General features: G+C 39.2%; 1 protein-coding gene across 1 annotated transcript; it reads right to left on the reverse strand.

Moving 5' to 3' along the window:
• Positions 1-9,849: 9,849 nt before the first annotated feature.
• Positions 9,850-24,953, reverse strand: Spaca1 (sperm acrosome associated 1). Its single transcript, NM_001191982.1, has 7 exons — positions 24,731-24,953; positions 19,385-19,441; positions 17,043-17,144; positions 15,954-16,060; positions 14,811-14,946; positions 10,549-10,669; positions 9,850-10,087 (listed from the first exon to the last, which is right to left on the reverse strand). Exons 1-7 carry the CDS (start codon positions 24,951-24,953, stop codon positions 9,931-9,933), a joined length of 903 nt encoding a protein of 300 aa, NP_001178911.1. The 3' UTR covers positions 9,850-9,930.
• Between the last annotated feature and the right edge of the window lie 47,136 nt (positions 24,954-72,089).

Consider the following 72,089-nt stretch of genomic DNA (forward strand, 5'->3'; position numbering starts at 1 on the left):
CTGTGCCTCCCAAACACTATCACTGAAGGCTGACCTAGAGGCATCTGCGTCAAGCATGGCTAGTTTGAGAATCTCTATCTGTCTTGCTCTTACCTACAACTAGAGGATGAACTAGGAATCATTATGGAAGAAAACAAAGTTCCCATTGGTAAGGATTTTGCACTTCCAGAAGGATTTTAAAGGATCCAGGTTAAACGGTCAAGGCATACACTACCATGTTGAGGTAAGGATCAGGGGTTTTTTAAAGATCAGTAGAAATAAATTCCAAAATGGCAGGGCTAATTGTGTTATAGCAGATATTCTGGAGATTTAATCATTGGCATGCACTCTTAGCCACTGAAATATATAATTTTGCACTACATGGTGTTTTCATTATGTATACATACTAAATGTCACATACATGTGTGATCTCACCTGCCTTTGCCACATCCTCCACTAACCTGTTCTCCTTTCTCTATTCTGGCTCCATTAGCCTTCTCTCCAGACTCAGTATGCATCTTCCTGCTCAAAAGTATTCATTCAGACCCGCTCTTTACTCTGCCTAGGCTCTCTCTCTCTCTCTCTCTCTCTCTCTCTCTCTCTCTCTCTCTCTCTCTCTCTCTCTCTCTCAAGGTAAAACTGACTTCATGAAGACTTTTAAATGGTTTTTCACCTGCTATTGCTTCATAAAAATCTTGAGGCTTCCTTAAATGAATTGACTACATTATAGTCTCTAGTACAATATATTCACTCCTGGCAGTATATAAAGGACTTAGGTAAATGATGAAGTCCAAGAGAAGAGTGATCCTATAATTTTTAACGTGAAGGGGATATATTTCACTCAATGTTTGTTGAATCAAAACAGAAATCTCTCTGGGAATAGGGTGCTATTTTGAACACTATTTAAAATCCTGTTACATGGCAGCAACCGATGACCTGTCATGTAAGAGAGAGAGCTCTTTGATGCACTACCAACTTCATGTAAGCTGTGCTAATTATTTTAACCTGGGACGATGTACTATGAAAATATCTCTTGCATTCTAAGAGACTGACTGGCACTTATTTTTATTTTTTATTTTTTTCCATCTTTATTAACTTGAGTATTTCTTATTTACATTTCGATTGTTATTCCCCTTCCTGGTTTCCAGGCCAACATCCCCCTAACTGCTCCCCCTCCCCTTTTGTATGGCTGTTCCCCTCCCCATCCTTCCCCCATTGCCACCCCCCTTCCCAACAATCACATTCACTGGGGGTTCAGTCTTGGCAGGACCAAGGGCTTCCCCTTCCACTGGTGCTCTTACTAGGCTATTCATTGCTACCTATGAGGTTGGAGCCCAGGGTCAGTCCATGTATATATAGTCTTTGGGTAGTGGCTAAGTCCCTGGAAGGTCTGGTTGGTTGGCATTGTTGTACATATGGGGTCTCAAGCCCCGTCAGGCTCTTTCAATCCCTTCTAAGATTCCTTCAACGGCGGTCCTATTCTCAGTTCAATGGTTTAATGATGGCATTCGTCTATGTATTTGCTGTATTCTGGCTGTGTCCCTCAAGAGAGATCTACATCCAGTTCCTGTCAGCCTGCACTTCTTTGCTTCATCCATCTTATCTAATTGGGTGGCTGTATATGTATGGGCCACATGTGGGGCAGGCTCTGAATGGGTGTTCCTTCTGCCTCTGTTCTAAACTTTGCCTCCCTATTCCCTCCCAAGGGTATTCTTGTTGCCCTTTTAAAGGAGGAGTGAAGCATTCGTGTTTTGGTCATCCTTCTTGAGTTTGGTGTGTTCTGTGTATCTAGGGTAATACAAGCATTTGGGCTAATATCCACTTATCAATGAGTGCATACCATGTGTGTTTTTCTGTGATTGGGTTACCTCACTCAGGATGATATTTTCCAGTTCCATCCATTTGCCTATGAATTTCATAAAGTCATTGTTTTTGATAGCTGAGTAATATTTCATTGTGTAGATGTACCACATTTTCTGTATCCATTCCTCTGTTGAAGGGCATCTGGGTTCTTTCCAGCTTCTGGCTATTATAATAAGGCTGCTATGAACATACTGGAGCGTGTGTCTTTGTTATATGTTGGGGCATTTTTTGGGTATATGCCCAAGAGAGGTATAGCTGGGTCCTCAGGTATCCAATTTTCTGAGGAGCCTCCAGACTGATTTCCAGAATAGTTGTACCAGTCTGCAATCCCAACAACAATGGAGGAGTGTTCCTCTTTCTCCACATCCTCGCCAGCATTTGCTGTCACCTGAGTTTTTGATCTTAGCCATTCTCACTGGTGTGAGGTGAAATCTCTGGGTTGTTTTGATTTGCATTTCCTTTATGACTAAAGATGTTGAACATTTCTTTAGGTGTTTCTCAGCCATTCGGCATTCCTCAGCTGTGAATTCTTTGTTTAGTTCTGAACCCCATCTTTTAATAGGGTTATTTGTCTCCCTGCGGTCTAACTTCTTGAGTTCTTTGTATATTTTGGATATAAGCCCTCTATCTGTTGTAGGATTGGTAAAGATCTTTTCCCAATCTGTTGGTCTGACTGGCACTTTTGCTGGATCTCACAACAAAGCTGATAATACACGTTGAAGTCATTTAAGACAGGACTGGGCTAGCTTAGTGTGTATTCAAACTTTGTTTAACCTGCCTTTAAGAGAAAAATGGGGAAAAAAAACCAACCTTAATTTCCTTTTGCTGAAAGTGGCAGATACAGATGTTGAAAGCATCTCCCCCAAACCTACTATAAAGGTCAGAAGCAACCACTTATGGTAATTGGTTGATAAACAAGGATGTTTGCTATCTGGGTCAACTGGAACCCAGTGACTTAACCCTTTGTTAAACTCCGTAAATTTCTGTAAAGTATCGCATTCCTTTCCCCATGGGATATTACCTACACTGTTCAAGCCACTTACAGATAGACAGACACCACTCACACTTTAAGTCAAATAGAAAACCCAACAGACAGACAGACACAGAAATAGATACACAGAGAAATAGGGAAAAGCATTCACAAGACTGCCTTGAGGAATATGCAACAGAGAACGGAAGAGAGGTAGCATGAAGTAGAAAATTCAAATCTGGACTCATTCTTGGTTACACAACTCCCAGGGGAAGCACTTTTATTTCTTTCCTTAAGAGACATCAGTGCATTATTGGTGACTTGGACTTAATCATTACATCATGGCAATCTATGCATTAACTTACTATAAGATGACAGTATCAAAATTAAAATTATGGGAGTAGGGTGATTTCAAGACAGCCCATTGTATTTGTTACCTTTATAATGTGAAAAGTCACTCTGACCAAAAACAGACTACAAAAGGGTTTATTTGGGCTTTCAGCTCCAGAGGGTTAGTCCACAATGGTGGGGAAGGCATTGTATCAGGTGGTTGGAGCAGGAAGCTGGCTGGCTGAGCATATCTCAGCTTCATACTTCATCAAGGAGGAAGTAGGGCAAGTCTACATAACCTTGAAGCCCAGCCTCCCCAGTGCTACCACCACAAATCTATTGGGGACATTTTTCATTCCAAACACCAGAGTAGACCTAAATATTGCAGATGTATATGAAGGGCTACCATTGTCAATGCCCATTGCTGAATGGCTATGTGTAATACATTATGAATGACTCACTCACTGACTCCTGGCTCCTCACCTGCAGGACAATCAGGATAGCTTTGTTGGAAAGTGCACAGTGTCTAATATGTTCATGGTTGTTGGGCCCTACCTTGGGGTGTTTCCCTTCCCCCTCACTGAGCCTTTCAGCCTGCTATGGCAAGAGGTTGTTTACACCCTTGGCAGCTGCTCTCGGCCCCTGATTTGGGGCCAGGACTTTCTATGACACCCTTCCCCCTCGCTGAGCCTTTCAGCTTCTTGTTGTTGAGAAGTTGTTTGGGGCTGGGACTTTCCATGACACAGATTTTTCCTGTTTGGGGATTTTCACCTGCATTATTGTTTTTCCATGGCTTTTGTCTCTGGTATATAAGGAGATCTCAGTAAAGCAAGGACCGCATTCTTCTAACATGAATGACCCGAGTGTATGTTTCTTCTTAAATCTCGCAGGCCTACGCCTGGTTCTCAGTGTTGTGACTATGCAGGCGTCATCAAATGGCGGTCCCACCGAGATTGGGAAAGAGAGGACAACCTGACTAGATCGTCCCAGGAAGCCAGCCGACAAAGGAGGAGGGGCGAATTGGGGAAAACTGGCCAGGAAAGGCCTCAGAAAGCAGGATTCAGAAGGAACACAGGAATTGAAAGCACGTGCAAAGAAAAATAAACATTTGGGCTAGTGGTGAGTAAACCTTGCAAAAAGGGACAAGGTAATAATGGCAAACTGTTTTTTTGTGTGTGTTCTTTTAGAGTTATGCTAAAATCTAGAGAAGCGAAGTCAATTTTCATAGATGATTTTAGTCTTTGGACCCTGACTAGAGACAGTTATACCCTAGACAAGAGAGAGAATGGGTTTGAGAAAAACAGTCCTCCTGGACTCTCCACAGATGCTTTGCCGAGAGAAGGAAAATGAGCTTAAGCTTTTTAAGAACTCTCCTAGGGACAGGAAGAGGGCGGGAGAAGTACTGCCTCCTTGCTGGATCACATTGGAGAAGTGCTTATTTCTGGTTCTGGGTCCTTTAGGTAGGATATCTGGGTCCGTTTGGTGGGACACCATCTAGTCCTAATTTTTTCCCTCTGTCTATTGTCTGTCCTTGGTGCACCAAGCTGTCCATGTATGTCAGTTTATGTCTGGGTTTTGCTTCTCATTGCTTGAATGTCTTGTGTTTCATGTTTAAAAGAAAAAAAATGGTTAAACTTTAAATGCTGGTTGATTCACCCCTTGATTTAGTTTTATCTCCTTTCAAGAAAGGAAAATTAATAAAAAGCAGTTTCAATTGGCTTTTGGAGTCCTGCATCTGTAGCTAGGAGCCTAGGTCCACTGGGGAAGCTCCCCAGGGGGCTGGCTAAATGTTTACACTAGCCCATCCTAAGTGCACCAGGAACTTCACAGCTTCTATGGTAATGGAGCTAATGGCTGTTTCTCTTAGAAAAATCTGACTGTGATTATTGGATTCAACAGTTGACAAGGTACTTCTCTTAAAATTACAGCTAGAAAAAGTAGAAATGTTGTTTGATCTAAATATTAAATATATGTGTAGCCACTTCATTTTTTGTTTCTGATTGGTTTTAAATGTATAATATGCTCTACATGTCTTGGTTATAGGTTACTGGCTTTTAAGTTATTGGGTATGGTTAAAAATTGTAACATTGGTTAACATAAAGTTGGTTTAAAACTGATAATTCAGATGGAGTCATTTTAGACAACATGTGGTATGAGATAACCCATGGAAACATGTCTAAATTGGGATAATATTTTAATATAATTCTTATCATAGAAACCAGACTTATAAAAGAATTTAGGGCAATGTCTCTTTGTTGAGGTATTAGAGTCTGCACCATTGCAAGAATTGGCAGTCAAACTTTAAAGCACGAGAAATGGGGGGCTGGGGATTTAGCTCAGTGGTAGAGCGCTTACCTAGGAAGCGCAAGGCGCTGGGTTCGGTCCCCAGCTCCGAAAAAAAGAACCAAAAAAAAAAAAAAAAGATTAAAGCACGAGAAATGGACTTGGTGTTTTGGAGAGACTGGATTTTAGAGAATAGATGGTTTGTTGGAGGTTGAGTTTTGCTCTCCAAAGTTATCACTGTGCTCTGGTATTACAAAGGAAACTTAAAGATTGTGGTTAAAGATTGCCAGTGTTACATTGGCTACCGTTTACAGTTCGATCATAGACAGGCTCAGGATTCTAACTCACACATATTTGTAATTAAGAAAAAAGTCAAACAGGGGGAGATTGTTAACTTATAAGAGCACTACAGCCTGTTTGCTTTCTCCAACTGCTATTTTAAGAAATACATATAGAATTATTATAGATTTAAAAGATTGTTTTTATGATGTTTCTTTACATACTGGCGATTGTGGAAGATTTTCATTTAGTGAGCTTGCTTATAATTTTGGAGAGCCCATGAAGTGATACCATTGGAAAGTTTTGCCTCAAGGAATCACTTGTGGCCTTACATTATGTAAAACATTTTTGTCACTGCTTCAATACAAGAAGTTAAGACTTTGAATCTTTCAGTGTATATTATTCATTATATAGACATTTTAATTTTACTACAAGCCTTTACTCTTACAATGTGCTTTAAATTTGGGGGAGTAGCTGCTGCTCCAGAAAAGATTCAATATTCCTTTTCAATATTTGAGACATTGGTTATATCCTAAACAGACTGTGGCACAGAAAATTTAAGATAGTTTACTTTAAATTATTTTTAAAAGCTTCTAAGATATGTTAATTGGCTAAGATCTCACCTTTAAGCCTTTGTTTGATATCCCCAAGAGAGATGCAAATTCTATTCCCCTAGACAATTAACTGAGGAGTGGCTGAATAGCTTTACAGAAAGTGAAGAGAGCTAGATGTACAGAATTGTAAGATTGAGTCATGGAAGTATTTTAGAAAAGGAACCTGATGAAACACGCCTTATTCCAAACAGCAATCAAATAGGTTATCTAATGAGAAGGCAACGCATGTAATTGGATCACATGTTTAGAATAAAAATCTTCTGAAATCTGCACCATGCGTGTTGGCACCCTTTTTTCTTTTTTGGTTTGGAATGGAACTGAGGCAGTGACAAGGGAGGAGATTCTCAATTGTTCTTCCAGGTCCTGTCTACTAACCAATTGCTGGGAACAGGAAGATTTTTGCATTGATTGTTCGAGTTCCTGGTGTGATCCCCATGCCTCTGGATGAAGGCTAATTTCCAGTGGAACTCTACAGGCATAAAAGAGATTTTGGCATTACTGCGACAGTCATTGCTGCCATCGCCATTTCAGCCACTGCTGCTGCAGTGCCTGGTGTGGCCATATCTCAATCGACAGCTATCTTTGGAATTATGGAGAGGTCACCACGGCACTGACTGTGCAGAATAGTGTTAATACTCAGATTGAGTTGGGCATTCTTAATCTCAGCCAACAAACTGCTCTCCTGCAGGAACAATTGGACTTTCTCTGGGAAATCCATATTACATCTTGTTCTACCTTTTATCATTCTGTGTGTGTAACCCCTATTAAGGTCCTTAATAGCAGCAAGGCTGTTGGGGATTTAAATGCTTATCTTGATTACTCGCTCTTAGCAGCTGCCCTTGGGCTGTTTTAAGTACCAACAGATCCAGTCTCAGGCTGAAACCAAACAGGATTGATTTTCATTGGCCAGAAATAATCCATCCACCCAAATTAGGCTCAGTTTGTATGACAATTAGTTAGCCAAATACAGGCAACCTTCTGAGACCATACTTGCCTAAGACAGAAACCCTGAGGACTGTCAGGGTATTCAGAGATGGGAAAGAGTTTTGGAACCCAAGATTGATCCTAAGACAGCACTACTTAAAAAGAAATTAAAGGGGTTGGGGGTTTAGCTCAGTGGTAGAGTGCTTGCCTAGGAAGCGCAAGGCCCTGGGTTCGGTCCCTAGCTCCGAAAAAAAAGAACCAAAAAAAAAAAAAAAAAAAAGAAATTAAAGAGGGGGAATTGTTGGGCCCTACCTTGGGGTGTTTCCCTTCCCCCTCACTGAGCCTTTCAGCCTGCTATGGCAAGAGGTTGTTTACACCCTTGGCAGCTGCTCTCGGCCCCTGTTTTGGGGCCGGACTTTACATGACATCCTTCCCCCTCGCTTAGCCTCTCAGCTTTTTAAGAAGTTGTTTATGCCTCTGTTTGGGGGCTGGGACTTTCCATGACACAGATTTTTCCTGTTTTCCTGTTTGGGATTTTCACCTGCATTATTGTTTTTCCATGGCCTTTGCCTCTGGTATATAAGGAGATCTCAGTAAAGCATGGACGGCATTCTTTTAACATGAATGACCCGAGTGTGTGTTTCCTCTTAACTCTTGCAGGCCTATACCTGATTCTCAGTTTTGTGACCCTGCATCGTCACATGGTTTCATTTTTGTTCCAGTATTGGGGAAATAGTTCACCAATGCCCTCATTGGAGAGCTTTGCAAGTCCTGAGTAAAGAAGGTCCCTCAACTTATTTTAAAGAAGACATATGTCAATTAGAAGAGTCACTTAGCTACTGTATCAAATAACATGTAAACCTCTTTGACTTAGAATAGTGAGGTGTAATGTATGGTATCTACTCTGGGCTGGTTAACGATCATTTGTCACATAGCCCTCCTCTCACTGAGACCCTTATCAGCAGAGTTCTCAATGTTTTCCAGATCAGTGTTCTTGTCTCAGGATAACCCAGAACTTCAGAATTTAGGCTGATGACTTATTGGTCATAACTAGGAACATTGCCCCATTCAGCCAAAAACAAAACAAAACAAACAAAACAAAACAACAACAACAAAAACCCAAAAACTGAAGTAAGTACTGTAGCACTGGCCTTGTTCAATAGCAGAACTCTAAAGTTCACTGAAAGACACAGGAGACCTACTGCCATTCTGGCTTTAAAAACCAGGATTGACCTAATTACTGTTCACAAGTAGTAGTTTTTAGACTCTTTACTAAAGATATATGATCATATACGTCAGATATAGAACTGGAAGGCTGAGTGTTAAACATTTGTCTGAGGCAGAATTTTCTTTTAAAAGATTATGTACAAGCAATCTCTTTTTACTTGAGTTCTCCAATGGAATTCCCACAACAGATAAAAATAATTTTCTAACCAGTTGATGCTTACTTCTTTCAGATAAAACTGCTGTGTAACAGAAACAAAATAGCTTAGCTTTATAATATATTTGTTCTATTTGTTAGGACAAGGTTTACCATAAATACCCACTTACAATATCTTCTGCCCAGTGTATATCATAAATTCTAAAATAATAGCGATATGAACTTGCTATAGAATCCATCTAAACAAAATAAACTGAATGTATTCTTTTAAAAAAATTGCTAGAAAAGCCTACTGAATATAATTCCTAATGCTTTCCCATCCTGTTTGCTGGCTGGCTGAACTGTGCTGCAACACAAAATGATGGTGTTCTATTATCACCTGCATCATACTAAGCACAGCAGGTACTTGTTGTTGTGGTTTTTTTTTTTGTTTTTTTTTTGTTTTTGTTTTTTTATTAACTTGAGTATTTCTTATTTACATTTCGAGTGTTATTCCCTTTCCCGGTTTCCGGGCCAACATCACCGTAACCCCTCCCCCTCCCCTTCTTTATGGGTGTTTCCATCCCCATCCTCCCCCCATTGCCGCCCTCCCCCCAACAATCACCTTCACTGGGGGTTCAGTCTTACAGGTACTTGTTAATGGTAACTCTAGAGTCCCTAACTTATAGTTTCTGTGAGAAGTAAAAGTTATTACAAGTTATCAAACTTATGTCCTTCTTCAACTACCTCCAAATGCTCGTCCAGTCCTTTATGTGTTATCTCTTTTACACCAATACAGTTCAGTTATCTAATGTATGATCTAATGTATGTAAACTGCTCTAAGCAGTGCTTGGCACACAGTCACCAACTACTATTACTCTCACCACTTCCTGTTTTACAAAGGATGCTTTATATGTTACATGCCCTGCAGATTATAAAGTATGATACTTTAGTAGTTCAACCTAGTTCTCCCAGGAGAGAGAAAGCTTACATCCAAGGAAACCTCTGTATTATTATTTTTCTTATTTAGGACAGAAAAGGTACATGACTTCACAAGTGACCAAAGAGATCAAAAACTACGTGTATATACATTGATATGCATGTCCCTAAGACATTACCTGAAGAGTAAGTACAAAGAACTAATTGAAAGGGAGTAAGACAATTGTGCCATAAGCCAGACTGAACAGGGCCGTCTCCACATTGCATTACCACCACCGAGGTAGATCCAATCCAAGGTCGTTGAAAAATTTTCAGTATATATTTTATTTTCATAATAATGAATCTGATATGTTCTAATGGTCTCTAGTTTCTCATATGTCATCCATACATCATTCATTCCATTCACTTAAAGCATCGTCTTCATGTACAGGTATATCTGTTGGTGACTGGTCAAGTGATGTCGAATCTTTGTACCTCATAGAGCTCATCTCGGACTGTATCTCAGTTGTTGAGGCTTTTGCCCCCCAGAAGGATTTCACTGCCGCCCTGGTGGGATAAAAACATAGGAAATAGAAACAATGTTAATATTTCCATTCTGTAGAAGTGCCTTTTACTCAAGTTTTAACTCAGATAAGCCAGTCACGCCATCACTGATGAACCTCAGATGTGTCAGGTCTAATATACATATTGTCAGGGTTTGTTTTTAAGGGAATCAGGAGGTTACAATAGCCAAGTTTTAAGGCAGGGAGAGCTACAGTTAAGCAGCAAAAGTATCCATTCTTTTTTTAATTTTAAACAGCTGCTTTGTAAAGTTATAAAATCCTCATCTGAAAGCTCTCCCGTGCCTTGTTTTGAAAAGCATCCATACACAAGCTGGAGTAGCCTGGGAGGAGAGATCAGGGTACAAACAGGAGACCCCGTGGGGCAATGGCCTGAGCTACAGTGCAAATACGTGGGGAATGAGGAAGATGTCAACCAAAGAGGACACATCCCAACCATTCACCTACCAATTTATGATTATGAAAATCAATACAAAGATCACAAATATGCAGATGATGACTCCTATGGTCAGCACGAAGACTAAGACGGCATCAGTGTCTGGTCTGGTGGATCTTTTCATCTGCAATTCTAAAAGTAGAGAAACATCCAGTGATGGGTGCCGCCAGACGCAAGTGGGGAATGACATCTAAATGGGCCATTCCTGTAAAGTAATTTGTGGATATATTCTCACTTTTTGAGATAAATAGAGTAACTGTTGGCAATAGGGTAGGGTCATAGCTTCCTAACAAACTGGGGGAAGACTTTCTCAAACGGCCTATTCTGGCTATACTTCTGATTTCTTTGGATTTCAGCCTGCCTATTCATTTATCAAGTGACTTATTTCAGCAAGCTGAAGTTTTTAATTTTGATTCAGTCTGATTTATTCAATGTTACCTTTTATGGTGATTGTTTGAGTCATGGCTAAGAAACCTAAGAAGCCTATTGCTAAATCATACAGACTTTCTCTCATTTCCTCTTTCAAACTTCAGATACCTAAATTTTATGCCCAGTATTCTGATTTACCCCTGGTGTTTTAAATATAAGCTTGGGGTTGAGATTCATTGTTCTCACACACTACTCATAAGTCAGATATTCTCTTTCTGCATATCAGGCTGTTGAGGAGCAGAGCCAGTCTGCAAATGTGTGCCAGCATCATGATTCCATAGGCTGGTGGTGGGACAGTATGTATCAGTGATACCGTTTGTGAAAGCGTTAGCTTCCCAATGGTTCTTTTGTTCCCCAAATTCTAAAATACACAAAAATAATCCATACAGAAAAGGACCATATGACTAAATACTATATTATATAGGTAAGTAAACCAGAGACCAGAGAGGTCTAATTATTTATCTAAACTATGATTCGACTATTTTACCATTTTAATTTTACTACGTACCACTCTCTGAGAAGTGATCTTGTGCGTAGCAATCTCCTGGTTTGTTCCTATCCTCTTAGTGCTGCGGATTATAACCTGCTTTTGTCATTGGTCATATACTGTAAAGGAAGTTTAGTGATTCCCTTTAAAGAGTCCTATGCACAATCACAAAGGTGCATTTATATTTGTATTCCAATATTAAAAAATTAGTAATTTCAGATTTGGAGAAGTGGGAGGTCTTTAAAACAGAAAGACAAGGTTTAGGAGTACATTTTGAAGGAAAATGCAAAGTTCATTTGATTTCATTCACTAGCACCTAATATCAGCTGAGAGGATGGAGCTCTTCACTACTGAAGAGTAGTCATCTTGCAAGGACCACATGGACCACCTGTATATCTAATTTCCTTAGGAAAGCTGAATTTCCTCTTAAAATTTTCTAATAAAACTTTAATGTAATTAAGATTAATGAAAAATGAATTGAATTCCAATGCTTAATGTTTTAAATAAACACAGCTTATCAATACCAAAACAAAGTACCATAAATTGGGTGACTTATTAGCACAAATTTGTTTCATATTCTGGATCCTATAAATAATTTAAAAATGTATTGTGGGGCCCAGTGAGTCTGGGGGTGCTGTCTTCTCAGCTTTTGGTAGCCCAGCTTGGATCTGCTTTCATGTGCCTGTTGTTCCCTACCCCCCACCTGGCCTCTCTCATTTCTCTTCCTTCTTTCTTTACTACCCCTTTCTTCTCTTACGTCTCCCTCCCTTACTTCTTCCCTTACTCCCTTCTTTTTCCAAAGTTCTCTTTATTAGGACACCAGTCCTAATCTCATCTTTACTGACCTCTTTGTATATTTACAATCTAAGTACTGAAAAGTTAGGAGATCAACATATCTTAGGGGCATACAATTAAATCCACAAACAATGCCTAACTTTGGAAGACAATAATTGTGAGTGGAAATATGATAAAGGAGAAAGAATTAAATTTTTCTCCTTTTCTTCTCCCCTGTTTGTTTGTCTCTCTGTCTGTCTCTGTCTCTTTTCCCCTCCCCCCCCTCCTCTCTGGGACAGGATTTCTTTATATTGCCCTGGCTGTCCTGGAACTTACTATATGGACCAAGCTGGCCTCTGCCTCTCAATGCTGAGATTAAAGGCATACACCATTACGTCTCCAGAATTTTTCATTAGCTACATCTATCCTAAAGATATTCCTATTGTATATTTGACTCATTCCAATAATGTAGAGTGTCAATTATTTGTAACAAAAGTATTTATTTGATGTAAAGACAAACAAAATGTCTAGGGCCTGAGTGTGCCAATTGTCATAGTTACTGAAACATCCTGACATTTTGTTGTTTAAGTGTGCATGTAGTAAGTGGCAGAGTACTTCACCATCCCTGGGCTGTTTCAAGAAAAGAAAAGTCAACATTGTCTCAATGAAGAACAAGAATTTGGAGTCTCTGCTCTCTTAGCTTACACACCAATGGATAATGTTCCTAATTGTGAAAAGTGCTAAGTACTAAAACATTCCTATTAGGGGCCAGGCAGTGAGGACCAAGTCCACAAATGACACAGACACCAACAGCATCATAAGCTATGGCAAGTTGAGAATGTTTATAAAGCTTGCTGGTCCTCCAGTTTTTCTGTCTTCTTGTGCTTTTCTTAGTAGTTACTTGCCACTGAAATTATCTTATTGATAATGTTTCAACATAATGGTTTTATACTTCAAAAATGTTTTGTAAGTTGCAAACTAGGATACATCAAGAAAGTTTAACTAGTAAACATTTATTTTTAAATCTCTCTAAAACCTTTTGTAGCTTATTCTCATTTCAATAAAGGGCACGGCATGCCATGTCTCCGAATTACAAGAAATAGCTTCAGGAAATGCAGATTCCCTTAAAGTTACCTACCACTTCAAGAAGATTTATATATAAAGACATTTCTCTGGGAATAAGAATTCTAGAACATTTAATGATTTTAATGAATCTCATCCTGAGTACATCTGAAATCAGCTAAAAGCCAAGCAGATGAGCACACTTGTGAGAGAATTTTCTTGACTGGATCATTTGAGATAGAAAGGCTCCTCCTAAATCTGGACCATACCTTCTGGTTGCCAGGCCACATAAAATGACAAGGAGGAAGGATGCTTCTGCCTGCTTGTCCTCGCTCTTGCTGGCACATTCATCTAGCCCGATGCTGAGGCATGGCTTTGCTGGTATTAGAACCTATTTCTTCAAGACTCCAATTTAGTTGGAAGATCAGCTGAGGAACCCAGTCTCATGGACCTAACGCTAATGAATTCTTGGCCTTCCACAGGGAGACTGAAGTATCTGAACCATAGCCTGTAAACCACTCTAATAAATCCCCCTTGATACTTATGCTATCACTTCTCTTCCTTTGGAGAATCCTAACACAAGTAAGTTCTTAAAAGAACTTGTGACCAAATACTCCTACCAACAAAGAGAATGACATTAAAGATGGTTAAGAGAAACTGAATCAAAGGAAACAGAAGATGCCATAGGTTAAACTGAATGCACATAGACATAGTTCACACTTCACAGGAAAAACAATTTCTAATACACAAAGTCATGTTCAAAGCTAGATCAAGAACTTTAACACTGAATTATCAAAAACATAATTTAAAGCCAGCCATGATAGCACATCACACCTTTAACACCAGCACTAAAAAAAGCAGAGACAAGCTGATGAGGAAGGCCAGCCTTGTCTGGTGAGTTCCAGAATAGCCAGGGCTACGTAGAGAAACCCTATCTCAATACACACACACACACACACACACACACACACACACACACACACACACACACTTCAAATGGATTACTCTAAAAATAAATGCTCTTATTTTTTTTAAGTTTTAATTATATTTTTTTTTCTGTAATCATGCATGACAATCCATTTGTCTATCTTCATTTTCATAGTGGAAATAAGGCACCGATATATTTCAAGTTGAAGATCTATGCTTTATTTTTTTAACGGTGCCCTCTTTATTTAAATGTTCATTTATGGGTGTATATGAGTACTTTCTATGCATATATGTTGGTACACCAGAACAGAGCATGACATCCTATTAAAGAGCTGCCATGGGAGTACTGGAAATTGTACTCAGGACCTATGGAAGAGCAGCCAGTGCCCTTGGCTGGGCCAGCTTTACCCCAGGACTAGTTTTTAAAGGAACAGCTTCTTGAAATTCATGTGCCAGATCCATATTGATCTACTGAATCAGCAGCTCTAGGGTGGTGCTGGTACAGATGTGTTTTTAAAATCCCATTAGGTTGATCTGATGTTCCTGAAAGTAAGTTTGGAGCATAAACAGAGCAAAGCACTACCGGATACTTACCAGTTGTTGTATAGACTGTGAACTTAACAGATGCCACCATTTCATTATTATCCAAGGTGTCACACTCGAAAGCCATAGGATGAAGTTCTCTTGGTACTTCCAGGACTGCTGAGTCATTTATCAGTATAACAGGTTGCTATTAAGGAGAAAAGTAGGAGCAGTCTTGACTGGGTTCACTTAAATGACAACAGAGACAGCGAAAGACAAGTAGACTTGCTAGATCATCAGCAAACACAGTAGGTTGCCAATGGCAGGAACATTCCTCTAAGGAAAGGAGAGTTGCTCATGTTCTTGTCCTGATATGTAACTGACTGTATATATGATTTAGAATCAGATTCTTCAACCCTGTTGGCTATGGCCAGTACTATCTGTGCTAGTCAGTGTTTGTCCACTTGACACAAGTTAGGGTCATCTGGCAAGAGGGAACCTCAGTTGAGAAAATGCCTCTATCTAACTGGTCTGTTGGCAAGTCTGCAGAGATGTTTTCTTGATTAGTGATTGACGTGAGATGGTCCAGAACCAATGTGGTGGGAGTCACTCTGGGCAGGTGGTCTTGGGATGTATAAGAAAGTGGGCAGAGCAAGCCCTGGAGAGAAAGTATCCATGGTTCTGCTTCGGGTTCCTTCCCTGATTTCCCATAGTGATGAACTGTTACTTGGAACTGTAAGCTTCATTAAACTATTTCCTCCCCAAGTTGGTTTTGGTTAGTGTTTTATCACAGCAACTGAAAGGCAAACTAAGACACTTTCTATACCACAATTACTCATCTGTAAAACAGTACAATTTATCTTTAAGACTATAGAGTTGTTATATGTCTTTTAAGTGAGCTCTAATCATTTGTTGATCTGGCATTTAAAACACCTTTAATTGATGTTATCTATTATTTATCGTGCCACACCTATATAACCCAATAAGCATCTTGATTGCAAAACAGGATATATCATAAAATGGGTGAGTTTAAGTTATGATTATAGAGGATCATAAGACATGTACCTTTAGCCTGACAAAAAATTAAATTCCAATCATGTAATAAAGTTTATGATTTTTTAACTCCAGTTTTCAAATTGTTTTCTTAAAATATCAGAACTGGGTACCAAATGTTATCAGCCACTGAAAAGACAAGATTATACACAGTCTACTTACTTGATCTGGCTTTAGGAGCTTCCATATATATTTGAAACGATTTTCAGGAGATATATGGATACATGATAGTCTAGCACTTTCAAGACTTTCAGAAATTGGTCTACCCCCTGAAAAAAATAAAAAGCAAAAACAGGCAACAGGCAATACCACTGGGCATAGAACTGCTTTATCTAGCCATACTTTTTTAATAAGCAATTTTAATTATATCAGCAACAAAGGATCAGGAGACATAACACTATCAAGACACTGAGAATACTATAATCACATCCGTGAGGTGTGTGTGTGTGTGTGTGTGTGTGTGTGTGTGTGTACATATGAGATTGGCTCTAAAAATCCAACTTTCTAATTTCTCCAGTTGAATAAACAGACCCAAAGTTATGATGGAGTCTTCTGATCACCCCTGAGATGATAACAAAAGGCCAGGTTAGAATCCAGTCTCAAATCCTATGTCCCTCCAGTGCCAAATAGTTTTATTGTGAGGAAAACTGCATTCTCCGAGAACCCTTTCTCATATTGCGATACTGTAGTAAAAGGCCACCCTCAGACACAGAAACCTACTGGATGCTGAAGATACTGATCTTGTAATTGATGATAGAGGCATCACCAAAGGAAACAGGAGAGCAGACACCAAGGCTCTTCATTTGAATGCAGGAAAATATGGAGAGGAAAAGGCATCCAACTTAGTCATATGTCTGAACCTGGAGATCTGCCCATGGCTTCTAATTTAGGGTTATAAAACCTCGTTAAACAAGTTGAAATGTCAGAAAAGCCTGATACAAACAACTCCAAGTTCCAAGTTTAAGGTTTGCTAATCTACAGGTAAAATGTCATGGCATCAAGTGTTCCACTTCCGGGCAGACTCAAACACAGACGCCAAGCCCAGTGAAGCAGCAGCACATCACGGTCTACATGTCACTGAAATGTGCATCAAAGCAGGGCTACTTAGAGCTCTGACTGTCTAGAGATGGAGAATTTAATTTTTTTATTTCTCTTAATCAGTTGATGAGTGTCCCTGTACTCAGTAGTAGGTTGAGGCTAAAGGTATTTTCCCAGCACAAACCCTCCTTCAGCAAATATGATTCAACTTACAGCCACAATCAACAGGTCCACGGCATTCTTCCACACGAACAACACATTTGGATTCACCTCCAGGGCATCCATTGGTTAAAATTACTTCTCTGATACCAACACCTTTAGTTAAAGAAATGAGCAAATGCTCAACGAAAAGTAACTGGAATGCATCTTTCGTCTCATATTCTCTTCAGGTAAATTTTGTTTTCTTCTGAGAATGTTCTCTTAATTTTAAAAATTAAATCCCCAAGTTCAGTATGACAACACATAGAATTTTTGTAGACTCCCCTGCTCCACTGATTTCCTAAAATGGTATTTCCTCAAGAATGTTTCATAAGATTCACGCTTGCTATTCCCATTAGAAAAAAAGATTCTATGTGCTCACATGAACATTTGAAAATATTACGATACTGTTAAAAGGACCTCTTTAGTACAGAAGTTTTGGGGAACTTATAGTATGCTAACACTGTCATACACAATTCTCCATTGACTAAAATATTAACATTTTATATTTTAGTATCTTTGAAATCAAAACTTATTTATAAATGTGAATATTTTAAATTGATACCATTTTTCCTTTTTAGAGTACATAAAATATGCTTCCTAAAGCCAATTAAACTCTCATTTGAAATAACACATAGTATTACACAAATTTATTTGATCATGCAACTTTTCAGATTTGGGGTTGGAGTTTCTGAAAGAAATTCCAAAATCATATTTTACAATAATGCTACTTTTTAATAGCTGTATTGACAAAGTCTCTATATTAAGTATAGTCTCTATATTAACTATTATGCACACCTCTATTTCTAGCAAGATACTCTTTCTGAAACTGTCACACATCTTATCAAGAAATCAAATGTATACTAGCTGATCCTAGAGTCAGTGGTTGCTAGATCCATTCTGTAATGAACGACTTAATAGGCTGGGCAGTCTATGTTCATCTTCTGGTCTGCTAGAGGCCCTTTTCAGTCCCTAACAAGGAGTTAATCATAAGCTCTTTCCACCGAAAGGAAAGGTTGAAGATGAAGGTGGCTTACAAATTTAAGAATGCATGCATACAAGTCACCGGAGAGCTTTCTAAACATGCAAACTCTGACCCAGTCTTGAGGAAGTCTGAAATCCTGTATTTCTAACAAGCTCCTTGGTGATGTTACCCCTTTGAGGGTTAAGGAAATGGACCTCGCAGGATCATGAGAAGGAAGGCTGGAAGATTAATAAAGTTGTAAAAATCACTCTGCTGTGGAAAGTTCTCAAGCAGCAGCAACAAAAGAGGTAAATTACAACCGAGAATTTGGGCTATTTTATGATTACTGTCATTTTGACTGTCACTACAAAGCTATGATCAGAACCCTGTTTTAAGCTGCATTAGGTAAAAATGCCTCCCAGGAAGGAGAAGGAGGGGGTGTGTGGAGAGCTGCTGCCTACTGGTAACAGGGTTTAGTCTGAGGTACTGAAAGTGTTCTGCTGCTAACACTGATGCAGCAATGTCAGGGCCACTGAACTGTATACTAGACAGTGGTTAAACAGAACATTTCGCGTTGTGCATATTTTTAGCACACACATTAAAAAACTGTCAACTTTAGTAATTCCAAAAATTTCACCTAGAAAGAAGTCTGATGTAGATGTGTACAGATTAGAATCTCATCACTGTTCTTTCTCAGCTAGCTTCTACTTGGGAGAAACCATTTCATTTGTTAGTCATCTACTGCTCTCTCATCATGCCAATTCCAGGCAATGGCTACAAAACCCAGAGACCTTCCAGCATAAGCAAGAGCAGCTTCCTTGTGAACTGATCCGGACTTCAGACTCTTAGACCCTTCCACAGTCCTAGGCTGTTATCAACTGCGTCGGTCAACCATTGGCTCTAACATGTTTAGGGTAGCTGTTTAAGGTGCAGATCTCAATCCTATGTAAGATATTTTGTTTAAGATTTCTGTTTATGGAATGGACATTCTCATGTCCCTTCACCATTGCTCATCTCACAAAAATAACCTCTTTTCTCCAAAATAGGACCATAAGTTAGAGAAACAGAGTATTTGTAATAGTTTATTACAAATGAGCCTAAGTCTTGGCAAGGTTGCCAAAATAGTGTGGGAATGCATCTGTTAGATCCACTGAAGATCCCCCATCTTTGAACATCTGTGAAGCAGGATTTTAGTTTAGTGAGGATAGTTTTTATGCAAAAATACCCCAAACCTAAAATACACCCTTTAAAGCAAATACCTAGTGTTGTGTGTGAAATATAATAGGCACAGGAATGCAACATGAGGAACATATAAAAAGTACAGAAATTACAAATAATTGGCATTCAATCTTGGAAGTCAGTATTCATTGTTGGTTTGGACTGTGTTACTTACCACACGTGACTGTGCACATTCCGAATTCTACTTCCTTGACTACTGTTTTGTTCTGAACTAAACATAAAGTTAAAAAACATTATTTAATCACAGGAAGACTTTTATAAGTGACAAGCTTCTTAATTGTGAGGTAAAGGGTTCAAGTAATTTGTCATATGATCAACAGGATCTTTTTAATGGTCTATTAAAGCCAGGAGAGCAAAGTTGCCCCTCATATAAATACAGATATCACCATTCTAAATCAAAAGAATCCTGAACTTTAAAGAACATTCATTAAGTCAGGAATAACTACATTTGCTTTTGAATCTCACATATATAACACAAGGCTTTTCCTCACTAGCTAATAAACAGTGAATTAAAATCCAACTGAAAAAGTATAACAGAACACATACATAACAGCCTCTGACCTTTAGGAACAATTTTGAAATATTCTCTATTTTCTATGAAAAAGAAAAAGTAATAAACTGTAATTCAAAACCATTTACATTTCTAATTAAGTCTTCATACCAAGTATGCGTTAAAATTATAAACTAATAAATTTCACTCATTTTGCAGGTTTGGATGGCAAATTTCAATGTTTCTAACATTCCATTCCACAATGCTTTATTTAGTATGGTTATCTATCTTCTATATATTATATATAATATATAATACGACTATATATAATATATAGGGTATATATATAGAATTATTTGAATATATAATTATTTGAGAAGTGCAGTTGTCTTTCTTCTAAATCACATTTTCTTTCTATTTTCCTTTTGTTGTGTTTTGGAGGCGGGATCCTGCTACCTAGCACAGACTGGCCTTGAACATGGTGGTCCTCTTGTTTCAGCTTCTCTAGGATTACAGGTATGAGCCACCATGCTAGGACATTTGCTTTTCCCTAGTTATACTGAAGTTTACCATGAGTTCCTGTAGTTACAGATAGAACCAAGACTTCAAAAACACAAGTTAAATCTAAAATCTCAACAGAATAAAACAGACAGTAACAGGCTACTAAAGGAGAATGTTACAAAGCACTGGATCTTCAGGAACAAATCACACGTAAAACACAGGCAACTCAAAGTCCAAAGCAGAGCTCCTATCACCAATTAGCTGTCTGGATTGGAGCGAAGCAACTGAAGTCTGTCAGACCCCATTAACCCTTTGTAAAGACCGCAAAGCCTGTCTACCTCACTTGATAGCTAACACTGGATGGACTGTGAAAGCAGTCCATAGACTGCATAGGACTACATTCATTGAAGACACAACAGTAAACCCAGCTTGAACTCACTTTGTAGTTATTCATTCCAGATTCCTATTTTTTCCCCATTTTCAGTATTGTAAAATATGAACGGTTTCACAGACTTCACCTGGTTCTGTACTTGCAAGCGTCAAATAGAGAGCAGGCATTTGATGTGTATAATTAAATTAACATTGAGTTTGTTAAATGATTGGGACTATCACGATGATCAATTTGAATTGACATTTTACTGCTTGGAAGGCTCGAATACTTTCGCTTGGCATATTATGAGGCATTAGCTAAAAACTGGACCCTGAGCATAAAATCCTAAGAGAATGACTTCTGGACCATCAACAACCATCTGCCAGTCAGCTCTATTATTCACTACCTATATTACTCTGGGAAAACACAAAGTTCCTTCTTATTTGAGTTTCCTCAGAAGGAGAAAGAAAGGACGAGGAGACGAAACCAGACAATATCTAAAGATTCAAGTTTCATATCTTTTGATGTGCTGAGTATCCATTTAGACACCTTTCAAAATTGGAAACCCTACAAGGGTAGCTCAAGAAAATGATACCTATCTGTACTTCAGGTGGCATTTGTCAAAGTTCCCATTACATAACAATGTAGCAAATGAAAAAAAGTCTTATTATCAGTACCTCAGTAAGAGCCACAGATGCTAGTTAATTGTTTGGTGTCAGTGTATGTAAAAGGAATGACGTACCAAAGGCCTGTCTTCCTCAACATTTTATTAACGACCTGTAAAAAGAACCGGGTAACATGCAGGCTGAATCTGGGGTCCAGAAAATAGGTCTGATGATAAATTTGATGTGATAGCATGAGGGTTGAGGAAGGGTCAAATCTAACAAAAACGAAACCTCAAGTCAAAGTCCTAGAGGCTGAAATCTCGACTGTCCAAGATTACTGGGTGCAGTGACACGAGAGAAGAGAAAGTAAAAGCCACCAACAATCAGTGAGCTTGGAAAGAGGCAAGAATGTAGCAAAGATCCCTAAAGCCTCCCAGAGCCTGGTGCACAGCCTGTAGGTGATCATCCCACTGCACAATGTGACTGTTGGCACTCATCAGGGTCAAACTGGAATCCTCAACCTGTTTCTTTGAGGAGAGGAGGTTACTCTCTCAGGGCTTTTATTCTTTCTTAGAATGGAGGACCTATTTTTCACTCTATTTTTTTTTCAGTACTGGGTATTAACCTAGAATCTCACACTATGTCAGTGGTCTAACCTGAGCTCATTCTTTGCCCCTACTCCTCATTTGGTTTTTAAGAAAGGTTTCATTGCATTACCCAGGCTGGCCTTGAATTCACTTTGCATGCCAAGTTGACCTTCAATTTACAATATTCCCGCCTTCAGTCTCTAAAGTAGCCGGTAGATAAACCTGTGCCACCAGTCTCAACCACAGTTATGTTTTTACCGCGTGAAACACATTTTACAATTTTCTATATATGACTCTAGGACCCTTTAATAGGCCTAAGAGCATATTGATATAGAATGTTAATAAAGCACATAAAGGAGAGGCTAAATTAATCTAACAGACCCTGGTTCCCTTTATCTTGAAGTGTTTCTTTCATCACTAGAGTAATTAGGTAATAGATAAATAACAGAGTTTTTTCCAACTCTACTTAAAAAAAAAAAACTAAAATGGTCAAACTGAAGACGGACTGGAATTGCCTAGTATGACAAGCGATTATGAAATAGAGCAAAGCTGAGAAGTCACCTCTCCAGCTTCTCTCCTCTCACTGCCTGAGGGTCTCCCAGGAATGTGCAACTGTCTAGACATGCCCTCCGTGTAGTCTGCTTCTCATGAACGGTCAGCAGGGTTCACCAGAGATAAACAAAGTTAAAGTTTGACGAGTGGGTTTTTTTTCTTTTTCTGTACCTTTTGTTTTTGCCTGATCATGGCCAAGGGGAAAATGAACAGGTAAAACATTTTGCAATTAAGAAATTGAATAACAAAGAAGGACAAATAGCAATCAATTTACACGGCAAATATACAAGGTGCAGTTAGTCATGTAATCAAGACCTCAGTGATACTTTGCCTCTTGGCTGAATAGCTTGGATTTTCTCCAGCTTAGCAAGTAGACACGGAGTTTCTAAAGATGGAGAAGACATACTACGTCTTCCAAGAGAAAGGGCTTTCTCCTGAAATACTCTGTTACAAACTTGAACCATCTTGGTTTTCTAATAGCACAAGGACAGTTGCTACTTCCCTTTCCAGGCTCATACATCGAATTAACTTGGTAAGATATGTAAGTGGATAAATAATGACAATAAGTCTCTGTGTGGGGTCTCAAAGAAAATAGATGATGTTGACATGATTAAAACTCATTAATCTTCCAATTGCTTACAAATCTGAAGATGAAAATGCTTTGCGAGTATGCAGCAAAATGGCATTCTCACCGAAGAAAGGCATGCCTTTCCTATTTTCCCTAAGTATTGTGTTTTGACAGTCGTGTAAAAAGAAGCACAGTAATGATGAACTAAACTCTACTGGAGATGCTGATGTTGAATTTACATGATGGATACATTCCAATTTCATGCCTAATGGTTGAGAATTTAGGTTCATCCAAGTTATTTGCCCAGTTTTGAGTATGTATAGCTTTAAAGGTAGGACATACAAAAATTCACGGTATTAGAAGACTAAAATGTCTACCAAAGTTTCCCACCAAGGGTTTTTGTTTGAAGCTGACTTAAAAGTAAAAAGAAAGGAAAGTAAGAAAAATATATATATACTAGCTAATAAATGAGGACAACAGTTTTCACAGGTCCACCACGGCTACAAGGATCATGCCAGTTTACCAGGATCTGTAAAGTTCGTATGTCTGCCTCCACTTCTGAACTCAGTCAGCCCAGCCAAAGCTCTTAGGCATGGCACTGTAGGTCTACAATTTCAGAGGATGCATGGATTCTCAGAATCCCACAGATGTAGAAACTGAAGGACTAAAAGAATCTGTGCATTTAACTTTTGGATTTGAAGGCAAGGGATTATACATCCATTGCTAGAGGGTGGCCTAAGTATTACTGAGCACTTGACATCTGCACGTTTCCTTGGACTGGTTTAACACTAAAACTGTTCAAAGACCAAAAGCAGTGCTTACAACAGTCTCTTCTGCAGTCCCCCCTTCCTCGCATTTCCAAAGTCAAGGAGCTCTTCAAATCTCTGCCATGTTGCCAAGGCAGGATCCCCAGTAACCTCAGTCAATTCCTTTCTGATGCTGAAAGTCACTATCTGTGATCACTCACACTCTATGTACAGACTGAGAAGATACGAGAAACAAAACAAAACAAAACAAAAGACACCAAGACCATGGCTGCGGGGGTCATGGGTTGGGGTGGGAATCATCCTCCTTTAAAAGTCTGCCACCTTGCTATTGACCTACACGCATGAGAGTTACTCAGGAACACAACGGAACACAACGGTTTTATAAGGTTCTCTTGCTCAAGGAGCCAGGAGTATAAGCCGTGTTTATGGAACCAAACACGGGTTTGTTTCCTTCTCTCTTGTGTTAATACATCATATTCTGACAATGTCTTTACTTGGACCTTTTGGTTGTCCGTTGCCCCTATTTGAAGGATAAACAACCACACTGCCTGCTGTCAGGGTGCTGAGGGCTTCACCAAGATGATGGGAGCTCTGGGACAATTTTGTCAGTATAGTCAGCAGTGAAAGGAATTTGACTTCCCTTGAGTTCCCATATCAAGAACAGGAAAGGACAAGAATGTCAACCATTTTGGAACTTGAAAAAATAGAACTACCACTATGGGAAGATGACTACAGAATATTACACACACACACACACACACACACACACACACATGAATTCCCCATAGTGAGGGGGTACTTCGTTTCTTAAAAATTTCCTTCTCCAAAGTAAGTCTAAAATATTTCTGTAGCAATTTCTAATTTGCACTTATTTTCCCAGAGCCTTTGACATTAGCACCTTGTTTTTACAGGCCTTAAGATGCACAAAGTGTGTAAACTCTGGGCTGATATGAACGCCAAAAAACTCTACAGAAGATGGCACAGGTAATTCTTTTCTACAAAAGGATGGGCTTCTGGCCTCTTCAGGGGCCTCCTGTACCCAAGAAGTCACTGCCCTCACCCTCTTCCTCGGCCTCGATCGTGGTATCAGTCTCAACCACTTCGCCTTCGTTCTCAATCTCCTCCTCGGGCTCGTTCTCGCTGCTGCTCTCGCCCTCGCGGGCCATGCCGGGATCCTGGATGGAGGAGGTGACATTCGATGCCTGCGAGGCCTGCAGGCCCACCAGGATCAGCCATCCGAGGGCCAGCAGCCAAGCGGGGCAGCCAGCGCCCCTGGCGCGCATGCTTCTCGGCCTCACGGCCGCCCAACGCACAATCGCAGCCCCGGCTCTGGAGGAGAGGCGCTTCGAACAGTGGCCTGAAGGCGCTGCGCTGCGAAGCTCACCGTGTCTGGCAACCATTGAGGCGTCACTGCGCGTCACCCCGTTCGAAGCCCGGACTTCAAGAGCCAGGGCACTGAGGGCGACACCAGGAACTCATGTGGGCGGGAGGGGGAGGGGAGGGCAAGGGCGGGGCTTCCGGCGCTCTTTCCGGCCTGCCCTCACTTCCTGAACTAGCATGTTGGAAGGCCACCTTTGCCCTCTTTGCTGAAGTTTCCTGTACCTGAGGTCAGCTGCTTAGGTTAACTGTTTTGTTAATTTAGTGGCGCGCCAATGACCTTGGGCATCTTGCTTCCTTTCGTCCAAGACGTTACTTTTTGTGTTTTGCTTTATTTTTTATTTCCTAGGCGTAGGTATTCAGAACTAGATTATGTGCCCACTTCGTGTGACTTGGCTTCAAAATTCCCTATTCTTAACATCTGACTGGTTGCAGTCTTTTAAAGTATGTTGCATTGGACTGGATCTACAGCTGCCGATGAGACCAATCTGCACACTAAGTGTGCAGGGAAGCTGTTGGGAGAATTTTGTGAATGCTGCTCAATCGTGCATTTACATTTTTTATACTGTCCACTTTGTCAGATCCAGGGAGGGAAAACAGGTTACATTGTCAACTTTCTGTCCCATTGTATTTTGAGACAACCTAATGGGATGTAAGATTCAACTTTCATGGAGAATTGAAAACCCTGTCGTCTTAAAAATATTAGATATCTTCCAGGTTTAATTTGGAAAACTCATCTTGTGATCCGGCCCCCAGTAGGTTACTCTCACAAATGCTCCACAGATCCCTAAACTGATTTAAGCTAAAGAATCTCTTCTGCTAGACAAGATTTTCCCTAAAGTTGAGTCAGACAAGAAGCCAAAACTAATACCTTACTATTTCTACTCGAATCAGTAGAAGGTCTGAGAGTTTAAAATTTCCCACAACCTCATTCAGTATCAATGAGCACTTTTATATCACAGGAATGAAGGGTGATGTGATATAACCCTTCATCCCTTATATTGGTGATGTTTTCTCTGGTCTTTAATTCATATTTCTTCCTCGGAATATAATGAGGGATTTTTGAGTCAGAAAGGGACTTAAAACTCATATTCTGAGTCACTCACTATTAGGCCAGGAGATTGAGAACTGGACGGAGTGTCAAACTCAAGACCACCCAGCAAAACTGCATCTCACAAGCAGAACTCTGAACTGCAGAGTGACCCCTGTGATGTGGTGACTACAATCAAAAGTTCAGTGACTGACAACAATTAGGGTTGCTATGTGTCTTAGTCAGGGATTGGTTGTTGTGAACACAAACCATGACCACCACGGCAACTCTTACGAAGGAAAATGTTTAATTAGGGTTAAACATTAGGGTTAAGAGTCTATTTTCGTCATGGTGGGTGTCATGCAGGCAGATATGGTGCTGGGGAAGAAGCTGAGAGTTCTGTATATAGATCCACGTGCGGCAGGAAGAGACAGTGAGCCACTAGGCCTGGCTTGAGCTTCTGAAACTTCAAAGCACTTGCACCTCTGGCATGCTTCCTCCAAAAAGGCCATGTCTACATCTCCATCTACAAGTTCTTTTTTTTAAAAATTGGGAATGTTTTATTTACATTTCAAATGTTATTCCCTTTCCCTGTTTCCCGGACATAAGCCCCCTATCCCATCCCCCTCCCCTTGTTCTATAAGGGTGTCCCTCCTCCCTAACCACCCCCCTTCCAGTCCCCCTGTACATTCCCCTGCATTGGGGAGGGCTTCTCCTTCCTTTGGTGCCCAACAAGGCCATCCTTTGCTACATATGCAGCTGGAGCCATGGGTCTGTCCATGTGTACTCTTTGGGTAGTGTTTTAGTCCCTGGGAGCTCTGGTTGGTTGGTATTGTTGTTCTTATGGGGTTGCAAACCCTTTCAGCTCCTTCAATCCTTTCTCTAATTCTTTCAACAGGGACCCTGTTCTCAGTTCAATGGTTTGCTGCTAGCATTCGCCTCTGTATTTGACAGGCTTTGAAAGCCACAGCTCTTAATAGGCTCTCTTCTCTCCCTATGGGCCTGTGGGGGCTGTTTTTATTCAAACCACAATAGTGGTTTGGGGTTTTTAAATTAATTAATTATTTTATTTATTTGCATTCCAAATGTTGCCCCCTATTCTGGTCTCCCCCCTCCCAGGGTTCTTCCCTCATTCCCTCTCGCCTTTACCTGTGAGAGGGTACTCCCCTGTGTATACCCCCACCTTGGGTCAACAAGTGTCTACAGGATTAGGCACATTCACTCCCACTGAGGCCAGATAAGGCAGTCTTCTACTACATATGTGCTGGAGGTCTAGGACCAGCCGTGTATGCTCTTTGGTTGGTGGCTCAGTCTCTAGGAGCTCCCAGGGGTTCAGGTTACTAGACACTATTGTTCTTCCTATGGGATTACCATACCCTTCAGCTCCTTCAATACCTTACCTAATTCTTCCGTAGGTGTCTCTGACCTCAGTCTAATAGTTGGCTGTAAGTATCTGTATCTGTCTCAGCCAGCTACTGGTAGGACCTCTCAGAGGACAGCCATCCTAGGCTCGTGTCTGGAAGCACATCATAGCATCAATTAATAGTGTCAGGAATTATTGCCCACCTATATGATGGATCCCAAATTAGGCCAGTCACTGTTTAGCCTACCTTCAAACTCTGCTCTGTTTTTGTCTATGCATTTCTTTAAGACAGAAGCAATTTTGGGTCAAAAGGTTGTTGTCACCATCCCTCCAATGAAGATTCTGTCTGAATGTTCAGAGGTGGTCTGAACGTTCCATATCCCCACTGTTAGGCATTTTGGCTAAGGTCACCCACATTGAGTTCTGGTAGCTTTTCTCATCCCATCTCTCTGGGACTTTCTAGAGGTTCTCCCCACCCCATTACCCCCATCTGCAGCTTCACATTTCCAATCATTCTCTTGGCCCTCTGCACCTCTCTCTCCCCCTTATCTGATACTGCCCCTCCCCTCTCTCATCCCAGTCTCGTCCTTCTTCTGCCTTCCATGAGTATTTTGTTGTCCCTTCTAAGTGGGATTTAAGGAGCCCCACTTCCTTCCTTTTTTTAAATTAATCATTTTATTTGTTTATATTTCAAATGATATCCTTTTTCCCAGTTACCCCTCCACAAACCTCCTATCCTATCCCCCTTCTCCCCCTCCCCTTTGCCTCTGTGAGGGTGCTCCTTCACCCACTTGCTCACTCTTGCCTCACTGCTGTAGCATCCCCCTATGCTGGGGCATCAAGCCTCCACATGACCAAGGGCCTCCCCTCCCACTGATGTCAGATGAGGCCATCGTCTGCTACATATGTATCTGGAGCCATGGGTCCCTCCATGTACACTCTTTGGTTGGTGGTTTAGGCTCTTGGTGGCCCTGTTCTTCCTATGGGGTTGTAATCCCCTTCAGCTCCTTCAGTCCTTTCTCTGACTCTTCCATTGGGGTCCCTGGGCTCAGTCCGATGGTTGGCTGTGAGTATCTGAATCTGTATTGCTCAGGTGCTGGTATAACCTCTCAGAAAACAGCCATACCAGTCTCTTGTCAGCAAGCACGTCTTGACATCAGCAATAGTGTCTGGGTTTCGTGTCTGTAGATGGAATGGATCCCTAGGTGGAGCAGTCTCTGGATGGCCTTTCCTTCATTCTCTGTTTCATTTTTGTGTGTCTGTCTTTCCTTTGGACAGGAACATTCTGGGTTAACAAATTTGAGATAGATGGGTGGCCCCTTCCCTCAACTAGGGGCAGTGCCTATCTACTGGTGGTGGTCTCTACAGGTTCTATTCCCCTTTGTTTGGTATTTTGGCTAAAGTCATCCCTGGTGGATCCTGGGAGCCTCTCGCATCTCTGGTGTCGGAGACTTTCTAATGGCTATCCCCAGTTTGCTATCCCCCACTGCTACAAATTTCTATTTGATATCCTGACCCTCCTTACTTCAGTCTTGTCCAATACCTGATCCTGCCAATGCCCTTTCCCCCTTCGTATCCCCTCTCCCTCCCAGATCATCCCTCCCTTTATCTCCTGTGATTATTTTGTTCCCCCTTCTTTGTAGGATTGAAGCACACACAGTTTGGTCTTCCTTCTTCTTAAGCTCCATAAGGTGTGTGGACTATTATCCACACACATTGGGTATTATGAGCTTTTGGGCTAATATCCACTTATCAGTGAGTACATATCATGTGTGTTATTTTCTCTCTAGGTTACCTCACTCAGGATGATATTTTCTAGTTCCATCCATTTGCCTGCAAATTTCATGAAGTCATTGTTTTTAACAGCTGAGCAGTACTCCATTGTGTAAATGTATCACCTTTTCTGTATTATTTGTTTGTTGAGGGACATCTGGGTTATTTCCAGTTTCTAGCTATTATAAATAAGGCTGCTATAAACATAGTGGAACATATGTCTTTCTTACATATTGGGCCTTCCTTCTTGTTTTAACTTCATAGAGTCTGTGGGATGTATCATGAGTATTCTGTACTTTCTGGCTAATATCCACTTATTAGTGAGTACACACTATTCATGTTGACTGGGTCAGAGTTATTTGACTCAGACTCATATTTTCTAGTTTCATCTATTTGCCTGCAAAATTCATGGTGTCCTTGTTTTTAATAGATGGATAGTATTCCATTGTGTAAAAAAACCACAATTTCTGTACCCATTCTTTAGTTGAGGGGCATCTGGGTTGCTTCGAGTTTCTGGCTATTACAGATAAGGCTGAAATGAACATAGTAGACCACATGTCCTTGTGATATGGTGGAGCATCGGCTGGGTATATTTATTTCCAGGAGCAATATAGCTGGGTATTCAGCTATATCTGAGGATCTGCCAGATTGATTTCCAAAGTGGTTGTACAAGTTTGCAATCCCACCAGCAATAGAGGAGTATTCTTTTCTCTCTACATTCTTACCAGCATGTGATCTTTGTGGTCTTAGCCATTCAGATTAGTGTGAGGTGGAATTTCAGGGTCGTTTTGATTTGCACTTCCCTGATGACCAAGGATGCTGAACCTTTCTTTAAGTGTTTCATAGCATTTGAGATTCCTCAACTGAGAACTCTTTGTTTAGTTCTGTACCCCATTTTTTAATTGGGTTATTTGGTTTTCTGAAGTGTAACTGTTTCTTTGTATATTTTGGATATTAGTCCTCCATCAGATGTAGTAACGGACTTTTCTGTAGGCTGCTGATTTGATTTCTGCTATTATTTCCTTATAGATTCTGGGACTGTTTAGATAGTTTACCTTATGCTGATTTAACTTTAATATGTGGTATCTGTCTAGGACTATTATCCATTTCATGTAGATTTTCCAGTTTTGCTGAAGATAGGCTTTTGTTGTAGGTTCTGATTATTTTTGTATTTCCTCAGTTTCAGAGTCAAATTCAGACCTGAGTTTGGTAATTTCCAGTTGTCTACTCCTCTAAGGTATGTTTGTTTCTTATGGTTCTAGAATTTTCAGGTGTGCTGCTAAGTTGCTAGTGTAGGGTCTCACCAATTTCTTTATGAAGGCACCTAGTGCTATAACTTTTCCTCTTAGCACTGCTTTCATTGTGTCTGATATGTTTGGATATATTGTGCCTTCATTTTCATTATATTCTAGAAAGTCTTTAATTTCTTTATTTCTTCCCTGATCAACTTATTATTGAGTAGAGAGTTGTTCGGTTTCCATGAGTACGTGGGCTTCTCTTGTTTTTGTTGATATTGAAGACCAACCTTAGTCCATGGTAATCTGAAAGAATGCCTGGGATTATTTCAATCTACTTATATCTGTTGAGGGTTGTTTGCAATTATATGCTTATTTTGGAGAAGATAACATGCGGTGCTGAGAAGAATGTATGGAGTTTTTCTTGTTTGTTTTATGGTGAAATGTTTGTGAGATCCGTTAAATTCCTTTGGTTTATAACTCCTATTAGTTTCACTGTGTTTCTGCTTAGTTTCTGTTTCTATAACCCGTCCATTGGTGAGAATGGTCTGTTGAAGTCTCCTGTTATTATTGTGTGGGGTTTAATGTATGTTTTGAGGTTTAGTAATATTTCTTTTATGAACATGGGAGTCCCTGAATTTGGGCCATAGATGTTCAAAATTGAGACATCCTTTTGGTGGATTTTTCCTTTAATGAGTATGAAATATCCTTTTCCATCTCTTTTGATAACTTTGGTTGAAAGTCTATTTTATTGGATATTAGACTCCAGCTTGTTTCTTGGGACCATTTGCTTGGAAAACTTTTTCTAGCCTTTTACTCTGAGGTAGTGTCTATCTTTGTCACTGTGGTATGTTTCTTGTATGCAGTAAAATGCTGGATTCTATTCATGTGTCCATTCTGTTAGCCTATGCATTTTTATTGGGGAATTGAGTCTATTGATGTTGAAAGATATTAAAGACCAATGATTGTTGGTTCCTGTCATTTTTGTTGTTGGAGGTAGTATTATGTTTGTGTGATTCTCTTCTTTTGGGTTTGTTGTGAGATGATTAATTTCTTGTGTTTTCTTGGGTGTAGTTTCCCTCCTTAGGTTTGAGTTTTCCTTCTAGTTTCCTCTGTAGTATGGATCAATAGAAATATACTGTTTTAATTTAGTTTTGTCATGGAATATTTTGGTTTCTCCATCTATGGTGATTGTGTTTTGCTTGATATAGTAGTTTGGGCTGGCATCTGTGGTTTCTTAGGGTATGCAAGACATCTGTTCTGGATCTTCTGGCTTTTATAGATCAGGTGTAATTCTGATAGGTCTGCCTTTATATGTTACTTGGCCTTTTCCCCATACAGTTCTTAATATTCTTTCTTTGTTTTGTGCATTTAGTGTTTTGATTATTATGTGACAGGGGAATTTTCTTTTCTGGTCAGTTCGAGTTGGTGTTCTGTAGGCTTCTTGTACATTTATGGTCATCTCTTTCTTTAGGTTAGGGAAGTTTTCTTTTCCAATTTTGCTGAAGATGTTTTTTGTTGAAGATGTCCTTTAAACTGGGAATCTTCACCCTCTTCTATTCCTATTATTCTCACATTTGGTCTTTTCATTGCGTCCCAAATTTCCTGGATGTTTTGTGTTAGACACTTTTTATACTTGACATTTTTATTGGCCAATGTCATCTCTTCTGTGGTATCTTCTATGGCTGATATTTTCTCTTCCATCTCTTTTATTCTGTTGTTGATGTTTGTATCTATAGTTCCTTTTCTCTTTCCTAGCTTTTCCATCTCCAGAGTTGTCTTCATTTGTGATTTCTTTATTGCTTCTATTTCCATTTTTAAGTCTTAGATCTAAAAATGTTTTATTCATTTCCTTTACCCATTTTACTGTATTTTCCTGTATTTCTTTAAGAGATTAATTTGTTTCCATTTTAAGGGCTTCTACCTGTTTGACTGTGTTTTCCTATATTTCTTTAATGGAATTATTTATATCCTCTTTAAAGAAATCTACCATCTCTGTGAGATGGGATTTAGTGTCAGAATCTTGCTCTTTCAGTCTGTCAGGGCATCCAGGGCTTGCTATAGTAGGAGAGCTGGTTTCTTATGGTGCCAAATTGTATTGGCTTCTTTTGATTTTGTTCTTATGCTTGCTTTTCACCATCTGGTTGTCTCTGTTATTAACTGGGTGTCCTGGATAGGAGCAGGCCTCCCTGGAGTCAAGTGGAGCTGTGTGTCCTAGGTTAGAGCAGGCCTTCTGGGAGGCAGACAGTGTGGTGTGTCTGGCTAGAATAGTCATCCTGGAAGACAGGCAGGGCTGTGGGTTTGGTTGAGGGCATGCTGATCTGCCACATGTGATGGTAGAGGTACATGGTGGAAGGTCAGTGGAGCTCCAGCTACCATAGTGTTTTAAATTTTTTATCTAGTATGTACCATGTTAGAGTTCATTGTTGTTACAGGGGTTTCAAAAAGTTACAGAGATAGTAATGATTTTGTGGTCACTATTTAAATTCCTGGAGCATAAGATAAAGAATCACATGCTATAAGATGCTTGTGCAACAAGGTGTGAACTGGCATTTATAACATTTGTAGTTCTAGTCTAGGCAGTCTGGACTAGTAAGGTGGTAATAGATTCTTTCAGGGCCACTTGTTTATAACAAAAATACAAATATTTACTTAATTTTTTTTCTGACAAAGGTATGAAAACCCAAAGAGCTTCAAAAATGGTCAGTATTAAAGTAAACCATTGGCATGGCATCTCTGGGTTTTATATGAAGTACCATAAAATATTATGGCTCTTTAGACTTTTGTGCAGGATATCACAGTGAGAAATTTTAAAATGTTCTTGAGAAATAAATACCCTTGTTTTATAGCTAAATGAAATAATCATTTTTTCTTTTACTGATGTTGAGAAGAATTTTTTTTTAAAAATGTGGCTTCAAATAAAATTTTTTTAAAAAATAGATTGCACTGTGATAGGCAAGTTGTTGAATGTTTCACATCAAATTTTAGTACCTCTTTTATTCAAGATACTAATCTTTTGAAGCAAAAGTCCCATACACCCCAAATTCAAGGAAATGTTAATAATCTCATAAATAAATAGCTCTAAAGTGAACCCAAACAGACCTAAAAATAACTCTGAAAGATATTAAAGTTACATCCAAAAAGGAACTACATTATGTTACTTGTGTAACAGATGCCACTCTTGAGAGTGAAAGGCATACCTATCTCAAGAGTAGTGAACTTACACACTCTCACACAAGAAACTTTCTGTCTTGCTTTGTTTGCTTCTTTATAGCAATAAGGATTCAATCAGTAAGAGGAATGCAACCTATGCTCTTGAGATTGGCAGAGAAGAATTCTACCCCGTGTTAAGTACCCAGCCTTGAAATGTATACACTACCTAAGTGGAGCCACCAATACTTAAAGGGTAGGTTTTAGCAAGAGATTCTGGAAGCATTGACTCTGCTCTGGTCTATGTACACCAGATAGCAGTCATTCTAATGCCATCCCTAGTTTACAGCTCTGGCTTTATCACTTAGTTCACTCCACTTGCCTCGCCTTTCCATGCCACAGTTCTAGCAGGTAAGGCCCCAGTCTACTCTATCTGCTTCACCCCACCCATTCCACCTATTGTAGTTCATTTTACTTGTCAATCTGGCACAGCCTAGAATTATTTAGGATGAACAACTAGATGGGAAAATTATTGAAGTCAAATTAGTCTATGGAAATACCTGTGGGGAATTGCCTTTTGCTTTTTAAGTAAAATTATACTTCACACATAGCTTTACTTTTTATTAAAATGGATTTTTTATTTAAATATCCTGATTATAATTTTCCTACCCTCTATTTCTCTCAGTTCCTCCCCACCTCCCTTCCCATGTATATTTATTTCCTTTTTATCAGAGAACAAACAGGCTTCTAAAGAAGAAGAATGAAATATAGTAAGTACAGTGATATGACTAAGAAAGGCCGGCATAGGCTCATATATTTGAATGCTTAGTCAGCAGAGAGTGGCACTATTTGAAATGATTAGAAGGATTAGGTTATGTGGCCTTATTGGACGAAATGCTGTTATTGAGGGTAGACTAAAGTTTGTTCCCAATTAAATGCTTTCTGTCATGAGAGTTGCCATGGTCATGGTGTATCTTTACAGCAATAGAACAATGAAAAAAGACAAGACAACAAAACAACAAGCAAAGGGAATAGGAGCCAAGAAAAGGCACCACAAGAAACAGATATCGACACCAAGACCCACTCACTTGCATGGTCAGGAAACATAAAACTGGAAGCTGTAGTGTATGTAAGAAAAATGTCTTTAAATGTAAAAACAATACGTTAAAAATACAGAGAGCCCAGACCCAGTGAGAGAGAGACCCAACCGCCTGGTCAGGTGGGCACTCCTGAGGCTGCAGAGCAGAAGAGACCACCAACACTGCTCACCCCTGCCCACATCCCTGGCCCAAGAGGAAACTGTATAAGGCCTCTGGCCTCCCGTGGGGGAGGACCCAGGAGCGGCAGGACACCTGCCTGAGACACCGCCGGAACCTGACAGAAACAGACCGGATAAACAGTTCTCTGCACCCAAATCCCGTGGGAGGGAGAGCTAAACCTTCAGAGAGGCAGACAAGCCTGGGAAACCAGAAGAGACTGCTCCCTGCACACACATCTCGGACGCCAGAGGAAAAAGCCAAAGACCATCTGGAACCCTGGTGCACTGAAGCTCCCGGAAGGGGCGGCACAGGTCTTCCTGGTTGCTGCCGCTGCAGAGAGCCCCTGGGCAGCACCCCACGAGCGAACTTGAGCCTCAGGACCACAGGTAAGACCAAATTTTCTGCTGCAAGAAAGCTACCTGGTGAACTCAAGACACAGGCCCACAGGAACAGCTGAAGACCTGTAGAGAGGAAAAACTACACGCCCGAAAGCAGAACACTCTGTCCCCAGAACTGACTGAAAGAGAGGAAAACAGGTCTACAGCACTCCTGACACACAGGCTTATAGGACAGTCTAGCCACTGTCAGAAATAGCAGAACAAAGTAACACTAGAGATAATCTGATGGCGAGAGGCAAGCGCAGGAACCCAAGCAACAGAAACCAAGACTACATGCCATCATCGGAGCCCAATTCTCCCACCAAAACAAACATGGAATATCCAAACACACCAGAAAAGCAAGATCTAGTTTCAAAATCATATTTGATCATGATGCTGGAGGACTTCAAGAAAGACATGAACACACTTAGGGAAACACAGGAAAACATTAATAAACAAGTAGAAGCCTACAGAGAGGAATCGCAAAAATCCCTGAAAGAATTCCAGGAAAACACAATCAAACAGTTGAAGGAATTAAAAATGGAAATAGAAGCAATCAAGAAAGAACACATGGAAACAACCCTCGATATAGAAAACCAAAAGAAGAGACAAGGAGCTGTAGATACAAGCTTCACCAACAGAATACAAGAGATAGAAGAGAGAATCTCAGGAGCAGAAGATTCCATAGAAATCATTGACTCAACTGTCAAAGATAATGTAAAGCGGAAAAAGCTACTGGTCCAAAACATACAGGAAATCCAGGACTCAATGAGAAGATCAAACCTAAGGATAATAGGTATAGAAGAGAGTGAAGACTCCCAGCTCAAAGGACCAGTAAATATCTTCAACAAAATCATAGAAGAAAACTTCCCTAACCTAAAAAAAGAGATACCCATAGGCATACAAGAAGCCTACAGAACTCCAAATAGATTGGACCAGAAAAGAAACACCTCCCGTCACATAATTGTCAAAACACCAAACGCACAAAATAAAGAAAGAATATTAAAAGCAGTAAGGGAAAAAGGTCAAGTAACATATAAAGGGAGACCTATCAGAATCACACCAGACTTCTCGCCAGAAACTATGAAGGCCAGAAGATCCTGGACTGATGTCATACAGACCCTAAGAGAACACAAATGCCAGCCCAGGTTACTGTATCCAGCAAAACTCTCAATTAACATTGATGGAGAAACCAAGATATTCCATGACAAAACCAAATTTACACAATATCTTTCTACAAATCCAGCACTACAAAGGATAATAAATGGTAAAGCCCAACATAAGGAGGCAAGCTATACCCTAGAAGAAGCAAGAAACTAATCGTCTTGGCAACAAAACAAAGAGAATGAAAGCACACAAACATAACCTCACATCCAAATATGAATATAAAGGGAAACAATAATCACTATTCCTTAATATCTCTCAATATCAATGGCCTCAACTCCCCAATAAAAAGACATAGATTAACAAACTGGATACGCAACGAGGACCCTGCATTCTGCTGCCTACAGGAAACACACCTCAGAGACAAAGACAGACATTACCTCAGAGTGAAAGGCTGGAAAACAACTTTCCAAGCAAATGGTCAGAAGAAGCAAGCTGGAGTAGCCATTCTAATATCAAATAAAATCAATTTCCAACTAAAAGTCATCAAAAAAGATAAGGAAGGACACTTCATATTCATCAAAGGAAAAATCCACCAAGATGAACTCTCAATCCTAAATATCTATGCCCCAAATACAAGGGCACCTACATACGTAAAAGAAACCTTACTAAAGCTCAAAACACACATTGCACCTCACACAATAATAGTGGGAGATTTCAACACCCCACTCTCATCAATGGACAGATCATGGAAACAGAAATTAAACAGTGATATCGACAGACTAAGAGAAGTCATGAGCCAAATGGACTTAACGGATATTTATAGAACATTCTATCCTAAAGCAAAAGGATATACCTTCTTCTCAGCTCCTCATGGTACTTTCTCCAAAATTGACCATATAATTGGTCAAAAAACGGGCCTCAATAGGTACAGACAGATAGAAATAATCCCATGCGTGCTATCGGACCACCACGGCCTAAAACTGGTCTTCAATAACAATGAGGGAAGAATGCCCACATATACGTGGAAATTGAACAATGCTCTACTCAATGATAACCTGGTCAAGGAAGAAATAAAGAAAGAAATTAAAAACTTTTTAGAATTTAATGAAAATGAAGGTACAACATACTCAAACTTATGGGACACAATGAAAGCTGTGCTAAGAGGAAAACTCATAGCGCTGAGTGCCTGCAGAAAGAAACAGGAAAGAGCATATGTCAGCAGCTTGACAGCACACCTAAAAGCTCTAGAACAAAAAGAAGCAAATACACCCAGGAGGAGTAGAAGGCAGGAAATAATCAAACTCAGAGCTGAAATCAACAAGTAGAAACAAAAAGGACCATAGAAAGAATCAACAGAACCAAAAGTTGGTTCTTTGAGAAAATCAACAAGATAGATAAACCCTTAGCCAGACTAACGAGAGGACACAGAGAGTGCGTTCAAATTAACAAAATCAGAAATGAAAAGGGAGACATAACTACAGATTCAGAGGAAATTCAAAAAATCATCAGATCTTACTATAAAAACCTATATTCAACAAAACTTGAAAATCTTCAGGAAATGGATAATTTCCTAGACAGATACCAGGTACCGAAGTTAAATCAGGAACAGATAAACAAGTTAAACAACCCCATAACTCCTAAGGAAATAGAAGCAGTCATTAAAGGTCTCCCAACCAAAAAGAGCCCAGGTCCAGACGGGTTTAGTGCAGAATTCTATCAAACCTTCATAGAAGACCTCATACCAATATTATCCAAACTATTCCACAAAATTGAAACCGATGGAGCCCTACCGAATTCCTTCTACGAAGCCACAATTACTCTTATACCTAAACCACACAAAGACACAACAAAGAAAGAGAACTTCAGACCAATTTCCCTTATGAATATCGACGCAAAAATACTCAATAAAATTCTGGCAAACCGAATTCAAGAGCACATCAAAACAATCATCCACCATGATCAAGTAGGCTTCATCCCAGGCATGCAGGGATGGTTTAATATACGGAAAACCATCAACGTGATCCATTATATAAACAAACTGAAAGAACAGAACCACATGATCATTTCATTAGATGCTGAGAAAGCATTTGACAAAATTCAACACCCCTTCATGATAAAAGTCCTGGAAAGAATAGGAATTCAAGGCCCATACCTAAACATAGTAAAAGCCATATACAGCAAACCAGTTGCTAACATTAAACTAAATGGAGAGAAACTTGAAGCAATCCCACTAAAATCAGGGACTAGACAAGGCTGCCCACTCTCTCCCTACTTATTCAATATAGTTCTTGAAGTTCTAGCCAGAGCAATCAGACAACAAAAGGAGATCAAAGGGATACAGATCGGAAAAGAAGAGGTCAAAATATCACTATTTGCAGATGACATGATAGTATATTTAAGTGATCGCAAAAGTTCCACCAGAGAACTACTATAGCTGATAAACAACTTCAGCAAAGTGGCTGGGTATAAAATTAACTCAAATAAATCAGTTGCCTTCCTCTATACAAAAGAGAAAGAAGCCGAGAAAGAAATTAGGGAAACGACACCCTTCATAATAGACCCAAATAATATAAAGTACCTCGGTGTGACTTTAACCAAGCAAGTAAAAGATCTGTACAATAAGAACTTCAAGACACTGAGGAAAGAAATTGAAGAAGACCTCAGAAGATGGAAAGATCTCCCATGCTCATGGATTGGCAGGATTAATATAGTAAAAATGGCCATTTTACCAAAAGCAATCTACAGATTCAATGCAATCCCCATCAAAATACCAATCCAATTCTTCAAAGAGTTAGACAGAACAATTCGCAAATTCATCTGGAATAACAAAAAACCCAGGATAGCTAAAGCTATCCTCAACAATAAAAGGACTTCAGGGGGAATCACTATCCCTGAACTCAAGCAGTATTACAGAGCAATAGTGATAAAAACTGCATGGTATTGGTACAGAGACAGACAGATAGACCAATGGAATAGAATTGAAGACCCAGAAATGAACCCACACACCTATGGTCACTTGATTTTTGACAAAGGAGCCAAAACCATCCAATGGAAAAAAGATAGCATTTTCAGCAAATGGTGCTGGTTCAACTGGAGGGCAACATGTAGAAGAATGCAGATCGATCCATGCTTATCACCCTGTACAAAGCTTAAGTCCAAGTGGATCAAGGACCTCCACATCAAACCAGACACACTCAAACTAATAGAAGAAAAACTAGGGAAACATCTGGAACACATGGGCACTGGAAAAAATTTCCTGAACAAAACACCAATGGCTTATGCTCTAAGATCAAGAATCGACAAATGGGATCTCATAAAACTGCAAAGCTTCTGTAAGGCAAAGGACACTGTGGTTAGGACAAAACGGCAACCAACAGATTGGGAAAAGATCTTTACCAATCCTACAACAGATAGAGGCCTTATATCCAAAATATACAAAGAACTCAAGAAGTTAGACCTCAGGGAAACAAATAACCCTATTAAAAAATGGGGTTCAGAGCTAAACAAAGAATTCACAGCTGAGGAATGCCGAATGGCTGAGAAACACCTAAAGAAATGTTCAACATCTTTAGTCATAAGGGAAATGCAAATCAAAACAACCCTGAGATTTCACCTCACACCAGTGCGATTGGCTAAGATCAAAAACTCAGGTGACAGCAGATGCTGGCGAGGATGTGGAGAAAGAGGAACACTCCTCCATTGTTGGTGGGATTGCAGACTGGTACAACCATTCTGGAAATCAGTCTGGAGGTTCCTCAGAAAATTGGACATTGAACTGCCTGAGGATCCAGCTATACCTCTCTTGGGCATATACCCAACAGATGCCTCAACATATAAAAGAGACACGTGCTCCACTATGTTCATCGCAGCCTTATTTATAATAGCCAGAAAATGGAAAGAACCCAGATGCCCTTCAACAGAGGAATGGATACAGAAAATGTGGTACATCTACACAATGCAATATTACTCAGCTATCAAAAACAACGAGTTTATGAAATTCGTAGGCAAATGGTTGGAACTGGAAAATATCATCCTGAGTGAGCTAACCCAATCACAGAAAGACATACATGGTATGCACTCATTGATAAGTGGCTATTAGCCCAAATGCTTGAATTACCCTAGATGTCTAGAACAAACGAAACTCAAGACGGATGATCAAAATGTGAATGCTTCACTCCTTCTTTAAATGAGGAAAAAGAATACCCTTGGCAGGGAAGGGAGAGGCAAAGATTAAAACAGAGACTGAAGGAACACTCATTCAGAGCCTGCCCCACATGTGGCCCATACATATACAGCCACCCAATTAGACAAGATGGATGAAGCAAAGAAGTGCAGACTGACAGGAGCCGGATGTAGATCGCTCCTGAGAGACACAGCTAGAATACAGCAAATACAGAGGCGAATGCCAGCAGCAAACCACTGAACTGAGAATAGGTCCCCTATTGAAGGAATTAGAGAAAGAACTGGAAGAGCTTGAAGGGGCTCGAGACCCCAAAAGTACAACAATGCCAAGCAACCAGAGCTTCCAGGGACTAAGCCACTACCTAAAGACTATACATGGACTGACCCTGGACTCTGACCCCATAGGTAGCAATGAATATCCTAGTAAGAGCACCAGTGGAAGGGGAAGCCCTGGGTCCTGCTAAGACTGAACCCCCAGTGAACTAGTCTATGGGGGGAGGGCGGCAATGGGGGGAGGGTTGGGAGGGGAACACCCATAAGGAAGGGGAGGGGGGAGGGGGATGTTTGCCCGGAAACCGGGAAAGGGAATAACACTCGAAATGTATATAAGAAATACTCAAGTTAATTAAAAAAAAAATACAGAGAAAAAGTAAAGTCTCTAGCACAGTATTATGGGAGAAGAAACCTCCCTCCAGAGAAGCCATTGAGTTCATTTTCTGTTGCCATCTATTCTCTTATTGCTGGGCATGGGGCCTACCCTTAAGAGTAGTTTGTTTTCCTAGTGAGACTCCCTTGTGCAAAACTAAATTTTCATTTGAAAATGGTTACAAATTGGAATAGTTTCTTTGTTAGAGTGTATGTGTGTGTCCAATTCTCCTTTCAGCTCTAGGACGCTATCAGGTACAAACCCAGGTAGGCCATGTGGATGCTGCCCCAGCCTCTGTGAGGTCTCCTGTGTTTTGGTCCTGTTGTGTTTAGAAGACCACGTTCCCATGGTGTCCTCTATCCCCTCTAGCTCTCTTTATGCCTCCTCTTCCACAGGGTTCTCTGAGCCTTGGGTGGAGGGATTTGACACAGACATCCTGTTTAGGGACGAATGTTCTAAGGTCTCTCACTCTCTAGATATTCTTTGGCTACGGATCTCTGTACATGTTCCCATCTACTGTAGGAGGACATTTCTCTGATGTTGGCTGAACAAGGCTCTAATCTATGACTATATAAGAAGGTCATTAAGAGTCATTGCTGTGTTCATTTGGTAGAGCGGTAGTGTTTGGTTTTACCTTAGCCCCACCATTGCACTAGTGTATCTTGCAAGTGGGACATCATTGTTGGTTGAAGGCTTTGTAACTAGTTTGGTGTTCATATTTATCCTTTGGTATCGTGCAGAGAATCTTTTAGTACCAAAAACACTATCCAGCAGGGGTGAAGGCTCTATGCAGGCACAAACTTGATTTCTCCATGTTCAAGAATTATGTGGGCATTGTCTTCAGGAATAGAGTCTTGCAATAAATTTGTGGAGAATAACCTATATATAGCTCTGGCAATATTCTGTATTGTTAGGGGATTTTCATGGGACTCCTTTATCTAACAACTAAGTTACATGTAACATAATCCTGGTACTAGAAGCTTCATTTGGTGACAAAAGATGTACAGTTGGGGCTCTTTTTCTCCATTATTTGACAATTTCATTTAGATTCCCTTTTTTCCTCATGAAAAGAAATTTTTAAAATTTATTCTTCTCTCACATATTATATCCTGATTATAATTTCTCTTTCCTCTCCTTCTAGTCTCTCCTCTTCTACCAATCCCCCACAAATACCCCTCAGACAAAAGCAGGCCTCCCAGGGATATTAACCAAATATAGCATAACAAGATACAATATGGCAAGGTATATATTCTTACATCAAGGTTGGACAAGGCAACCTAGTAGTAGGAAAATGTTCTGTCCCAAAGACAAGCAAAAGAGTCATAAATGGTCCCTGCTTCTTTTGTTAGGGTCCTTACATGAACAGCATGTGCAGAGGACCTAGATCAGATCCACTTGGCTGCCTGGATCTTTGAAGCCCAGTCAGTTGATTCTGTGGGCCATGTTCTTGTGGTGCCCTTGACCCCTCTGGCTTTTCCAATTCCACAATCCTTGCACTTCTTCCACAGGACTCCCTGAGCTCTGCCTAATATTTGGCTGTATCTGCTCCCATCAGTTACTGTAAGAAATCTCTCTGGCCACTTTGATGCTATGCTATGCTAGGCTCTAGTCCTAGCACATCATGCAGACATGACAAACTGTATGCCAGAGGGTTTGTGACTGGGTTGGTATCCCAGTCCCTCTACTGGAAGTCTCCTAGTTACGGAGGATAGCTGATTCCATGTTCTCCATCTCTAGAAGACTTCACTAGTTCTATCCTCATAGATTCCATGGAGTTTCCATTACACTAGATTTCTACCTCACCCCCTAAATTCTCCCCAACTTCAGTCACCTCTCCCAGTATTGTCTCCCTCACACAACCCTCACCTGATCCCTTCTATTCCTATATCCTTCCCCACCTCCACTCATGAAATATATTGTTTCCCCTTCTCAGGTAGATCCTTGCATCCTCCCTTCCCCCATGCCCTCTTTATTATTTAATCACTATGGGTCTGTGAGTTGTAGCATGTTAGATCACCTCCTTATAGATATGCATGTTAGGAAGCTAGTATTATATTGGGTTCCCATACTACTCATCGAACGATCCCTAGTTATATGTGTCTCTCCTCATATTATTTTTCTCATTCCTCCCTTCCTCTTCCTTTCCCACTTGATATCCCGGTTCTATCTACCCATAACTATCTATGCTATTTTACTTTCCTAAGAAGATCTATCTGTCCCCTCTAGCCTCTACACCTAATCTCTATGATTCTATGGATTGTATCATGGTTATCCTTGTCTTAACAGCTAATATACACCTATAAATCAATAATGCCATATTTGTCTTTCCTCAGTCTTACCTCACTGAAGATGAATTTTTTCCTACTCTCATCCATTTACCTATGAATTTCATGGTTTTATCTTTTTAGTGACTAATATTCTGTTGTGGAAATGTACCACATTCTCTTTATCCATTCATCCATTAATGATCATCTGTAAGTTGTTTTTGCTTTCTAGTTATTATGAATAGAGAAGCAATAAACATGGTTGAGTAAATGTCTCTGTGGGAGGATGAAGTATCTTTTGGGTTATACACCTGAGAGTGATATAGCTGGATCCTGAGGTAGATCAAATTCTATCTTCCTGAGGAACCACCTCACTGATTTTCATAGGGTCTACATGTGTGTACTCCCGGAAGCAATGGAAGTGTGCTTCTCTTACTCTACTTCCTTGCTACCATAACTGTTATTTGTTTAAAACATTAAATGTACAGAAAGAATATTAAAGGTTACAAGAGAAAAAAAACCAAGTAACACATAAAAGCAGGCCTAATAGAATAATACTTGAATTGTTACTGGAGACTGTAACACCTGGAGACCTGGTGATATGTTCCACCACCACAGATGCCAGTCCAAACTATAATACCCAGGAAAAAAAATTCAATCATAATAGATGGAGGAAAAAAGATTCCATCAATAAAACTTTTATTTAAGCAATTTTCTGTCTACAGCCTTACAGGAAGGCTCTAAAGGAAACTTTTAGAATAAAGAGGTTAACCATATTCAAGAAATAAATACTCCCAGACCAGCAAATCAAAAGAGATTGAAAGATATAAGACATCCCACAACAAAGTAATAGGAATCAACAAACACCACTCATAGACATCTCTCAACACTCTCAATTTCTCAATAAAAAGACACAGACTAACAGAATGGATAAGAAAACAGGATCCATCCATCCTTCTGCTGCGTCCAAGAAACATACTTTAATATCAAAGATAGACATCACCTCAGAGTGGAGGATGAAAAAAGATATTCCAGGAAGATGGACCTAAGAAGCAAACCAGGGCAGAATACCCATTTAAATATCTGATAAGATAGACTTCAATCAAAAAATAGTCAAAAGATGTAGAGATTGTCTTATTGGTTGATTCATGAATGTCCAGCCTGCTGTGAGTGAGGTCATCCCTAGCAGGCTATCCTGGGCTATGTAAGACAGGCTAATCAGCATCCTGTCAGCCAGCTAACAGGTAACATTTCTTTATGGTTTCTGCTTCAAGTTCCTGCTTGCATTGTTGTTTTGACTTCCTTTGATGATTAAGCTAGGACCTAGAAGTATGAGTCAAATCCTTTTCTTTTTTAAGCTATTTTTCATCCAAGTATTTTATCACAGCCCCAGAAAGGAAAAACCAGAACACCACCCATCTGTCTTGGCTTTACCTTCTTACCGAGCTGGCCCTGCTTGAGTTTTCTTGACATGCCTGCAGGCGGGAAACCTCTTCCATTGCACTCCCTCTACCCTAGATGACTCCATGCTCTGCAAATTAATAAAATTAGAATTTTTGTGCTATAAACATAAGATAACCAAGGTATAAGTAAAAGACTGACATAAGATATATAAAAAACGGGTAAAGCAGAAATTACAAAGGAAAGAGTAACAAAATAGGAAGATTGAATGTCAAAGATGGACCGGGAGGAGGAGAGAAAGGGAATCAGGGAACCATCCAGTGTTTTGGTTAAACTGGCTAAGTTAGAAATGACATTAGAAGCAGGGCGGCCTGTCGGCACAGGCCTCTAGTCCTAAGTACTTGAGATGTTAAGGCAGGTGCATCACAGAGTCAAGGCTTCCTTGCGTTCCAAAGCAACTTCAAAGTATCTTGGGTAACTTAGCATGACTCTGCCTCTAAGTTAAAAAGGCTGGGGATATATCTCTTTGTTAGAGTGATTGCTTAGCATGTGTGATGTGCTGGGTTCAACCTCCAGCACTGGAAAAGACTTAAAAGGAAATCTGCAGTGGGAGGCTTACAGTGACAGAACCATTAGAACATGGGCCTGCACTTTAAGCCACGTCCTAGAGCCACATCAGGCTGCATCTCCCAGCAGCTCTCCTTGGGCCAGGGAGTTAAGAGTTATTGTTTCTGGTCCCTCCATGTTCCCTGTCATATATGTTATGTTGAACTGAATCAAGTGATGTAAAACTTCTTGCTCTTCAAAGGTTATACAAATCTGATCTTTTTTTGACTTATTGGTCTGGAGTCTCCTTAGGGGGGTTGCTCAAGGAAGTGATCTGAAGAGAGCTCTCAGAAGAGTTTCCTCTGTCCTCTTCAACCATCTCTCTCATGATTCCTCTTTTCTCTCTCCTCTCTCTGCCTCCCTTTCTCCCCCCTTTCTTCCCTCCCCATCCTCTTCATCTGTTTTGTTTGGCACTGTTAACCTTACGTGTCCTGTTTTCTGTTGGTTGTTGTACTCTGTAGGAGTTACTGAGAGGAACTATAGAAAGTCCCTTGGAGTTCTTGAACACAACAGTCACCACCATTTATCCTCTATTCTGTTGTGTATTTAGTAGTTCTCTTGCTCCATGACAAAGACCCTCTTCTATAAAGACAAATTGAAGGCAACAGAATTTGCCAGGTTTTAAGTGACAAGTAGCACACAAAAGATGTTCTTTCTATTTCAATAAGAAGCATTGGAAATTATATAATTTTCTAGAGAAACATGGGTATCTTTTGTGACAGAAATAAGTATGAAATTATGAACACTTTTGATAGAAGGCACATAGAACTCTCAAATTCTTCTCTTGAGGGGGCTGTGGAACCTGTACTTTCTAAGACTGAGTAAAGAAGTGCCCTTACTGTGGTTATTCATCCTCACTCAATACCATATGGCAGGACTAATACAGCGTTACATAACCGCTGCAGATACTGAGTCTCCTTCAGGCTTTGTGCGTCTACCTTCCCGTTCTTACCCTCTAAGTCCACAGTAAGAGCAAGTGCTCTTAAGTGCCTTGCTGCTGAGGAACAAGGATACCCACAGCTCCCTGTATGTTGTACTGTGCTTTTACTCATGCCAAACTCAACTCAACAGCATCTCCGATTTCACCCACCCCACAATAGCACCCCATTCAACCCACTTTTCGAAATATGGACTCCCTGGCGAAAGCCTGAAATTGTCTTAATTTCTGAACTCAAAGGTTCCCTCAAAGTCTGCCGTTTCTTTGTAGAGTTCCTTCTAACTGTGTTCCCTGTCACCACCAAAGCACACACCTCCTATGGCACCAGGACATGTATTAGCAATGCACAGTACACACTATAAAAAACTCTGCCATCTTTTTATATAAATAAAGCCATATATGGAGAGAGAGAGAGAGAGAGAGAGAGAGAGAGAGAGAGAGAGAGAGAGAGAAGCATAAGCTAAATAAAACCTTTCCTCCCAACTAGCTTTTGGTCCTGTGTTTTATCAGGGTAATAGTGACCCAAACTAAGACACTTTATTAACAATTCCCATGATTTTAAATGTCTACTGTCAATGTATGAAACCTCTAATCCCTTCCATATAAACATTCTAATAGCAAATGTCATCCATGGAAGGTTTCCAGCAGAGTTTCAATTTGGATGTTAACATCCGGCATCTTTCCAAACAGGCCTATTGGCCCTTGGTGAAGTCACGTGAATAGCAGTCCTAGTCTGTTGTCTACTTTTTAAGTGTAGGTGCTGTGTTGTGGATGTACCAGTGGGCACCCCACAGACAGACGCTCCCTGCGTTTTGAACACTTGTCGCTCTCTGTAATGGTTGCCATCTGCGTCACACAGAAGCTTCTTTGATGAGGGGTGAGAGCAGCACTTATCTGTAGCTATAAGGATGTGTATATGGAGAATTATATTGAAGTGTATGAAATTAGAATTCAGTTGGGAATTTTACTGGCTTAGGAAAATGACAGTAATAGGTTCTTCTCCAGGGTCCATTAGCTTACCAGGCATGTGTTTGCAGTACCAGGAGTGAACTCCCTCCTATTGAAAAGGCCTTAAGTACAAATAGAGAGCTGTTGATTACCCCAAGAAATAAGTGTTACTATTGTACCCTTGGGGATATCTTGCCATGCTGACCATTTTTTGTGATTCATAGGCTGTAGTGCTGGTAGCACTCTTAATTGCTTTTCTCCCTTGGCAGCTTCTATTGCATTTTCAGATACTCTGAGAGCCAGTCCTCTGAAAGGAGGCTTCCAGGCAAGTTCCAGCAAGATTCTAAATTTTATGTCTGAAATGTGTGGTGCCTTTAGCAATGGGGTCTTACCTTTAAGTTCTGAAAGGAAACCAAGAGCAACAACAATAGTCTGCATTGATCTGGGAGGTGCTTAACCTCCCCTCACCAAAAACTTAAAGTGAGGTTTTCCATGCCTGATATGAGGTTTTTGTTAGATAATCCTTATCTCTTAAGGGAACATTATCATCCCAAGTGATATAACTTCATCACTTTTTAACATATGTATGTATTGTGTGTGTGTGTGTGTGTGTGTGTGTGTGTGTGTGTGTGTGTGTGTAAACCTAATATAATGTTTTCTTATGGCCTTTTCAACCATCCTTAATGTTCCTGTTCATTTTTCTGGACTTGTTGAGTGTTCACAATCCTTTTCTAATGTTACATGGACATGTGAGGGCAAATTTCTTCATCTTTGTGCTGTACTGCCACTGATTATATTAACTTCATTTGCTTAGTAGTTGCCTGTTATTAGTTTGAGGAAGTTCTTTTGCTAGATTTGGGGAAATACATTTTAAGATGGATATTGGTTTTTGTAAGCTGCACATTTGTCTACGTCAAAAGAATTTTATATTTTAATTTGTCACTATGAGAAATTGATTTTCTGATTCTAACCCAATCTTAATTCTTGTATGAAAATTAATCTATATAAATTTGATAACCACTATTCTTCATACATATATACATATATATATATATATACATGAATAGTGGTTTGTAGTTTCTTATAAAGTCTTTATTTAGTTTTTTTGTCCCTGAAATACTGATCTAAGAATGAGTTGAAGAGTATGCTTCAGAATTTTTTTGAAATGCCAAATCATTGCTCTTTTAATATTTGATAGAATAATTGTTTTAGTTTTTTAATAAGGTGATTTTTTAAAAAAAGCTACAGTTTCCATTTACTTAACAGATATAATGCTGTAAAGTAGAACTGTTCACGTTGTTTTCTTCTTTTACAATAGGCTTTGGAATTTTTTATTTTTCATAGAAAATGTTTATTTCCGTTATCAAATTCCTACAGATTATTATTAATAATATCCCTGTAATCTGGTAGAAGGTTTATCACTTTTATTTATTTATAAACTCTCAGAGAGCCAAATTATGATCCAGTGAGTTTCTCTCTTGTTTTATTTTGAGCTAAGGTCTCACTCTATAGCCCTGGATAACATGGAACTTATTAGGAACCCACCTCCCTAACACTGCAACCCTTTAGTACAGTTCCTCATGTTATGGTGACCCTGCCCAACCATATAATTATTTTCATTGCTACTTCATAACTGTTATGAATTGTAATGTAAATATCTGTGCTTTGTGATAATCTTAGGTGACCCCTGTGAAAGGATTGTTAGACCTCCAAAGCGGTTATGATCTACAGGTTGAGAACTGCACATCTAGACCTGGCTGGCATCAAACTCACGGAGATCTACCTGCCTCCCCCTCCCATGTGCTGAGATTAAAGATGGCTCCTCCACTCCCAGTTTCCCTCTTGTTTATGATACATTTTTACTCACTTCCCGCATTTTATCTCATTGCTTTATAATGACTTTCCCTTTGTTTTTTCAATGTTACCTTAGATAAGAAATTAAATCATTGATTCAAGTTCATCTTATTTTTAAAATGTATCCATGCCTTGCTATAAAATTTCACTGTTTTGTGTTCAAACTATTTTAATCTCCTATGATTTCGTGTTTATTCAGCACAAAATATTTTCTAATTTTCATTTAATTTTCTGTTTTGATCTATAGATTATTTAAACATACATATTTTTGGTTTCTTAAAATTTGAAAATTTATAGATTATTTTCTAATTGTAGTATGATCAGAGACCATACTTTCTAATTTTTGAATCATTTTAAATTGTTAAAATTTGTTTTGTGGGTCATGGTATAATCTGTATTGGTGAATGTCCCATGTGCTTTGAAAATACTCTTGTTGAGTGGAGGAGGTTTCTACAGCTGCTAACTTAGCTGGTCTGGTTGGTACTGTTTGTCTAGTCAACTGTCTCTTTGCTTATTTTATATTGACTTCTATCAGATTTTGAGAAAGAAGATCGATATCTCCAACTATAATTGTGTGTTTGATTTTTACTTTTGCATGCTTTCAGTTTTCATTTCTTTCTGATCTTCCTAACTAGTATACACATACTTAGAACATTTTAATTTCATTTAATTTTATGTGCATGGATGTTTTCCTTGCATGTATGTCTGTGTACCACGTACAAGCCTAGCACCTGCGGAAGCCAGAAGAGTGTGTCAGATACCTAAGGACCTTCATCATAGACAGTTGTAAGCTGCCAATGGGTGCTGCTGATCAAGCCTGAGCCCTCCAGAAGAGGGGCCAGAGATTTTAACTGATGACCCATTGCTCCAGCCTACATAATGAGGATTTCCATGCTCTCATTATTAATGATTGAGCTCTCTTTTGGATGATATTAATCTGATGTTTCTCTTTTTAACATTTGACTTTTTAACTTAGCTATAACTCTGAGTTTAAATTGTGTTCATTCGGAGGCAATTGCAGGTGTAGTTGCAATAAATAATTCAAGGAAGTCCTATCTGCCTTTCGACTAGTTTCCCTCAAGGTAACATCTTACACAACACAACAAAATATCATCCAGGACATTAACTTTCGGGCAATCAAGGTGCAGAACATCTACTATATCTCACCTGCCTCTATTACTGTTTATAGCCTCACCTTACTGTTTCCCTCTTAAAACCCAGAAATTATGAATATGGTTAACTATATAGTTATACCAACTTAAGAGTGCTGTGTAGGAGTTATCATATGGTGGGCCTCCCATCAGGGTTTCCTCTCTTACATTCAGTACAGTGTGGTATGTCAATATCCATTTGAGCATAATTTGCTTAACTTTTCATCCACTGGAAGTATCTAGCCAGGTTGTTGCTGGTTTTGGGCCATTACAAATACAGCTTCTATGAATGGTCATAGAGTTTTCACTGAATACAGTTTATTTTCTCAGTGATAAATGCTTGGAACATAATTTCAAGTTTTATGTAAATACATGTTGAATATTTTAGTCTAATGTACTTTTCATAAAATCTATTTTATTATGTTCTTTCACCTACCCCAACTTCTCCCAGATTCTTCCTATCTCCCTGTCCACCCGACTTTCTATCTTTCTGTTCTCTCTCTCTCTCTCTCTCTCTCTCTCTCTCTCTCTCTCTCTAAACCTGTCTCAGAAAGGAAGGAAGGAAATAGAAATTCTGAAGAAAACCAAAACTCAAATGTTGAAAGTGAAAAATCAAAAAATACAATAAATAAAATAAAAATCCCCATTAAAAGCTCTCACCAATAGAGTGGATCAAAAAGAGGGCAGAAATTGGGAGTGGCGGCACATATCTTTAACTCCAGCACATGGGCAAAGACAAGCAGATGTCTGTAAGTTCAAGGTTAGCCTAGTCTATATAATGAGTCCTAGGGCAGCTGGGACTACACAGTAAGACTCTATCTCAAAAAGAACATTCTAACAAGAAAAAAGATAAGTTACTTAAACGTTTAATTAAAAGGTATAAGTTGGACTTTCAAGATATGTGGAACATGCTAAGGGAAAAATTCCAAGAATCATTGTCATAGAAGAAATAGAAAGATTTTATTTTAAAGACATCATTTTCAACAAAATCATAGAAGAAAATCTCCCCAAATTAACATATATTAATGCACATAAAGGATATATTTAGAATACTAAACAGAAGATCAGAAAAAACACCTTCTTGTCATAATCAAATCATTAAATATGCAGAATATAGTTTATTGAAAATAGGAAAAAGAACTGTTTTTTTTTTAGTTTTGCTCTTGTGTGTGTGTGTGTGTGTGTGTGTGTGTGTGTGTCTTTAACCCCATTGGCTCTTAAAATCCAGCAGTGTTCTCCTCCTCAGAGTTCCCTGAGACATGAGAGGAAGGATTTAACAGAGACATCCATTTAGGACTGAGTGTTCTAAGATCTTTCAGTCTCTGGACACCAAGGAAGTAAGGCCTTCTTAGATACAACAGAGCTGATGTGCATATGAATTCAGAGACAATGACAGTAGCATGCCACAGGGTCTGCACCTAAGCCATTGCTGATAGAGAAAGTAGACATAAATTCCCATCCCTAACACAGACGCGATCTCCAAGTGATAGTTACTGGCAAAGGAGTTTTCTCCAATGGAGTCTCCTGGTTATACAAAACATACTTAAGGGCAGGCCCCATGCCCATGGCAGTAATAGCCAACACAATACAAACTCAGTGCAATTTTGGCAGATTTCTTTTTGTCTCATAATGCTTTGTCTAGGTACTTTTTAAAACCCTAAATGCCTTTTGCTTTAAATCATGTTTCTAATTTTGCCCTTATAAGGTTTCTATGACTGTATGGATGTGTGTCTTTCCATGTTTGTGTTTCTTGTATTTTTCTTCTGCTCTTTGTTTTTTCTGTTTATTTGTTCATTTTGTCCTATTTGATGTTGATGATAGTGATGATGATTATTTGCCTGTTATAATGAGAGAAAGCAAGAAAGGGTGTGGATTTGTGTGTATTGGGAGACAGGGAGGATCTGGAAAGAACTGGAGGAAGAGAAACTTTAATTAAAATATATTATATGGAAAATGTCTATTTTCAGTCAAGAAGAAAAGAAAGTAGAAAAAGAGATCTACCAAAGAAAAGCCATCAGAATAAGAACAGATTTTTCAATACGCCTGTGTGTGTGTGTGTGTGTGTGTGCGTGCGTGCGAGAGAGAGAGAGAGAGAGAGAGAGAGAGAGAGAGAGAGAGAGAGAGAGAGAGAGGGGGAGAGAAAGAGGACTATGAATAATTCATTCATGTTCTGAAGGTCAGCAATTGCTAACCCCTTACTATTATACCCAGAAAAACTGTCTGTCAGAATTGAAGAAACAAAGGAAAGCTTTCCCTGATTTTTTTTTTAAAAGAAGACTAACAGAACTCATGACTCTTAAATAAACTAGTTAGATAATTGGAATATTCCAAACTGAAGAAAAAGGTAAACACAGCTATGAGGCTAGTGAATAAACCCCACTAAAATAATAGTAAAACTAGAGAAAATAGGAAAACACCAAACTACAAAATTATCAAAATTGCAAGAACTCATACATATCTTTCAATAATACCTCTGAATAATTAATATCTCAATTCTCTATTTAAAAGACATAGTATTCTAGAATATAAAAGTAACTGAAATGCTAAACAACAAGGATGTAAGGAATCCAATAAAAATGGGCTATGGAACCAAATGGAGTTTGCAAAACAATAAAGGCAAATAGCTAATAAATATTTTTAAAGTGTCCAGTATCCTTAACCACCAGTGAAATGCAAGTGGAAAATACTTTAAAGTCTAGTAGACTTAATCATAATGTTCACTACTAAGAAAACAAAACAAGAGAACACTTGTATGTAGGGGGATAAACATTTAATTTTATAAGTAAGAGTATAAACTAGAATAGCCAGCATGGAAATCAGTCTAGAGGTTTCTCAAAAAAGCTAAAAATAGAATTATTGAATGACTTGCTGTACCACTCCTCATCATGTATCCCAAAGATTCTATATCTTTCTACAGAGATAACTGGCACATCCAACCTCCTTGTATATATATTCACAATAGCTACAAAATAAAAGTCATTCTAGATATTCAACAGATGAATGGATAATAAAAGTTTGATACATGTATATAATAAAATTGTGTTCAATTATAAGGACAAAATCATAAAATTTGTAGAAAATGTGAGGGAACTGCAATATATTTTAAAAGCTTAGAAAAATGATTTGTCTCTTTCTAGTGTGGTTCTTTGCATCTGTACTTTTCAATTTTTAATTTATTTATTTTTTGTGTGTGTGTGCTGTGTGTACACTTGAGTGCCATCACATGAATGTGAAAGGATAACTTTATAGTGTTGGTTATCTCCTTCCACCAAGTTAGACGGGTCAAAAGATCAAACTAAGATTATCAGGCTTATTGTGCAAGTACTTTTATCCACTGAGTAATCTTGCCTGATCCTAGCTTTTAATTTTTAAGTATGTGTATTTATGTGGTGAGGAGATACACAAAGGTCAGGAAACTCCAAGGGGGACTCATGAGAAATGCAAAGGAAGCTTTACTAGAGAGAGAGAGAGAGAGAGAGAGAGAGAGAGAGAGAGAGAGAGAGAGAGAGAGAGCGCTATACTTATGATTAAAAATAGAGGAGGGAATACAGAGGGCAGAAGAGGAGATGCGGTAATGGGGAGAAAGGGTAAGAAGTGGGGGTAGGGAGTGGGGAGGGCAACTCTCAGTATGATGAAAATATGAAAATGCCATGAGGACACATTTTGAAAGCTAATTAAAATTTTTAAAAGATAAAATCAATTTAATTTAGCTTTTTTACTAATACACAAAATACTTATTAGTGGTTGCTATGCACAGTTCACTGTTTATATATACTGTATAGTATTTTTTTTATTAACTTGAGTATTTTTATATACATTTCGAGTGTTATTCCCTTTCCCGGTTTCTGGGCAAACATCCCCCTCCCCCCTCCCCTTCCTTATGGGTGTTCCCCTCCCAACCCTCCCCCCATTGCCGCCCTCCCCCCAACAGTCTAGTTCACTGGGGGTTCAGTCTTAGCAGGACCCAGGGCTTTCCCTTCCACTGGTGCTCTTACTAGGATATTCATTGCTACCTATGAGGTCAGAGTCCAGGGTCAGTCCATGTATAGTCTTTAGGTAGTGGCTTAGTCCCTGGATACTGTATAGTATTTAAATCTAGTTAAATATACCTACCTCCTGAAATAATTTTTAAATATGAAAAGTATTTTTCCAGCATTTTGAAATATACAGAACTATAATTTACTCACTCCCATTGCTGGGAATTGAACTCATGGCCTTGGATATGTGAGGTAAACACTCTAAGAGACTACATCCCAGCCTATTATCGCAATAGTACTGAGGGACAGAAACTGAAGTAAGGAAAAGTGTATAGATTTCTACCACACTATTTTTATGGTAAGGAATTATTAATGAGGAATAATATACACAAATCCCAACATATATTACAAGATTTCACTACATCTTCTGACCAATTAAGTCTTGTACTATAGGGAACTTTGCTCAAAGTGCTGTTTTCTTCTATTGTTAAATTTGTATATGTATATAATGTATTGTGGTCATATTCACTCTTTACATACTGAGCCCATTTTTCTTCCTAGATTGTCTCCTATGCTTATGTCTTTTTTTAAAGTCACTGTATGTAATTAGGGCCATTCTTTGAGAATGGATAGGGGACAACTATTAATTACCAATAGCTTCTCATGGTATAGTAGGACCCACACTTTTGCCCCTTTCTCATCCATGATGAAATGTCAAGAGTTCCAGCTTTGTGCTAATCTTTTTCAGGTAACTATAGCCACAGCCACTATGAGTTCATGAGTACAACAGCCATGTCCTGTCCAGCTAAGAGCATCCTGTTCTTATAGCCTTTCTGTTCCTTCTTACAAGGTGCTCCCTGGGGCTTGGGTGGGATGATGTAGATATCCCATATGGAACTGAGAGCTCTGAAGTCTACTTATTTTCAACACATTGGCCAGTATTGAGTTTCTGTAGTAACCATCACCTACTACAAAAAGGAGCTTCTCTGACCAAGGTAAGGAGAATCATTAGTCCATGAGTACAAACATGAGTATTTAGAAGAAAAATTGACTGCATGTCCCTTTAACAAAACATCATAGTAGACCCTCCCAAAGGCAGCCATGGGCATGTATTACCTCAAATGGAGCAGTCCCCAAATCCAATCAGAAAGTTCTTCATCAAATAGCCATGCCACTATTAGACCAGTGAGCATAGCCTGGCAGGTCACTATTGTAGTATGCAAGGTCCACAGCTGAGCGAGAAAATTACTGGCCCCTCCTTAGAGTTTGAAGCCTTTTTGGTCAGCAACTCTTAGGAATGTATCACATACCTGGTACTATGCTTTTGTTTAAAAACTTATGGCTTCCGGGAGTGGAATTGTCTACCTATTTAAGGCACCTCTATTAAAACTCAACATTTTTTCAATTGCATTCTTAGTTTACTTAGATCTTGAGACGGCTATTTCATACACTCTTAGTATGGTTAACCTTCTCTCCATGCCACTTTCACCCCCACCACCTTCCTAGTTCTATGAAACCTGTCCACACCTATTTCTCTGCCTATCTACTGTCATATCACATGTATTTTATAATCCTTCCTCTACCCAACCCAGTGGTCTCTTTCTTGCTTCTTTCTTTCTTTACAGAGACACATACTTCAACTTAAATACAAAAAATAAATAAATAAAAATTTGGAAATAGGATCTATACATGAGAGAGAACATATGGCATTTGGCTTTCTGAGCCTGAAATTGTCATTCAGTATAATATTTTTGAATCAAATCTGTTTTCCTGAAATTTTCAAGTTCTGAATAGAAATTTATTGTGTATATATACCACATTTTCATAATTCATTTATCTGCTAGTGGCTATAAGACTGACTCCATTTCCTTGTTTTGTGAACGCAGCAACAATGAGCATATATATGCAGGTATCTCTGTTATCTGGCATATAGTTCTTTGTCTATGTACTCAGGAAAGATACAGTTGTAGGATAGCAATTCTACTGTTAGTTTTTTGAAAAAAACTCTATGTTGATTTCTGTATTCGTTCATACGCCAACCAGTGAGTAAGGGCTCCCTTTCTTCACATCTTTGCCACCATGTGATTTTACTTGATGCTATTTGTTTTAGGTGGACTTCTCTAGTGGGGACAGAACCAAGGGGGCTGGCTATATGTGTGTGATATCTTCCTAAGAGTTGTTGACTGAAAATGCTCCAGAGGCTTACATCAATAAAGGCTACTGTTATTTCTCCTAGTTGTCAACATAACTAGATGGTAAGACCCTGTTGCCGAGTTATCATGCATTTTGGATGAATAACAGAAATGAAGCTAGATAAGCTGGTAGCTAGTATTCTTCATGCTAAAAGTCACATTGCAGATGGACACGTATGTGTCTGTGTGTGCTTGAGAATTTTTTTTTAAATTGCTCAAAATAGTAAAAACACATCTAATAGCTAAGAACCTATTCCTTCATGTTAAATGCCCGTGTCTTTTAGTAGAGGGTAATAACTGGTAGCTGCCTAATCGACAAAGTGGGGTTTCTCAGAAGTCTCAGTCTGACACTGGAATCACAAAGGTTCCTAGAGAGCCATTGTCATCTACCAGAAGTTGCTGTTCACAGTGGGGGTGGGCCTTCCCATGTCAATCAAGGCAAGCAAGACAGTCAAGGCAACAAGACACTTCTTCAGGCAAGGCTTCCTAATCAGGTGTTTATAATTTGTGCCAAGTTGACATTAAAATTAATCATAATACTAATATCTCAAAGTAGTTTTAATTTGCATTTTTCTGATAGGTAAGGATGCTGGCCATTCTTTTGTCTTTGAAACAGGGTCTCACTATCCTGGTTGACTTGGTTACTATGTGTCTTAATCACTGTACTTTTGCTGTGAAGAGTCATTATGACCAACACAACTTCTACAAAGAAGAAGAACATTTGACTGGGGGCTTGTTTATTGTTTTAGAGGTTTAATCCATTATAATCAAGAAATGGATCATGGCACTGTGCAGGCAGCACCGGAACAGTAACTGAGAACTCCATCCTGATCCATAGGAAGAAAGACAGAGCCTAGGCCTGGCATAGGTTTTTTGAAAAATCAAAGTCAACCCCTAGTTACCCACTTGCTCCAGTAAGGCCATACCTACTAATCCCTTTTATCTTTTCCAAGAGTTTCAGTATCTGGTGACTAAGTATTGAAATAATTGAGCCTATAGGGTCATTCTTTTTTTTTTTTCTTTTTTTCAGAGCTGGGGACCGAACCCAGGGCCTTGTGCTTGCTAGGCAAACGCTCTACCACTGAGCTAAGCATCACACTATGTAATTAACTGACCTTGAATTGACAGAGATATGCTAGGTCTATTATCTAGGTGCTGGGATTAAAAATGTGTGCTACACGGTTTTCCTTGTACCATGATTTTTTTAACTTATTTTTTTATTAGATATATTTCTTTACTTACATTTCAAATGGTATTCCCTTTCCTGGTTCCCTTTCCATAAGTCCCCATTCCCACCCCCTCCCCCATACAGGTGTTCCCCCCATACACCCCTCTTACCGCCACCCCCGACATTCCTCTGCACTGGGGGTCCAACCTTGGCAGAGCCAAGGACTTCCCCTTCCACTGGTGCCCCAACAAGGCTATTCTCTACTACATATGCAGTTGGAGCCCTGGGTCAGTCCATGTATAGTCTTTGGGTAGTGGTTTAGTCCCTGGAAGATCTGGTTGGTTGGCATTGTTGTTTTTATGGGGTTACAAGCTCCTTCTGCTCTTTCAATCCTTGCTCTAATTCCCCCAAAGGGGGTCTTTTAATCAGTTCAGTGTTTTGCTGCTAGCATTGACCTCTGTATTGGACATGGCTCTGGATGTGTCTCTCAGGAGATATCTATATCCGGTCCCTTTCAGCATGCATTTTTTTAGCTTCATCAATCTTATCTAATTTTGGTGGCTGTATATATATGGGCCACATGTGGTGCAGGCTCTGAATGGCCATTCCTTGAGTTGCTTCTTTAAACTTTGCTTCCATATCCACTACTATGGATATTTTTCTCCTTTTAAGAAGGAGTAGGAGAATCTTCATGTTGGTCATCCTTCTTCTTGACCTTCCTGTGTGGATTGAATCTTGGGTAATTCGAGCTTTTTGTCTAATATCCACTTATCAGTGCATAACAAGTGTGTTTTCCTGTGATTGGGTTACCTCACTCAGGATGATACTTTCTATTTCATTCCATTTGCCTATGAATTTCATGAAGTCATTGTTTTTGATAACTGAGTAGTACTCCATTGTGTAGATGTATCACATATTTTGAATCCAGTCCTCTGTTGAAGGGCATCTGGGGTTTTTCCAGCTTCTGGCTATTATAAATAAGGCTGCTATGAACATAGTGGAGCACGTGTCTTTGTTGAATGTTGGAGCATTGCTTGGGTGTATGCCCAGGAGAGGTATAGCTGGGTCCTCAGGTAGTGGAATGTCCAGTTTTCTGAGGAACCTCCAGACTGGTTTCAAGAGTGGTTGTACCAGTTTGCAATCCCACCAACAATGGAGGAGTGTTCCTCTTTCTCCACATCCTTGCCAGTATCTGCTGTCACCTGAGTTTTTTATCTTAGCCATTCTGACTGGTGTGAGGTGGAATCTCAGGGTTGTTTTGATTTGCATTTCCCTGATGATTAAGGATGTTGAATATTTCTTTAGGAGCTTTTCAGCCATTCAGTATTCCTCAGCTGAGAATGTTTTGTTTAGCTCCATACCCCATTTTTAAATAGGCTTATTTGGCTCTCTGGAGTCTCACTTCTTGAATTCTTTGTATATTTTCGATATTAGCCCTGTATCAGACGTAGGATTTGGTAAAGATCTTTTCCCAATCTGTTGGTTGCCATTTTGTCCTAATAACAGTGTCTTTTTTTTGTCTTACAGAAGCTTTGCAGTTTTATGAGGTCCCATTTGTCGATTCTTGATCCTAGAACATAAATTACTGGTGTGTTGTTCAGGAAGTTTTCCCTAGTGTCCATGTGTTTGAGACTTTTCCCCACTTTTTCTTCTATTAGTTTGAGTGTATCTGGTTTGATGCGGAGGTCCTTGATCCAGTTGGACTTAAGCTTTGTACATGGTGATAAGAATGGATCAATTTGCATTTTTCTACATGCTAAGCTCCAGTTGAACCAGCACCATTTGTTGAAAATGCTATCTTTCTTCCATTGGGTGGTTTTAGCTCCTTTGTCTAAAATCAAGTGGCCATAGGTGTGTGGGTTCATTTCTGGGTCTTCAATTCTGTTCCACTGATCTATCTGCCTGTTTCTGTACCAATACTGTATAGTTTTTATGACTATTCCTCTGTAATACTGCTTGAAGTCAAGGATGGTAATTGGACATTAGACTACCTGAGGACCCAGCTATACCTCTCCTGGGCATATACCCAAAAGATGCTCCAACATAAAACAAAGACATATGCTCCACTATGTTCATAGCAGCCTTATTTATAATAGCCAGAAGCTGGAAAAACCCCAGATGCCCTTCAACAGAGGAATGGATTCAAAATATGTGGTACATCTACACAATGGACTACTACTCAGCTATCAAAAACAATGACTTCATGAAATTCATAGGCAAATGGAATGAACTAGAAAATATCATCCTGAGTGAGGTTACTCAATCACAGAAAAACATACATGGTATGCACTCATTGATAAGTGGATATTAGCCAAAAAGCTCAAATTACCCATGATGCAATCTACAGACCACAGGAAGGTCAAGAAGAAGGATGAACAAAATGCAGATGCTCCCACTCCTTCTTAAAAGGGGGAAATATTCATAGGAGGGGATATGGAAGCAAAGTTTAGAGCAGTGACTCAAGGAATAGCCATTCAGAGGCCGCCCCACATGTGGCCCATATATATACACCCCAGAACTAGATAAGATTGATGAAGCTAAAAAATGCACATGGAAAGGGACTGGATATAGATCTCTCCTGAGAGACCCATCCAGAGCATGTCCAATACAGAGGCCAATGTTAGCAGCAAAACACTGAACTGTGAATAGGACCCCCTTTGGGGGAATTAGAGGAAGGATTGAAAGAGCAGAAGGAGCTTGTAACCCCATAAAAACAACAATGCCAACCAACCAGAGCTTCCAGAAACTAAACCACTACCAAAAGACTGTACATGGACTGACCCAGGGCTCCAATTGTATATGTAGCAGAGAATAGCCTTGTCAGGGCACCAGTGGAAGGTAAAGCCCTTGGTCTTGCCAAGGTTGGAACCACAGTGCAGGGGAATGTCGGGGGGTGGCGGTAAGGGCGATGTATAGGAGGAATACCCGTATGGGGGAGGGGGAGGGGAGGGAATGGGGGCTTATGGACAGGAAACCAGGAAGGGGAATAACCTTTGAAATGTAAGTAAAGAAATATATAATTAAAAACTTAAAAAAGAAGGTTAATGTTAATTATCAACTTGACAACATCTAGAATCACCAAGGAAACAATTTTATTTGTATATCTATGAGGGATTATCTTGACTGGGTTAGTCTCTGGCCAATGTGAGGCGTCATATTGATGAGGTTAATTGAGATGGGAAAATTCAGTCTAAACATATATAACATTATTTCATGGGTCCTGGGCTCCTAAGTGAGCACCAATACTATACCCACAACCAGGAAACAAAAGGAGATGAATACTATAATTAATAAATTTCAAGCACTATGTGATTCCTTCTTGGGTCTGGACTGTGGGCAGAGGGTATTCTCCTCTGAGTTCTCAGGAGCATCCACACTTCTGAGGTTCCAGCTCTCTCTCCCACGGGATTTGGGTGCAGGGAGCTGTTTGACAGGATCAGTTCTGTCCTGAGCACAGACCAGAACCACGGGTACTGGTGACTGTCTATTCCTATATCCCTCTGTCTAGAGGCACTGTGCAGTTTCCCCTTGGACCAGGGATGTGGGCCGAGGTATGCAGAGGTGGCAGTCTGTCCTGCAGCCTCGGGATGTCTCTACTCCTGGGTGGTCTGCTCTCTTCCCCCACGAGATTTGGGTGCAGGGAACTCTAATATTAACCTTAATACAGATGCAAATACTCACAGCCAACCATTGGACTGAGACTGGGCACCCCAGTGGAAGAGCTAGGGGAAGGACTGGAGGAGCTGGATGGGGATTGCAACTCCATAAGAAGAACAGTATCAACTAACTGGACCACCCAGGGAACTAAACCATCAAAAAGTGTATACATGGAGGGAACCAGGACTCTAGATACATAAGTAGCAGAGGATGGCCTTATCTGACATCAATGGGAGGGGAGGGAGGCATCGCCTTTGGGGATTATCATCAGGGATGTTAGCCTATAATTTTGTTCTTTTGTTGTTCTCTATCTAGCTTACTGTTAGTGTGACGCTGGCTTCAAAAAATTAGTTTGGAAATACTCCTCTCTTTTCTAGATCATGGAATATTTTGAGAAGCATTGATTGTAATTCTTTCATTCTGCTGGACCTGAGCATTTAGGAGAGCTGTTGTGTTGTTTAGTCATTATTTCAATCTCTGTTAATTACACGCACACACACACACACACACACACACACACACACACTTCAACTTGATTTAAATTTAATAGTCCATATCATCTCAAAATTCATCCATTTCTCTTAGATTTTACAATTTGGTGAAATATACGTCTTAAAGATATGGTCTCATGATTTTCTGGATTTCATTGCTATCTGTTATAATGCTTTCCTATTTGCCTCTAGGCTTATTAATTTAAGTCTCCTCATCTTCTTCCTTTGGTTGAATTGGCCGAGAGTTCTTTAGCTTGCTTTTTATTTTTATTTTTAAATAGAACCAAGTCTTCATTTTTTAACTTGTTTGTCTGCATTGAGACAGTGTTTCATGTATCCTATGAAGGCCTTACATAGTCTTTAAAGATGGTCACATATTTCTTTTTTTAAAAACTATTATTTTTGTGTGTGAGTTTGACATGTGTGTGAGTCATGTGGAGTTCAGAGGATAATTTTGGGAATCAGTTCTTTCCTTCCAACATGGTCTTCTGGGATCTAACTCAAATTGTCATTAGTCTTGTGCTGTAAATATCTTTACACATGGATCCATCTAGCGATCCTGATCTGAAACTTCTATCCTCTTGCCTCCACCTCCTGAGTGCTGAGATTACAAGAATCCTCCACCTATCACACCTATCACACATATCACACCACGCCCAATTTATGTGGTACTGAGATAATCCCAAGACTTTGTGTGTGCTAATTAAGTACTCAGCCAACTGAAAGCTATTCCAAGTGATTCACTTTATTGTTTATCTCTATGTCATTAATTTCTGTCCAGATCTTAATTATTTCATTCCACTGACTAGTACAGGTTTGATTTGCTCTTGCTTTTCCAGTATTTTAAACTGTATCATGATATTATTATTTGAGATTGCTCAGATTTTATACCTAGGCAGTTATAGCTATAGAAGTTTCTCTTAAGACTACCTTCATTGTATCCCATAGGTTTTCTATGTTTCATTTTTAGTTTCATTCATTTCTAAGAACTCCATCATTTCATTCTTGATTTTATTAATAACCCATTCATCATTTAATAATGTGATATTTGCTTCCCATGAATTTGTGTATTTTCTGTAGTTTTTCTTATTTCTGATTTCTGGCTTTATACCCTTGCAGTCAGATTAACTAAAAAAAGTTCTTTCAATTTTTTATATCCATTTCTATTTGATTTGTGTTCTCATATGTTATTTATTTTAAAATAAATTCCATGTACTCAAGAAAAATATATATTCTGTAGTGTTAGGATACATAAAGTTCTTTAGATATCCGTTAGGTCAATTTGATCTATGATGCCATTTAACTCCAATATTTATCTATTTTCTTTGTCTGGTGCCCTGTCTATTGGTAAGAGTGGGACACTGAAGTCATCTATTATTAGCGTATTAGGATATGTTATGGTGTTAGTTGATCTTTTATATCTAGTTGTATCTGTGTTTGGTGCATATATGCTTAGAATTGTAATGTCCTCTTGGTGGTTTAGCTGTTTCTTTAAACATTGTGAATCTACTTATTTCTTCTGACTATATTTGGTTTAAAATGTATTGTATCATGTATTAGAATTTTGACACATGCACGTTTCCTGATTCTGTTTGCTTGGAACATGTGTGCCCATTCTTTCACCCTCAGCTGTTATCTATCTTTAAGGGTAAACTGTTCTTTAGAAGCAGGAAAAAGAAGAGTCCTGTTTTCTGATTTATTCTTCTAGTCTGTGTACTTTGATCAGGGAACTGGTATTTAGGTTTATTATCAAAAGATATATATTAATTTCTGTTATTGATCTTTGTAGTATTTTCTGTTTAATAATCTTTTATTTAACAACTCTTCTTGGATCATTCTTTTCTTTCTTGGCTTCTATGATATGTTTACTCTTCTGTCCATAGTACTTCCTTCTAATGCTCTCAGTAGAGTTTGCTTGGTTGTCATGGATTCTTTTACTTGGCTCCCCCGTCCCTCATAATGATGGCACGTTTTTATTTCTCTTTCTATTATGACAGATAGTTGTGCTTGGTATAGGAGTTGTGCGTGTTGGCAGCTGTGGTCTTTTAGAACCTAAAATGCATTTTTCATGCCAGAAGGCTTTTAGAATTTCTACTGAAAATTTGGCTGTTATTCTAATGGGCCTGCATTCAAGTCATTCCCTTTCTTTTGCAGTTTTCCATAGTCACTTCATTCTATATTTAGTATCTGAATACAATATGATGTATGGGGTTAATTTTCAGGTCCTGTTTATGTGACATTCTGTATTTTCTTGTACTTGGTTAGGCATCTCTTTCTATAGGTTTGGAAATTTTTCTTCTGTGATTTTACTGATAATATTTTCTTTGCTTTTGTTGTACAATTCTTCTCCTGTGATCACAGTTTTCAGGTTGAAACTTTTTATAGGATCCCAAAAGTCTTGTATGTTCCATTTCTATGATTTTTAGTGTATTAATGACTCTCAACTTAACGATCCAATTCTGTCTTGTCTTCAATCTCTGATTTTCTGCCAAACGCCATGCTATTACTGGGGCTTTTCTCTGAGTTATTTATTTGACTTTTGAAATCTTTTATTCCAGCAATATTTTAAGTTTAGATTTTTTCAACGATTCTACCTCTTCATTGAAATCTACTTTCCTATCCTGAATTAACTCCCTTATTCATTTAACTGTTTATGTTCTCTTAGAATTCATTTAGATAATTATTTGTATGCTGTATGCATTCATTCATGAATTTATTTGTGCCCTCTGAATCATTTTAATATGTTTATAATCATTCTTTGGAATTCCTTACCTGGAATTTCATCTAAGCTGCCCTCGTTGGAAGTTGTCTTAGTCAGCTTTTCTATTGCTGTGATAAAATCCCATGACCAAAAACAAACTGGGGAGAAAAGAGTTTATTTAATCTTAAAGCTCTTGGTTCACACATCACTGAGGGAAGTGAGGGCAGTAACTCAAGGCAGAAGCCTGGAAGGCAGAAGCTGAAGAGGTTATGGATGAATACAATCTTACTCCCCATGGCTAGCTTAAAGACACATGCCCAGTACTGTCACCACTCACACTGGGCTGGACCCTCCTATACCATCAATCAAGAAAATGTAGACAAGCCACATGCCAATATGGTACAAGCATTTTCTCAATCGAGTTTCCCTCTTCTGAAAGGACTATACATTTTTTCAAGATAATATAAAACTACCCAGCACAGTTGACCTCTGAAAATTTGACACATTTGTCCCTAAGATGGTATGTTAATATTAGTATCATAATCCACAACATGTTTGCAAATTTGAATACTTTACAAGATCAGTGTCTATAAAATACTAGTGGTTACTCTGAAACTCCAAAATCTTAAAAAACAAAAACTCCAAATTCATGTGGTGTCCTTGACCTCTCTGGCTTCTTCAATCTTCTCTCCCTCTCTTCCACAGGAATCCCAAAACTCCACTTAATGTTTGACTGGGTCTTCTGCATTAGTTTCCATCAGTTGCTCAGTAAAGCTTCTCTGATGACAAGTTACACTAGACTCCTGTCTGCAAGTTTAGAAGAATATCATTAATAATATCAGGGATAGGCTCCCTCTCATGGCATGGGTCTCAAGCTGGATCTTCCCTCAAATTCTGCTCTAACCCCAACCCGTGCACATCTTGTAGGGACAAACTGTGGGTTTAAACCTTAGGGTTTTGTGGCTGGATTGGTGTCCCAATCCTTCCATTGGAAGTCTTGCCTGGTTACCGGGAATGGCTGGTTCAGGTTCCATATCCACAATCATTAAGTCTTAGCTGGAATTACCCTCAGAGATTCCTGGGAGTTTCCTTTGTCCTAGATTTCTAGCTCATCCCAGAGATGCCTCCCCTTCCAGTTGTCTCTCCCAGTACTCTCTTCCTTGGCCCTTCCCACACCTCATCCCCATTAATCCCATCTTTACCCTCTCTACTACACAGTCTTCTCCTTCCATCCAGTCCCAATGTCTAATCTATTTCCTCTTCTCAGTGAGATTCTATTCTTCCCCCATGGGCATTCCTGGTTACTTAGCTTCTTTTGGTCTGTGGTTGGTCACATGTACTTTATGACTAATATCCACTTATAAATGAACACTTAGCATGTTTGTCTTTCTAGGAAACTATAGAACTTAACCTGGGTCTATAGAGGCTCATAGAGACTGAACTGCCAATCAGAGAACATGCATGGAATGGACCCAAGCCCTTTGCACATATGTAACAGTTGTGCAACTGGATCTTCATGTGAGACTCCTAAAGCTAGAGCAGAGGCTAACTCTGACTACATTGCCTGCCTTTGAATCCCTTTCTCCTAACCGGGCTGCTTTGTCTTGAAGAAGATGTGCCTAGTCTTACTGCAAGTTAATATGCTAAGGCTGGTTCATATCCATGGGAGGCCTCCCATTTTCTGAGGAGAGGGGGAGGAAGGGTGGGTGGCTTGAGGGAGTGGTAAGAGGTGAGAGGGACTGGAAGGAGAAGAGGTAGGGGAAGCTGTGATAGAGATATAAAGCAAATAAATAATTAATAAAATCCAAATTCTTTTTGAGACATTGAAACTATTGTAACTGTAGCTTCTTGTAAAATCAAAAAAGGGTTAAGACCTTTCTCATTCTAAGAAGGCAGAGCCAGGGCATGGAAACAGTCAGATCAATGCAAAACCGAAGTCCAACAGTGTACAGCTCTGTGTCAGGTATCTCGGAGTCACTTAGAATTTTTTGGCCTCTTCCAAAGGGCTTAGCCATCCATTCATTGCAAAGTCAGCTTGTCACCTAGCTTCAGGCTGGGTCCATTCCACAGCTGCTGCTCTCCTTAGCATTCTGCCCATGACACGGACACTTCAAAAGTGCTTGGGTCTCCCCAGCAACTTGGCTGCACTTGATCTTCCAAAGATTTTTCTCAGGGATTCTGAGAAAAATAGTCTCAAGTTTCAGCCTATCTCCACGACCCCTTCAGTCCTGATGATTTCACTGGTGCTGAAGCTGGACCTTCACTAGTGGCTTCCCTAACCTCTCACAGTGGCAAGGCAAACCTCAGCTTCTCTCCATGTCCCCTTTGAAGCCAGTACCACTCAGAAATCTCATATTACCAAATTCTGCTGGCACCATGAGATACAACCTTTGCTGACTTTGTAATAGGTTCCTTCTGTGTCCTGAAGAAACACTTTCCAGAAGACTTTCATCTTCCCAGCAAAGCAAAGACTTTGCTTCCATAGATTCTCAATCCAAACCATTCCATATGGCCCCTGATGGAGTCATTGATGCCCTTTAAAACTTCGTAATCCAGACTTCCATTATCTGTAATGCTCCCAGCATTATCCTCTAAGAGCCCACAGGAGATCCACTGAGCTCTGAGCATTTTGGTTTTTTCCAGGCCAAAGTTTCATGGTCTTTCAGAATCCTCCCCAAAATACATGCCTACATCTGTCATAGCAGATCTGCATGATGCTGCCGCCAACTTCTGTCTTAGTATTTTGATAAAATATCATGACCAAAAACAACTTGAAAAGAAAAGGATTTATTTTGCTTACACTCCCATATATCTCATTCTGTCATTGAAGGAAGCCAGGTCAGGAACTCAAGCAGGGCAGGAACCTGGATACAGGAATAATGCAGAGGCCATGATGTTGCTTACTGACTTGCTCCCCGTGACTTGCTCAGCCTGCTTTCTCATAAAACCCACGACCCCCTACCCAGGGGGAATGCCACTCACAATGGGCTGGGCCTTCTAACATGGTCAATCAAGAAAATGAACTGCTGGTTTGCCCATAGGCCTATCTGGTGGGGACATTTTCTCAAATGAGCTTCCCCCTTCTAAATGGACTCTAGCTTATGTGAAGCTGTTATAAAACTGTCCAGCGCAGAAGTCTGTCACACTTATGGGATTGGTAATTTTTGTAGAGACATAGTTTTCTTGATTTTCAGTGTTACTTGTGGTTTTGCATTGAAAATTGCACATGTAAAGTTACTTGATTAGTTATAATTCTCTGGCATATCTGTGCTGAGAGAGCATTTAGACTTGTTCAAATTCCCTGCATTTATCTCATCTTGACTTGGTTTATTGCTGCTTGAAGTTTAGCTGTAGACATACTTTGTGCTAGATCATTAACAAAGCGACTGAACCGATTTGGTCTAGGATCAAGGGAATGGCCTCTGACCACACAAATTGGATTTTATGCTACCACAAAAACAAAGGATTGCGCCAGGGTCAGGATGTGGTAATGTATTCCCTAACCTCATGACCCAGGATGTGTGATGTATAGTGGGAACTTCACGGGGGGGGGGGGGGCAGAGGTCACTTATTCTCTGACAGCACAGCTGAGATGCATGTGGTGTCTAGTTTAAGGCATGGAAGGGAATTTTAAATCCACTGGCCTTGGGAATATGAAGGATGTGATGTAGTGGGGGCTGGCCCGGGGGTAGAGGTTTTCATCCTCTAACTTTATGAGTTGGGGTACATTCAATACAGCAATGGCTGTGATAGGAGTAGAGTGGGGCATTAGACCTTCAGTTCTATGAGCCAAGTTATATGCTATGAGGTAAAAGCTGCCCGCAGTCAAAAGGTGCTGTTTAATTAAAGTTTCTGTTCATTATGGAAAATCATGACCCAAATGCTGATTAATGCATTTTGAAACAATTATTTCTACTGCAATGTAAAGTTGGACTACTCTAAAAATGCAAGATTCAGAATAAATTGTTATAGACCATTGTAAAAACTTCTTACCTGTAAGTTTTCACGTATTTGAATAATGTGCTATTGAAAACAACTCAGACTATTGCCAAAACCATGGACTGTTTTCCATAAAGTGACAGCAAGGCATTATTGCTGAAGATAATACCTATATAATTCACCTACCTAGAGCCTTCACTCCTATGTTCTAGCATCCTTGGTACAGGGAAGATACTATCCATTTTTTATACTGGTAGATCAGTGCTCTGCTTAGCCTTCATCAGTGAAGCTTCCTCCTGAAGCAGATGAGAAAAATGCCAGACATTATAAAGAGTGACAGATCTTGGGATATTCATCCCTAAGTTGGATGGCTCTATGTAATGTCTCCTTGCGGTTCTCAGGGAACCCTGTGGAAGAGGAGGCAGAAAGAGTATAAGAGCCAGAGGGGATGGAGAGCAATGAGTAAACAAATCCCTCTAAATCAATATGGTCAAAGCTTATATGAAGTCACAGAGACTGAAGCAACAGGCACAGATGCAGGTCGTCTGCACATGTATTATGGCTTTCAGTTTATTGTTCTTATGGAATTCCTGAATGTGCAGACTGATTTTTGTGTCTTCTCCTTGGACTCTTTTCCTTGTGTTGATTTGCATTATCCAACTTAGAAATTATAGTTTTGTTTTATCTTATATGTTATTTTGTTATATTATTATCTAAGCCTGTCCCTTGATGAGAGACAGAAAGGGAATGGATCTGAGTGGGAGGGAAGTTGGGGAAGTAAAGTGAGAGGAGTTGAAGGAGGGGAAATCATAATCAGGATATATTATGTGAGAAAAGAATCTATTCCCAATCAAAAGGAAAAATGGGTAAAATTCAATATCCCAACTAGAAAAGTTAAAGGAAAGTCTTACAAGTAGAATTATTCAAGCAGAATATAGAATATCAGGACTCAAAGAGAAAGTAGAGGATCTAGACAAAGTAAGCAAGGAATACAAACAAAAACATTTACTAGTACAGGAATGGAACACACAAGAAATGTGGAACATCATGAAAAAAAATAAACCTTCAAATTATAGACACAGATGAGGGAGAATCCTAAGTCAATGGAATAAACCAGATCTTCAACAAGATCATAGACAGAAAGTTCCCTGACTAAAGAAAGATACACTCATGTGAGTACAAAAATGATAAAACACTAAATAGACAAGGCCAGAAAAGAAAACCCCTGTTGTATATCATTGTTAAAAACACTAAATATATATTAAAAATAAAGTTTATTGAAAGGTGCAAAGAAGAAAAAAGCAAGTCACAAATAAAGGAAAAATCCATCAAAATACTAGCTGAATACTCAATAGAAACTTTGAAAGTTAGAAGAGCCTCAGGGAATGCATTGAAACCCTAAAAGACTGTAGCAGCCAACCTAAAATAATATATCCAGCAAAACATTATGGAAGAGTGAAGGAGAAAGGCAAACTTTTCATGACACAAACAACCTAAAACATTTTATACCAAACAAACCAAGCCTAAAGGAAATAAGGAAGCCATATATCTGTGGAAAGATACCAAATCATGATTATTAAAAGACAAAACTCCACCAAGAATCGAAAGAACACCAAACCCCAACAACAATGTGACCATAATCAACAAACAGATCTAAATAATAACTTCAAAAACCAATGGCCTCAATTCTATAATCAAAACACACAGCCTCACTGACTGGATCAATGAACAAAATCCATTTGTTTGTTGTCTACAAGAAACACATCTTAGATTGAAAGATAGGCACCTCCTTAGAGTAAAAGAAAGGACAGAAATACTCCAATCAAATGAGACCAGAAAGCAAACATGCATTGGTATCTCAATATCTCATAAATTAGATTTTTAAATAAAACTGATTAGAAGAGAGGAGATGGGATACTTCATTCTAAGCAAAGGAAGAATTAGCCAAAAAGACTAAGTCCCTAGCTAAGCATATGTGTACCAATCTCTGGGCATTCAATTTAAAAAAAAATCTACTACTAGATTTTAAATGCAAATTAACAACAATTCATTAATATTAGGTGATTTCAATAGCCCACTTTTAAACGGAATAACAACAGAATTAATTGATATCATGCATCCAGTGGACTTAAATACCTATAAAATATATCCAAATACCAAAGAATTCTACTGAGCAACACATGGAAACTTTTCCGAAAGATACCACATCTTCTGTCTAATTTACATGAATAATAAAATATTATATTTTTATGATAAATATTTTATTAATAATAAAGTAAAATAAGTCTTAACAAATTAAAAAAAGGATTGAAAGCATTCCCTCTATCCTGACTGCAACACAATAAAACTTAAACAACTCATTACTAAATGCTTAATGGGTCAAAGAAGAAATCAAGAAGTAAAAATCTTTCTGGAAGAAGTAATGAAAAATGAAAACAAAACCTCTGAAGCATATTGAAAGCAGTGCTGAGGGGAAGGTTATGGCTTTAAGTGCCTACATTAAAAATGGCTTACGCTGCAACTCAAAAACTTGAAAGAAAACACATGTGACAAACCAAATCCAAAATGGTCAGCAGTAATAAATAAATTAAAAAACAGACAAAGAAACAATATAAAGTTTGAACAAAATCAGTGAATCTAAAATCTCATTCTTTGAGAATTTAAACAAGATTAACAAACCCTTTGTACAACAAACCAAAAACAAAACGAAAAGCAAAAACAGAAAAACGAAAAGCAAACAAAAACAAACACAATAAATCCAGAAGACAAAAGAAACAAAGAAATAAAAAGAAAGGAAGGACCCAAAATAACAAAATCAGAAATTACAGGGAAATATAACGAGAGACACAAAATAAATTCAGAATTTAAATTAAAATAAACAACTTACTTCTTTATATTTGAAAACCTATCTAAAAGCAATGGATTTTAAGATATGGCCAGACCACCAAATTAAACAAGGAAGAAGTCATCAACCTAAATAGGGGAGATTGAACTAAAAACAATCAACAGGGTGAAGAAGAAGCCCACTGGATGGGAGAGAATCTTTTCCAGCTAAACACCTGACAGAGAATTAATATCAAGAATAAATAAAAACTTCAAAAACAAGGAGTCAAAATCAAATGACCTATTAAAAAAATGGCGTAGGAGAATTCTCAAGAGGGAATTCTCAAAATAAGAAAAAAAATGGCTAAGAAAGATCTCAAAAAAACATTCACCTAGTCCTAATGGATACATCTACTAAACACTCCCAGATTAAGGGCTCAGGGAGCATTGTTAAATACGGAGTGGAAAGACAAGAAGGGCTATAAAGTCAAGGAGTTTGGTATGAAGTTTTATCAACTGGTAATACCAGAAGCTGTGTCCATAAAATCTCACTAACGTGACTGTCCAAACATGGACTGAACAAGAATGACACCAATAGACATACCAAAGGGGATGGGGTAAAGCCCATGAGGCCTCAACCCTACACAAAGAACTACAAACAACTGAGGAATGCTGTCAGTGAGAGGTATAGCCTTCCTGAGAGAAGAGCACATCAATTCCTATCAGTGTCCAGTACCATGGTCAGCTCTGAAAACATACACACATGTAACATTATACAGACTGAGCAGGTTGTATTTAAGAATATATATGT

The sequence above is a fragment of the Rattus norvegicus genome, chromosome 5 (assembly GCF_021556685.1).
Source record: "Rattus norvegicus strain SHRSP/BbbUtx chromosome 5, alternate assembly SHRSP_T2T, whole genome shotgun sequence".
In the NCBI taxonomy this organism is placed as follows: Eukaryota; Metazoa; Chordata; class Mammalia; order Rodentia; family Muridae; genus Rattus; species Rattus norvegicus.

Excerpts from the sequence above, each read along its gene's own strand:
- Spaca1 (NM_001191982.1), bottom strand. The coding sequence starts at position 24,953 with ATGCGCGCCAGGGGCGCTGGCTGCCCCGCTTGGCTGCTGGCCCTCGGA. Across the intron at positions 14,947-15,953 it reads AGCTCCTAAAGCCAGATCAA|CAACCTGTTATACTGATAAA; the intron begins GTAAGTAGACTG and ends TCTCCTTAATAG. Across the intron at positions 10,670-14,810 it reads CACAGTCTATACAACAACTG|AATTGCAGATGAAAAGATCC; the intron begins GTAAGTATCCGG and ends CTCTACTTTTAG.